Here is a 72,089-nt window from a genome sequence, read left to right as displayed (position 1 = left end):
GGTGGGGAGTCTTAGCAGGTCAAGGGTGACGGATGCTAAGCATGATGTACCAAGAGTTCAAGGTTGACGGATATTGGTTTGGACTTGGTTTGGGCAAAACCAAGACTGGATCGGTCAGAGACCGATCGAAGCGATCGATGCCTCGTGAGCTTCTTGATCGATGCGGGGACCGATCGTGAGCTTGATCGGTCCCCGGGACCGATCAGGATACGCACAGAGAGTTGGGCAACTCTCTGTGAGAGTATTCTGATCGGTCTGGGGACCGATCAGCATAGAGCCTGATCGGTCCCCACGACCGATCAGATCAGCCCCAGACCGATCAGGGTGATGCCTGATCGGTCTGGCCCTAGCCGTTGGCTCACAACGGCTAGTCTTCTGTCTTCTGTTCTTCGCAGGTGCAGTGCAGGTTATAAAAGGAGTTCAAGGGCTTCTACAGTGTCGCTTGCTTCTCTTCTTCTTCCTACTCCTGACTGTGCTCTTGAGCTTTGCTGAGCTCCGAAGCTTCGTGTGAGCTTCTTTGACTGAGTTGCTTGTTGGCATTCGTCCGTGAAGTTGGTGCTTCATCCGGGACTTCAGTCGACGAGAAGGCAAGCGAGTATTCGTACATTCATTGTGTATTTTGTTCTTGCTCTTCTTTGTATTTCCATATTGCTGTTGCAAGCTATTGTGGCGAGGTTTCTCCACCCACAAGGAGTATTTATTAGCCGGTTCTCCGGGGACTCATCCACGCACGGATTGATAGGGCTCGTCCACCTTACGGACATGCCGAGGAGTAGGAGTATCACCTTCGAACCTCGTTACATCCATCGACTTTGAGGTTTGTCTTTTTCCTTTTCGTTTCTACGGTTTCATTTCTGCTGCGCTAACCCTAATCGTAGGAAGAAACACGAAGATTTTGGGGCGGCTATTCACACCCCCCCCTCTCTAGCCGCGTCCATCGATCCTAACAAGTGGTATCAGAGCGAGGTCATTCTTCGTTGGATCAACACTCGGGGGAGCACGAGCTAGAGAATGGAGTTATTTGGAGAAGACGTCACGATTCCACCCTTCTACGATCGCGACGACTTCGCATTTTGGAAGGTAAGAATGAAGTACTTTCTTATGACTAACCTAGTTCATTGGAGTTGTGTGCAGGTAGGGTTTACTCATCCGGTGGATAAAGACGGAGAAACCCTAGAGAAGAAAAAGTGGACGAAGGAGCAAATCCACCAATCCACAATCAACGATGAGGTAACAAAAATTCTTGAATTTTCATTACCTAATGACATTTTGTATAAGGTAGGTGGATATAACAATGCCAAGGAGTTGTGGAACAACTTGGCCAAGCTCCATGAGGGAAGCTCCATTTCAAGTCATGAAGAGGAGTCAAGTGAGCCAAGTAGCTCACATCATGGAGGAGAGGAATTAGAAGTTGAGGGCTACTCAACATCTAAGGAAGAAGAGGAGGAGAGTTCTTCTTCAAGAATGGAGCAAGAGGAAGAAGCTTCTACCTCCGGAAGGGATGAAGAAGAAAGTCTTCATCCATCCTCAACCCTAGGTAACTCAAGCATTTCAATTTCAAATAAATTACACATAATGTGCTTTGAGTGTAGGGAGTATGGACATTACAAGAGTAAGTGTCCAAGGAGGATTAGGAAGACTCCACCGGCGCCAAAGGTCAAGGAAGCCGGAGTCCCAACATGCAAGGGCAAGGAGCACGTGGTGTGCTTCCAATGCAAGCGAAGGGGACACTATAGGAGTCAATGTCCGAGGGGGAGGCAACCTCACAAGGACAAGAGACCGAGCACGTCAATAGGGGGAGCGAAGGCAAACCCTAAGGTAACATTTAAGTCTCACTCTTGCAATAAGACACATGCTAGTAGTTTTGTTGCAATTGTTAATAATGATAAGCATGTTAACTTTAGGAACCAATATATGTGCTTAGGTGCTAAACATGTTAGCCTAGGTAAGGATAACTCTAGAAATGTCAACCCTAGGATTAACTCATCTAAGGTTAAGGGAAACCTAGATAGGAATCCCAAAACTACTAGACATATGCCTAGGAGTACCTCAAAGACAAATGACAAGTTAAAACTTGAGGCCTTAGAGAAAGAAAATCTAGTCTTGAGGTCAAGACTTGACTCTCTAGAAAAGACTCTTAAGGATTTGACTCTAGGGTCTAGGGGTCAAAAACTCAAGTCCAAGGACAAGAAAGGTTTGGGTCACAAACCTAAGTCCCAAGTAGTCAAGCCCAATTATCATAATGTTCCATTCGATTATGGAACAAAACCTAGGGCTAGGAAGAACAACACCAAGGTCACAAGGGGAGTCACCCCTAGAGTTGATCTTGATGAGTCCCAAATGACCAAGGCTTCAAAGCCTAGGAGGGTCATTAGGAGGGTTGCTAGGGAAGTCATCCCTAGTGAATATTTAGCGAACCCAATGAGCTCCAATAGGTATTGGGTTCCTAGGAGCGTGATTTCATCACGCTAGATGAGTTAGGGTGTGCCAACCTTACTTGAATAGGTAGTTAACCTAATCATGGCAAAATGTGGCACTTTAGGATTTTTCAAGGTATAATCAAGCCTTGAAAATGAAATTAAGAATTATTCCTAAGGTGATTAGAATGTGCCAATCAAATTTGAGGAGTTGTCTAGAGTCAATCTAATTGGCACATAGTGATCTAAAAATCTTTTGTATTTGATTTTAGGTCTATTACACTTAGGAATATAGAATTTATGGCAAAATGATCAAAATTATCAAAAATGACAACTAAGGCTAGAATTAGGTATTTTCTATACCTTTATATGCTATTTGCCATGTATTGTTTGTCATATGCCATGTCATGACATCATATTTAATTTATGATCATTTGAAATGTCATGATAATGCTTAGGTTATTTATATGTCATGCTTTATTTAAGTTTCATACTTTATGCCATGACATCATGACATTGGCACATGTTATTATGTATGATATCATTATATGCCATGTCATCATTTCTTGCATTTATAATCAATGAAATTGATTTAAGGTTAAAAACATAATTTGATATGGAGATCAAATTGATGTTTAGAAAATGCATGAGACCTTAGCCTAAGATAACCTAAACCCATATCTCACATCAAAATTGACTTGGATGTGTTTGATATACCTTAGATGTGTGTGAGATATTAGGATGATGAGTTAGGAACAAGGTGCATAGTTCTTGTACCTAGATGAGCCTAATTCAAAATTAGGGATCATAGGGAAAGCTTATGTACAAGTCATGTACATTTAGCCCAAAGATTGTGGTCCCAAATTAAATGGTTTAAAATCATTTCAAAATTGATTTGAAAAACCTTGATGAAGCTTTTCTAGTGATAGCATTCATCATTGAGCAAAGTGATACAAAGATGAGTTAACTTTGAGCTATTTCAAAGACTTTTGAACTTTGTATCAAGATTTGAAAATGGAACTTATTTTCATAGAAAACTATTTTTCCATGATAGTATATGTTATGAGGAGTGTATCCTCAAAATTTTACAATTTTTAGAATTTTCTGTGATTTTCTAGAGGTTTCTGAATTTCGGGAGAAGAAATCAGAAATCAGAAATCAGAGGTCGTGGACCGATCAGGAGGTTCCCTGATCGGTCCAGGTCTGTGTGGATCGGTCACTGCGTGCCAAATTGCTGAAATTCGACTGGTTGTCTGAAATTTCAGCTCGGGAGTTGGTATTTTGAAGGTTTGAAACTCTCCAAGACATTGTTGGTGCAATGGTCAAGGGGGAGTTGACCTTTAGGGGGAATTTTACCTATTAGTCAAGGGGAGTTGACTTTTATGGGGAGTTTTTACTCCTAAAGACTTGAGTGATATGAGATTATCACTAAGTTAATTGTTGGACCTTAGTATCAAGGGGGAAATTAAGAGTTTCAATGAAAGGTATGTGACTTTCATTAGAAAGAAACTCTTAACCTTGATTCACTCTTTTTGATGTGTGTCAAAAAGGGGGAGAGTAGAAAGGAGAATGGAGAATGTCTAGAGAATGTTCAGGGAAGAACATTGGAAAACCTAAGTTAGATTATCGGGTTAACCTAACTTGATTATGAGTTTTGTCAAACATCAAAAAGGGGGAGATTGTTGGTGCAACCTTAGGTCAAGGTTGACCTGGTTGACCAGACTCGAGTTGACTTGACTCGAGTTGTGTTTTGATGTTTGACGAGTTATGTTTGACAATGTTTGACGTGAACAGAAAAGTTGTATCTTGATGTTTTACAAGGATACAAACTTGGGAGATTGTGGTGCAACCCGTGGTCAAGGTTGACCTGGTTGACCCGAGGTGAGTTGACCTGACTCGGAAAAGTCCAAGCAGGGAGCTTGGCACGGGAAAAGTCAGCGGTGGAGCTTGGCATGGGAAAAGTCCAGCAGGGAGTTTGGCATGGTGAAAAGTCCAGCAGGGCTTGGCAGGGAAAAGTCAAGTATGGAGACTTGGCACGGAGAAATCAAGTATGGAAGCTTGGCATGGGAAGTCGGAGAGGGCTCGGTGGCTCGTTCTCGGGAGGTCGAGAGAGCTCGGGAGCTCGTTCTCTGGACCGGATGTGGAAAGTCTGGTGAGTGAAGCCAGGCGGTGGGAAAGTCCCTGTGAGTGAGGCGGTGGGAAAGTCTCGTGAGTGAAGCCAGGGCGGTGGGAAAGTCCGTGAGAGCGGTTGGAAAGTTAAGTGAGGCGGTTGGAAATCACGGTGAGTGAAGCGGTGAAAACCCTAGTGAGTGAAGCTAGGTGAAAGTCACGGTGAGTGAAGCCGGCAGGAAAATCCAGATGGATCAAGGGTGATCGGACATCGGTGTTGAGAAGGTCAAGTAGGTCAAGGGAGGATGCTTGACACGAAGAGAAAAGTCCAAGTGGGTCAAAGGTTGATCGGACACTTGATGGGGAGTCTTAGCAAGGGAGTGACCGGATGCTAAGCATGATGTACCAAGAGGTCAAGGTTGACGGATATTGGTTTGGACTTGGTTTGGGCAAAACCAAGACTGAATCGATGCAGACCCGATCGAAGCGATCGGTGCCTCAGAGCTTCATCGATCGGGACGATCGAAGCCTTGATCGGTCCCCGGGACCGATCAGATACGCCAGTTGGGCAACTCTCGGAGAGTATTCTGATCGGCGGGACCGATCAGCATAGAGCTGATCGGTCCCCACGATCGATCAGGACACCGATCGGGGTGATGTTCTGATCGGTCCAGCCCTAGCCGTTGGCTCACAACGGCTAGTCTTCTGTCTTCTGTTCTTCGCAGGTGCAGTGCAGGTTATAAAAGGAGTTCAAGGGCTTCTACAGTGGGGCTTCACTTCTTCTTCCTCCTCTGAACTGAGCTGCTGTTCTTCTGAAAGCTGTGCTCTTGAGCTTTGCTTGTTGGCATTCGTCCGTGAAGTTGGTGCTTCATCCGGGACTTCAGTCGACGAGAAGGCAAGCGAGTATTCGTACATTCATTGTGTATTTTGTTCTTGCTCTTCTTTGTATTTCCATATTGCTGTTGCAAGCTATTGTGGCGAGGTTTCTCCACCCACAAGGAGTATTTATTAGCCGGTTCTCCGGGGACTCATCCACCGACGGATTGATAGGGCTCGTCCACCTTACGGACACGCCGAGGAGTAGGAGTATCACCTCCGAACCTCGTTACATCCATCGACTTTGAGGTTTGTCTTTTTCCTTTTCGTTTCTACGGTTTCATTTCCGCTGCGCTAACCCTAATCGTAGGAAGAAACGCGAAGATTTTGGGGCCGCTATTCACACCCCCCCTCTCTAGCCGCGTCCATCGATCCTAACATTCTCCTCCTCCGCAGAACTCCGTCCTTCCCTCTCCCTCTCGCGAGTTCCCGTGCCCTAGCTCTCACACCGCCGACCTCCCTCCTTCCCGAGTCTCGCGTTTCCCCTCACCACACCGTCGCCTCTGTCCATAGCACGGGATCGTGCCGGCGTTGCTCATCCCGGCGTCGACCGAGCCTTCTTCCCTCTTTTCCTCGCGAGTTCCCACAACCACATCCTGCAATCTCTCCTCCTCACGCCAACACCAAAGACGTCGCTACGAGCCAACTTCCCTCTTTTCCTCGCAAGTTCAGTGGGGCAAGTTCGTTATACTTATTTTGTATGTGGATGATATATTGCTTGCGAGCAATAATAAGGATCTGTTGCTTCAAACTAAGTCATTTCTATCTCGTAATTTTGAAATGAAACATCTTAGTGAAGCATCCTTTATTGTTGGTTGCTACTCGGAAAACCTAATGGTTCCACTGTACAAAAATTTTGTACAAAGGTCTAAACCTTTTCCTAGCTACCATGTGTTCTTTTAAATTAAACTTGGATCGCCTGCGGAACTTAACACGTTTGATCCAAAATTTAATCTATTTATTCTTTTAGGTTTTGACTTGGATCTCCTGCGAAACTTAACACGTTCGATCCAAATCACCTAAGTTATTAATTCCATTAAATATTAATTTCCATAATTGGTTTCCAGTACTGACGTGGCGAGGCACATGACCTTCTTGGATATGGGAACAACCACCACCGACTAGACAAAACCTTTTAAGGAAAGCTACTATTTAATTTCCGAAAATAACTTTAGGTTAACCGAAAAGAATAATCAAATCACTAGGAAAAAAAAACAAAGAACACAACATCGAAAACAAATTCGAAATACTAGAATCGCATGCCTCTTGTATTTAGTATTATTTCCAAAAATAACTAGTATGATGCGGAAATGAAAAATACTAGTTATACCTTTTAGAAAGACCTCTTGATCTTCTACCGTATTCCTCTTCTAACCTCGGACGTTGTGTGGGCAACGATCTTCCGAGATGAGAACCCTCCAAAGCACCTTCTTCTCCTCCTTGCTAGGTTCGGCCAAATCAAAAGCTTCACCAAGGATGAAGAAAAAACACCAACCAAGCTCCAAGGGATGCAAGCTTTCTCTCATTCTTCTTCTTCTTCTCCAAGTAGTATCCGGCCACCACAAAGAGGAAGAGAGGGAGAGAGGATGGCCGGCCACAACACCAAGGAAAAAGAGGGAGAGAATAATAGAAGTTGTATCTCATGAAGGCACCCCAACCCCCTCTTTTATATTCCTTAGCTTTGGTAAATAAGGAAATTTAATTACAATAAAATTTCTTAAACTTTCCTTGACATGAATTAATTAAGAAAAATAAAACAAAATTTCCTAAATCATCATGTCATGGCCGGCCACATCAAACAAGAGCAAAAAAGATAATTTTTAATCAACAATTAAAAATTCCTTATTTGTCTTCGGAAATTTTAAAAAATAAAATTTTCCTTTAAAATCCCTTCATGGTTGATAAAAAGAAATTTCTATAATTTTAATTTTTCAACATGTAAATAATTTTCAAAGAGAAAATAAAATATCTTTCCTATCTACAAATAAGGAAAGAGATCTAATCTCTTTTCTTAATCTTTTGTAGAAGAGATATTTTAATTTTAATTCTCTCCAATAAATTATATCTTTCACATAAGAAAAAATTAAAATTAAAATTCTTTTAAATTAATGGGGGCCGGCCACCTAAGCTTGGGTTCAAGCTAGGGTCGGCCACCCATGAACCAAGGCTTGGCCGACCCAAGCTTGATCCACAAGCTAGCTTGGTCGGCCCCCTTATCATGGGTATGAAAGTGGGTATAGGTGGGTTTAGTACTCTATAAATAAGAGGCTATGATAGAGACCGAGAGGAGGAATTGGTTTTGGTCTCCCGATAAAATTAAGCATCCTGTGTTCGCCCCGAACACACAACTTAATTTTATCAATAATAATTCATTCCACTAGAAAACTATTATTGAACTACCGCACCAATCCCAAATTACATTTTTGGGCTCCTTCTTATTATGAGTGTGTTAGTCTCCCTGTGTTTAAGATGTCGAATGTCCACTAATTAAGTGAGTTACTGACAACTCATTTAATTAATATCTTAATCCAAGAATAGTACCACTCAACCTTATCGTCATGTCGGACTAAGTTCACCTGTAGGGTTTAACATGACAATCCTTATGAGCTCATCTTGAGGACATTATCAACCTAGATTACTAGGACACAGTTTTCTTCTATAATCAACAACACACACTATAAGTGATAACATTTCCCAACTTATCGGGCTTATTGATTTATCGAACTAAATCTCACCCATTGATAAATTAAAGAAATAAATATCAAATATATGTGCTTGTTATTATATTAGGATTAAGAGCACACACTTCCGTAATAACTGAGGTCTTTGTTCCTTTATAAATTCAGTATAAAAGAAACGACCTCGAATGGTCCTACTCAATACACTCTAAGTGTACTAGTGTAATTATATAGTTAAGATAAACTAATTCCTAATTTCACTACGACTTTCCAATGGTTTGTGTTAATACAGTCTGACCTGGCTGTTGTTTTGATGTTCACACTGATTTAAGTTTGTATCAGATATTAATTAGACTCAGACTGATTAATGATCAAGGTTGATCATGTGGAGAGGAAAGTCCAAGTACGGATACTTGGCACGCAAAGTCGGAGAGGGCTCGGTAGCTCGTTCTCCGGACTAGGTCAGAGAGGGCTCGGTAGCTCGTTCTCCGGACTAGGTCAGAGAGGGCTCTGTAGCTCGTTCTTTGGACCGGACGAAGTCGGAGAGGGCTCGGTAGCTCGTTCTCTGGACTAGGTCAGAGAGGGCTCGGTAGCTCGTTCTCTGGACCGGACGAAGTCGAAGAGGGCTCGGCAGCTCGTTCTCCGGACTAGTTCAGAGAGGGCTCAGTAGCTCGGTCTCTGGATCGGATGTGGAAGTCGGAGAGGGCTCGGTAGCTTGTTCTCCAGACTAGGTCAGAGAGGGCTTGGTAGCTCATTCTCTGGACCAGGAAGACGTTAGGGTTTAGGGCTGGGAAGCTCTAAAACTAACATAGAGACATTGGATCGGTCTGTTGACCGATCCAGTGATACTTTGGTTGTCTGGATCGGTCTGTCGACCGATCCAGTGATACATTAATTATCTGATCAGTCTCGTGACTGATCAGTAACCACACAGAAGCAATCTGTGGATTATCTGATCGGTCTCGTGACCGATCAGTAACCACACAGAAGCAATCTGTGGGTTATCTGATCGGTCTGGTGACCGATCAGTATGAAGCGATGGGATGCGATGGGATTCAGAGCGATAGGGGGGATCAGTCTGTGGACCGATCCACCCATAGGCTGATCTATCCACAGACCGATCAGCATCATCCCAGACCGATCAGGGTGTGTCCTGATCGGTCTGGAAGGCTATGGATCGGTCTGTTGATCGATCCACAACAATGTCATTTGTCTTCTGCTGTTTCTCTGTGATTTCTGATTCACCTGATCAAATCATCTACTGTGAGATTTTTGAGTTACAGGTTGCAGGTATCGTGCCAGTGCTTAATTTCAAATTAAGCTCCATCAGAAGAATAAGACGAAGTGCTCTTTCTGCTGTGTTTCGCTGCAAATGGTGCAATTGGAGCGTCAACGTTCACTGGCTGCGATCAGTTGGCAACAGCTTGACTCTTGCTTATTGGTTTGAGCTCAGAGACACCAGTGAAGACCATGGATGGTATTGGTGTGAGTTCAGAGAACCAGATGAGGAGGAAGAGTGATTGGTGATGCTTGAGTTGGTCGCAGTGAATCGATACAGGTGACAGTGATTCGGCTCTGGCTGAAGACAGTGAGAAAGCAGAATAAGAAGAAGGAAGAAGAGAGGGTTGGTAAGGTTTTTGAAAAACTCTCTGTCAATCAAGCAAGAGTGTTGTGCTGTTGAGCTCTTGGCTGAGGAATCCCTTCTGTCTTCGCGTTTTGCTTCGTGGCTGTAAGTTTATTTGTTCATTCCTTTAGCCACTGAACTCTGTAAGTCTTGTGCTTCATTTCAAATCTTTTCTGTGACTTTGTGGAGAGGTTACTCCACCGAGAAGGAGAAATACTTAGCCGAATTTTGTCCGGGGTGTGATCTACCGAAAGATCAAGGGATCGTCCACCTTACGGACACACCGAGGAGTAGGGGCAAGTTATCCCCGAACCACGTACATCGTTTTGTTAGTGGTGGGTTGTCTATTTTCTTTGCATCAGTTTCCTTTTGCTTATTTCCGCTGTGCTAACAAATCTTTGTGAGGAAATTGATTGAGTTTTAGAGGAGGCTATTCACACCCCCCCCTCTCTAGCCATCCGAAGGTCCTAACAAGTGGTATCAGAGCAAGGCGCTCTTCATCCGGATTAACACCCTAAAGAGCAAGAAGATGGCTATGAAGGAAGGTTTTAGCACCAATCGTCCACCCTACTTCGACGGAGCAGACTTCCAATATTGGAAGAGCAGTATGGAGTACTATCTCAAGACCGACATCTCCATGTGGTTCTCGGTCAAGGAAGGGTTCACACCTCCGAAGGACGAAGAAGGTAAGGAACTAGAATCGTCAAGGTGGTCCACCGAGCAAACTCGCAAAGGACAAGCCGATGCCAAGGCGGTGGTCACTCTACAATGTGGGATAGCCAAAGATCAACTTGTCAAGGTAGGTCCATTTGTGAGTGCAAAAGATTTGTGGAACAAGCTCATCGAGCTCCAAGAAGGAACCCGAGACTCTCGGATCGCCAAGAGAGACTTGTTCCTAAACCAACTACAAAATCTCACCATGAAGGAGAACGAAACGGTAAGTGAACTACACGGAAGGTTCAAAGAGATCATCAATGGTCTTCATTCCGTAGATGAACGCGTAGAGAATCGTGATCTTGTAAGGTACGCTCTCAAAGCCTTTCCGAGGAATGTCTTGTGGTCATCTATGGTAGATGCCTACAAGGTCTCCAAGGACCTTTCAATTGTTAAATTAGATGAATTTTTTTGTGAAATGGAACTTCATGAACTTGCTAACAAGGGTCAAAAAGAGAAAGGTATTGCCTTAGTTGCAGGAGAAAAGAGCAAGGATGGAAGAAGGAAGAAAGAAAAGAAGGAAGAAAGAAAAGAAGGAGAAAGAAATTTCTACATCCTCATCCTCCTCCGAGTCCGATGATGAAGGTGGATCATCATCAAGCGAGATGCCCAACTTCGTGAGAAGAATCATGAGAAGGAGCCAGAGATACAAAGGGAAAGGTAAGTCTATTGATCAAAATGTTGATAAGACTAATGTTACGTGTTATGAGTGTAGCAAGAAAGGACACTATCGGAGCAAGTGTCCAAAACTCAAGAAGAAGGAGGAAAGGGCCAAGAAGAAGAAAGCTCTAAAAGCTACTTGGGATGAATCCTCTTCAAGCTCATCGGAGGAAGAGAAGAAGGAGAAAAGCACTCGTCAGTTAGCACTCATGGCAAGGGAGGAATCGGATTCCGGAAGTGATACATCAGCCGTGGCTTCATCATCTTCGGATGATGAAGAGGTAACTTCTCCTCACTTAGAAAAATGCTATAAAACTATTGCACATTTATCTACTTTGCTTAAGAAATCAAAAACTGAAATTAAATCATTAAAAGATGAAGTAGAACAATTGAAGACCCTTAGGGAAGATGAGGTTGATGATCTACATCAAGAGCTTCTTGAGGATGAAAACAAAGCCTTAAAGAGTGAAGTTGAGAAACTCAAGAAAATGCTTGAGAAATTCTCAACTAGCTCTAAGACCTTAGATATGATTCTAAATGCCCAAAGGGCAGTCTACAACAAGGCTGGGTTAGGATATCAACCTAAGGAGTCTAGTTTCATTTCCCTAGTGTCTAGAACCCAATTTCATAGATCACATGCTTCTAGGGTTCATGAGACTAGAAAGGGTGTGACCAAGGCATGGGTTCCTAGGTCTTTCATTGTAGATGCATTAGGTCCCAAGATTTGGGTACCTAAAACATCTATCTTTCGTGTCTTGTAGACATTTGTCAAGGGGGAGCATCTATCAACTTGGTTTGTTGATAGTGGATGCTCCAAGCACATGACCGAGGACAAGTCACTCTTTACTACCCTTCAAAACAAAAATAGAGGTAGTGTGTCCTTTGGTAATAATGGTAGCCTTAAGGTGATAGGAGTTGGAGATATTCATATATCCGAATGTCTCCAAATCAAAAATGTCCTTCTAGTCAAGGGGATGACCTTTAATCTCATAAGTGTCAGCCAATTGTGTGATATGGGTTACACAATTGAGTTTCATTCAAGTCAATGTCTGGTCAAACACATTGACACACTTGACACGGTACTAGTAGGCACAAGGGTAGACAACATTTATAAAGTATCTTTTAAAAGTGCTACTAATGCCTCTGTTAAGTGTTTCATGTCAAAAGAAGAAGAATCATGGCTGTGGCATAGAAGGTTGGCCCACGTAAATATGAAGAATATTCGAAAGCTGGCCAACAAAGGATTAGTGCGAGACTTACCAAGCATCAAGTACCAAAAGACAACATTATGTGATGCATGTCAAAAGGGTAAGCAAACAAAAGCGTCTCATAAAGGTAAAAGCGCTGTAAGTACGTCTACTGCTTTAGATTTATTGCATATGAATTTGTTTGATTGCAGTAATGTTATTTCATTGAATGGAAGTAGATACTGCTTAATGATCATTGATGATTTTACTAGATATACATGGACTTTCTTTTTAAAAAATAAGGATCAAACCATAGATATTTTTGTTTTCTTTTGTAGAAGAACTGAAAATGAAAAATCAACAACAATTAAAACAATTAGAAGTGATCATGGTGAAGAATTTCAAAACCATAGATTTTTAGAGTTTTGTCAAGAAAAAGGATATATGCATGAGTTCTCTACTCCAAGGACCCCACAACAAAATGGGGTTGTGGAGAGAAAGAACCGAGTCTTGCAAGAGGCTGCACGAAGCATGCTCAATGAGTACTCACTACCGAGCTACTTATGGGATGAAGCTATAAATACCGCTTGCTATGTGCAAAACCGAGTCTTGATAGATAGGTTTTTAGGAAATACTCCCCATGAACTTTGGTTTGGGAGACCCCCTACAATTAAACATCTTAGGGTGTTTGGTTGTAAGGTGTTTATCTTGAACACCAAGGATCATCTTGGAAAGTTCACAGCTAAGGCTGATGAAGGGATACTGGTCGGGTACTCTCTCACCAGCAAAGCCTATCGAGTCTACAACAATAGGACTAAATTGATTGAAGAATCCTCGGATGTAGCATTTGAAGAAATTCCTAAATCAAATGATCAATCAAGGGATATAAGAGAAATTCAATTTGAACTTAGAAATCTAAGTTTAAATGATCAAAACATAGAAAGAGTCGAAATTGACTCCGATGATGATGAGCAAAGGCAAGAGAGGGCTCAGTCTGATCCTTTGACTGTTACTGAGCCCTTGCCTGTGTCTAGTGAGATCATTCATGAGGCACCGCCAACACCAAGGCACTCTAGGATAGCTTCTAGTCATCTCCAAGACCAGATTGTGGGAGACATTCAACAAGGGGTTAGGACTAGGTCATTCTTTAGAAATGAGTCTAATGAGGTTGCCTTGATCTCAGAAATCGAACCAAAATTAGTTGATGAGGCATTACACAATCCTGATTGGATCATAGATATGCAAGATGAGTTAGGTCAATTTGAAAGGAGCCAAGTGTGGGACTTAGTTCCTAGACCTAAGAAGACCACCATTATTGGAACCAAATGGGTCTTCAAAAATAAGTTAAACCAAAAGGGAGAAGTCGTAAGAAACAAGGCAAGACTTGTAGCCAAAGGCTATAGTCAAGTCGAAGGCCTCGATTATGATGAGACTTATGCTCCCGTGGATCGATTAGAGTCCATTCATTTAATGTTAGCTTTTGCTGCACATAGAGGCTTCAAGCTCTATCAAATGGACGTTAAATCGGCCTTCTTAAATGGTTTCATTAAAGAAGAGGTCTATGTTGAACAACCACCGGGGTTTGTGAATACCGAAGCTCCAAACCACGTGTACAAGCTCAAGAAAGCTCTTTATGGGCTTAAACAAGCACCTCGAGCTTGGTACGAAAGATTGTCAACTTACTTACTAGAAAAGGGTTTTGTAAGAGGTCAAATAGATCCAACACTATTTCTGCATAGAGATGGTGAAGACATATTTGTAGCCCAGGTGTATGTCGATGACATAATTTGTGGCTCAAATAACAAGAGCTATTTGAATGAATTTATCACTCACATAGAAAGTGAGTTTGAGATGAGTCCGGTGGGAGAATTGACATTCTTCCTTGGACTCGAAATCAAACAAACTCGAGATGGCATTTATGTTCATCAGACGAAGTACACTCAAGAGATGCTCAAGAAATTCAAAATGAGTGACTCTAAGGAAGTATCCACTCCAATGACGACGAACACTCGCATTGACAATGATGAGAATGGAAAACCAGTTGATCTAACGCAATATAGAAGCATGATCGGTAGTCTTCTATATCTCACAGCTAGTCGACCGGACATACTTTTTGCTGTGGGCATGTGCGCTAGATATCAAGTATGTGCCAAGGAATCTCATTTAATTGCAGTTAAGAGGATTCTGAGATATCTTAAAGGAACAATTAGTGTAGGTCTCTGGTACCCTCGTACTGAGTCTTTTGATTTGATAGGTTATACCGACTCTGATTATGCTGGGTGCAAATTGGATTGGAAAAGCACTAGTGGGGGTTGCCAATTTTTAGGTTCATCATTAGTTAGTTGGTCAAGTCGGAAGCAACATTGCGTTGCTCTTTCCACGACCGAGGCTGAATACATTGCCATGGGAGAGAGTGTATCACAATTGTTGTGGATGATCCACACTCTAGAAGATTATGGGCTTTCGTATAAGGGAGTACAAGTGTTGTGTGATAACATCAGCACAATAAACCTAACGAAAAATCCAGTCCATCATTCAAGGACCAAACATATTGAAGTGTGTCATCACTTCATTAGAGATCACGTAGCTAGGGGAGACATTGCACTCACATATGTTGAGTCCAAGTCAAACCTAGCCGATATTTTCACCAAACCTCTTCCGAAAAATGAATTTAGTCATTTGAGGAGAGAATTGGGAATGTGTTTGGCTCAATAGGCCATTAGGACCCCATTATGATCAATAAGGACAATTAAAACGATAAGAAAAAAAAGGGGAAATTAATTTGGGCAACTTGGGAACATCTCACACAAACTATAAGGTTAACAAATGATTTTTGTTTGCTAGAAATGGGGTGAGATGCTAGGGTCAGTCGAATTATTCAAAATGTATCATGCATCCCTTGAATAATTAGGTTGAAGAGACATAAATTGAGTATGGGGAAGACCATTACATAATTCATGTGTATTTGGTTCCTAGATCTTACTCATATATTCCAACCAAGGAAACTTGGTTGGGTTTTTACCTAGATTTTATCTAACCTTGGTTAATGAGTTGATTGATATTTTTGATCGATACCGTTCATGATTCTGATTGAAAATAAGACAAGCTATTGAAGTAATGATAGCAATTTGAATATATTTTGACAAATTTGAAACTATACATAACAAGGTCGAAAAATTTCAATTCTCAAGCCTTGAGTTGTCTGTTTTTGAAATATCTGAAACTCTCGGGCTATAAACAATCTCAGACCATAATCTTTAGGAAATAGTTATGCTTGTAGATTCTTCAGGGTCTAGGTACTGGATTTGGAAGTTTTACTGGAAAAACTTCTATCGAACACCTCTACGAATTTCAGTTACTGAAATTCCTGGAGAAACTTCAGTATCAGACACTGATCGATCTACAGACCGATCAGAAGGTTCCCTGATCGGTCCGGGGACCGATCAGGTCAGTCTGGTACGCAGAGAGGGCCACTGATCACCTTCTGATCGGTCTACAGACCGATCAGAATGTTCCCGGATCGGTCCAGGGACCGATCAGGAGGCTCCTGATATCTCCTGATCGGACAGCCGTCCGATCATTTCAACACCTAACACCCATCTCCCTTAAAACTTCCCGATCCTTTCTTTTCTCCTTTCACGTGGAACCCCTAGCCGACTCTTTTCTACACCTCCACTCTTCTCTTCTCTTTGCCCGCCAAAGCCCTAGTCAGAGCCCTAGCCAAAAGACACTTCAATGGCACCAAGGTAACTCCATACTTCCCTAGACCTACTCACCTTAGCATTTCGGTTTCATTTCTCACCATATCTGTGCTTTTTGTTTCGGGTGTTGGTGGCTCCGGTGCTCACTTACTTGCCCCATTGTATCACATTGTTAACCCTTAGGAAGAAACTAGTGGGTGAAGGAACCTCTAAGTCTAAGTCACCTGAGAAGTCGAAGTCTAAGGCTCCCTCCCGACCTCAATCATCTGTCTCCGGGAGATTTCCAAACCACCATTTTGAGGAAGCCTTTAAACAAAGAACTTTTAAATTACTCCCTTGTAGGTCTGTGGATCGTAAATTCATGGACGAATTTTGTCCAACTGTGTCAGAAATCATTGCCTACTACAAACTTGATTCACTTGTCTATTTAGAACGAGATATCAATTATAACTTAGTATCTGAGTTTTATAACAATCTTCATCAAACTAATGATGTAAGTTATAAAACAAAAGTTGCTAAGCAAACTCTTGATTTCAGTTTCTCTGCCTTCTTTGACTATCTAGGTTGCCGGAGGTGTTCCGGAAATATCTTTTCGATATATCCTGACTTACCAGACCCCTTACCTTCACCTTTTGATGTCACATCTGACTCTATTTATGAGTATTTCTTCAGACATCCTAGACCGGGTGGGCTAGATGAATTAGATGTTGATTTTCCTACTTTTGCAGCCTTGAGATTATCTGCCCAAGATTACATCCTCTTTAAGATTGTCACAAACTGCCTTCTGCCAATCACATCTAAACCCTTGTCTGAAATCCGACCATATCATTGCCTGATGCTTTATGGATTGCGTCGGCGTCTCGACTTTGACATCATGTCCAACATCTACTCTTCGATCATCTCCTATAGTGAGCCAAACAGCTTCACTGTTTATATGCCTTATGGGCATATCATTACAGATTGGCTCGAGACCCTTCAGATTGATGTCTCCAAGGGTAGAATAGTCAAGATGGTCAAGCAGGACTGCAGACTTGGGAAACGGGCATTTTCCAAGTCTGGCATCATAGGACAGAATGGGGACGTTCGGTGGAAGGATGGGAGAGCTCTAGGTGAGTCACCACGGGGACCTCCACGACAGGTTGCGGCTGCGCCTATTGCTGCTCCTCCTGCTGCTGCTGCTGACGATGGAGAGGCAGATCCTGATCTGCGCTGGCAGATCGCCGAACTGGAGAGTCGCATTGATCGGCACGATGAGCTGCTGGTTGCTAAGCTCCACGGGCTGCGCGTCCGGATTGACCAGCGCTACGATGATTTACGCAGTCAGCAGCTGGCGACACATCAGGCGATTATGGGATGGATGGCCAGATACCCACCTCCGCAGGATTTCCCGGGCTATCCATCCTCGAGCAGCGGCATGCCACCTCAGGGACCCACTCCTCCCGTTGATGATGCTGATGCCCCTCATGATGAGGAGGCTGATTGATAGACATTGTTCTATGATGTCATTTTGATTATCTATGTTTTGGATATTATTTGTTGGATACTTATGTCTGACCTGGATACTTGCTGATTTCATATATTTATGCTGTTCATTTTCTTATTTTCCTTTATATTTCACTTCCTATTGGCTATTAATTTGCTGTTCATATGCCATGTCTTGTATGTCTCTTATTTCTTTATTACTGTCTTATAATACACTTAGAGGGCATTCTAGGAGGATTGAGAAAAAGACAGTATGGGTTAAGGGGGAGTCCTTTAACGTTTTCTTACCAAATTCGCACCTTTTCGGTGTTTGACAAAGGGGGAGAAGATAACTAAGTTTAGAGATAAAGGAAAGTTTGGCTTTAGGGGGAGGATCTTGATTCCCCTATCCTTACATGGTGTTGTATCTGCTTTAGGGGGAGGATCTTGATTCCCCTAAAAATTAGAGAAATATGAACATTTCTGATCTAAACTTAAATCGTGTTGTCAAACAACAAAAAGAGGGAGATTGTTAATACAGTCTGACCTGGCTGTTGTTTTGATGTTGACACTGATTTAAGATTGTATCAGATATTAATTAGACTCAGACTGATTAATGATCAAGGTTGATCATGTGGAGAGGAAAGTCCAAGTACGGATACTTGGCACACAAAGTCGGAGAGGGCTCGTGGCTGCCTCCTGACTAGGTCGAGAGGGCTCGATGGCTCTCTCTAGACCGGACGAAGTCGGAGAGGGCTCTGTAGCCTGCTCTCCGGACTAGGTCGAGAGGGCTCTGTAGCTCGTTTCTCGGGACCGGACGAAGTCGGAGAGGGCTCGGTAGCTCGTTCCTCGACCAGGTCGAGAGGGCTCGGTAGCTCGTTCTCTAGACTGCACGAAGTCGGAGAGGGCTCGCACTGCCTCCTGACTAGGTCGAGAGGGCTCGATGGCTCGGTCTCGACCGGATGTGGAAGTCGGAGAGGGCTCGGTAGCTTGTTCTCCGGACTAGGTCGAGAGGGCTTGGTAGCTCGTTCTCGAGGCGTTAGGGTTTAGGGTGGGAAGCTCTAAAACAAACACAGAGACATTGGATCGATCCGTTGACCGATCCGATATCTTTTGTATCACTGTCCGTCGACCGATCCAGTGAAACATTAATTATCTGATCGGTCTCGTGACCAGAAACAATCAGTGGATTATCGATCGGTCTCGTGATCGATCAAGAACCACACAGAATCACTGGATCGGTTTGGTGACCGATCGGAAGCGGCGGGATGCGATGCGATTCGAGCGATTGGGGATCGGCGGACGATCCATTCATAGATCGGTCCACGCCGATCAAGCATCCCGCATCGATCGGTGTGTCCCGATCGGTCCGGGCTATGGATCGGTCGCTGACCGATCCACAACAATGTCGCTTGTCTTCTGCTGTTTCTCTGCGATTTCGATTCACCAAATCAAATCATCTGCTGTGAGATTTTTGAGTTACAGGTTGCAGGTATCGTGCCAGTGCTTAATTTCAAATTAAGCTCCATCAGAAGAATAAGACCAAGTGCTCTTTCTGCTGTGTTTCGCTGCAAATGGTGCAATTGGAGTGTCAACGTTCACTGGCTGCGATCAGTTGGCAACAGCTTGACTCTTGCTTATTGGTTCGAGCTCAGAGACACCAGTGAAGACCATGGATGGTATTGGTGTGAGTTCAGAGAACCAGATGAGGAGGAAGAGTGATTGGCGATGCCTGAGTTGGTCGCAGTGATTCGATACAGGTGACAGTGATTCAGCTCTGGCTGAAGACAGTGAGAAAGCAGAATAAGAAGAAGGAAGAAGAGAGGGTTGGTAAGGTTTTTGAAAAACTCTCTGTCGATCAACAAGAGTGTTGTGCTGTTGAGCTCTTGGCTGAGGAATCCCTTCTATCTTCGCGTTTGGCTTCGTGGCTGTAAGTTTATTTGTTCATTCCTTTAGCCACTGAACTCTGTAAGTCTTGTGCTTCATTTCAAATCTTTTCTGTGACTTTGTGGAGAGGTTACTCCACCGAGAAGGAGAAATACTTAGCCGGATTTTGTCCGGGGTGTGATCTACCGAAATATCAAGGGATCGCCCACCTTACGGACACGCCGAGGAGTAGGGGCAAGTTATCCCCGAACCTCGTACATCGTTTTGTTAGTGGTGGGTTGTCTATTTTCTTTGCATCAGTTTCTTTTTGCTTATTTCCGCTGTGCTAACAAATCTTTGTGAGGAAATTGATTGAGTTTTAGAGGAGGCTATTCACACCCCCCCCCTCTCTAGCCATCCGAAGGTCCTAACAGTTTGGTCCTTTCCATTTTGGTCGTGAGATACTGTTTATAATTTATAAGGTACTTATAACATCATCTTCTGTATGTGGCACCACATACTATGTTATCTACAATATAAATTAATTGAACAACTACAACTAAATGTAGACAATTTGACCAAATGTGATTCTTTATTCAAACTAAATGTTTACAAAAGCTTATGCTTTCAGTATACACTCTAACATGTTTTAGGCATACATATCTATCATGATCGTTCAAGAGACATTTTTAGACTTTCACAACAGACCTATATTGAAAAAGTGCTAATAAGGTATGATATACAGAACTATACACCTGGTGATACACCTATGTCAAGAGGTGACAAGTTCAGTTTGCAGTAGTGTCCACGACTTAAACTTAAAATAAAGGAGATGAAGCAATTCACATATGCGTCAGCAGTGGGAAGTCTCATGTATGCACAAGTTTGTACTCGACCAGATATAGCATTTATAGTGGGAATGTTAGGCAGGTATATTAGTTACCTAGGACCGTCACATTGGAAAGCGGTAAAGAGAGTGATGTGGTATTTGCAAAGAACTAAAAGACATATGCTCACGTATCGGAGATCAGATCACTTAGAGGTGATTGGATATTCAGACTCTGATTTTACTGGATGCTTGGATAGTAGGAGGTCCACTTCGGGATATATTTTCATGCATACTGGAGAGGCTATATCTTGGAAGAGCGTCAAGTAAACGCTAGTAGCCACTTCTACTATGGAGGCAAAGTTAGTAGCATGCTACGAAGCATCCAATCATGGGATTTAGCTGCGGAACTTCATCACAACATTACAAATTGTTGATGGTATTTACATGTCACTGAGGATCTACTGTGATAATAAAACTGTAAAACTTTATGCCAAGAACAATCGCAGTTCGTCGAAGTCTAAACACATCGACATCAAGTTTCTAGCGGTTAAAGAAAGAGTTCAGAGTTGTCAGATTATGGTAGAGCACATCAACACAGATTCTATGTTGGCCGATCTACTCACCAAAGGCTTGGTGCCTAAGGTGTTTCATACGCATGTTGTGAATATGGGAGTCCTTTTTATGGAAGAATAACTCATCTAGTGAGGGTTTGTATTTATTTTATTGCTCTATATTTGATAATAAAGACAAACATTTTGTTTTGATTATTGTACGTACTTAAAGTTCAAAACATTAATGGGAATTTATATGTTTGTTTGACACTCTACTGTGATATCATCGTTTACTATTGCTGTTTAGCATTTAGTATTTGTAAATATGATACAGATTTCTTTTAGAATCATAAAGTGGATCATGATTTGTTATTGCAGTTTAGCATAAAGTATTTTGCAAATATAATCTGACCTCTTTTGAGATCATCTTAGGACTAGTTGAAAATTGACATTTACTAATCACATTTCATGTAATTTTCACTCTGCACATCTACATCTTGATATTGTGATTACTGTTGGGACTTGTTACGATCATATACAGTAATTATGACATCTTTAGTCCTATACTAATGAAGTTAATGGACCAGATTGTTTGCAGGGATATCTTGTACTCGTAAAGTTTGATATCAACTAAAGTTTTACTTGTATTCCATATACAACTCACATATAGCCCAAATGAGATATTGTTAGATATAATTATCCCTATTAGCTGGAGTTATTTATAAGTTGCATATGTGAATACGATATGAACCCTTTAATGTGATCTAACTTATGCTTATTGGGTTCGGTTATTGGATGTAGACTATGTATGTGTAGAACCTTTAGTCCCACATCTATTATCATCTATATGCTAATAATAGATATTCAATATATATATGGATTTATAGTCCCACATCTATGATTATCTATGGGTTGATAATAGATGTGCACTATATAATGGGTTGGTCTCCAAAGGATTAGAGTATCTCCTTCTTCTTCTTTCATAGGATTATTGGATCGACACTGCATTCAGGTTCTTTGTAATTACATTATTTACTTTTTTATGTCTTATTCTCGATAAAACAAAGATCTATGCTCATATGTTTTTTATTTTTCTATTTGAACTTTTATTTTGATTGTCTAAAATTCATACGGCTTAGATTTTTACGAGAATTATCTTGATTTTTCAATTTGAATTTTTATTTTGATTGTCTAAAATTCATACGGCTTAGATTTTTACGAGAATTATCATGATCTGCTTACTGATATTTTCTTCCTTCTATATTTTTTTTATCATTCAACACCATCTTCTTCTGCTTATAATTTTCATAATCAACATCAAAAGCCACCTCTCTCTTTCCCGATTTTGGACATCATCGTCCATGAGAGCAACGCATTCGTAAGCCACCTTCTGCCATTCACAAGAATAGCGTGTACTGATATTGTCCACTTTAACGTTCCTTATATATTTGTAAGTGAGTAAAGGAAAAACAAAAATTCGAAGAAGATTAATCAAATTATTTTTAAAAAATAACAAACTAATTAGTTATTTTCTGTGAAATTCATTCGTGAAAAAAAAATTGTTTTCATTACAATACGTTACTTCAATCATGCATTCCTGATCGTTACGTTACTTTACGTTACGATATGATACGTTACTGCAATCCTGGTCGATATGTTGCCGCAATCCTGATCGATACGTTCACGTTTAGTTTCCTCTTATTCTGAATTGGTTCATGCCGATGGAGTTCAACTGGCAAACACCATCATTTATTCATTCCCGAGAACAAACAAGAAAACTGTGAACTTGAATCGGATTGAGTAGCTTCCACGAAAGCCATAATCCCAAAATATATTGAAAATTTAAAACAATTTCGTGTCAGGAAATTATACGTCTTTTGAGATTGCTTTATAAATATGATTCACTTTATGATATGAATATGATACAGATTTCTTTTGGAATCATAAAGTGAATCATGATGTGTTATTGCAGTTTAACATAAAGTATTTTGCAAATATGATCTGACATTTTTTGAGATCATTTTAGGACCAGTTGAAAATTGACATGTACTGATCACATTTTATGTAATTTTCACCCTGCACATCTACATCTTGATATTGTGATTATTATTGGGACTTGTTACGATCATATACAGTAGTTATGACATCTTTAGTCCTATACTAATGAAGTTAATGGACCAGATTGCTTGCAAGGATATCTTGTACTCATAAAATTTGATGTCAACTAAAGTTTTACTTATATTTCATATACAACTCACATATAGCCCAAATGAGATATTGTTAGATATAATTATCTCTATTAGGTGGGGTTATTTTTAAGTTGTATATGTGAATACGATCTGAACTCTTTAAAGTGATCTAACTTATGTTTATTGGGTTCGGTTATTGGATGTAGATCATGTATGTGTAGAATCTTTAGTCCCACATCTATTATCATCTATATGCTAATAATAGATGTTCAGTATATATGTGGATTTATAGTCCCACATCTATGGTTATCTATAGGTTGATAATAGATGTGCACTATATAATGGGTTGGTCTCCAAAGGATTAGGGTATCTCCTTCTTCTTCTTTCATAAGATTGTTGGATTGATACTGCATTCAGGTTCTTTGTAATTATATTATTTACTTTTTTATGTCTTATTCTCGATAAAACAAAGATCCATGCTCATATGTTTTTTATTTTTCTATTTGAATTTTTATTTTGATTGTCTAAAATTCATCCGGCTTAGATTTTTACGAGAATTATCTTGATTTTTCTATTTGAATTTTTATTTTGATTGTCTAAAATTCATATGGCTTAGATTTTTACGAGAATTATCATGACCTCCTTACTGATATTTTCTTCCTTCTATATTTTTTTTATCATTGCACCATCTTCTTCTGCTTATAATTTTCATAATCAACCTCAAAAGCCACCTCTCTCTTTCCCGATTTTGGACATCATCGTCCATGAGAGCAACGCATTCGTAAGCCACCTTCTACCATTCACAAGATTAGCGTGTACTGATATTGCCCACTTTAACGTTCCTTATATATTTGGAAGTGAGCAAAGGAAAAACAAAAATTCGAAGAAGATTAATCAAATTGTTTTAAAAAAATAACAAACTAATTAATTATTTTCTGTGAAATTCATTCGTGAAAAAAAATTGTTTACGTTACAATACAATATGTTACTGCAATCCTGCATTCATAATTGTTACGTTACGTTACGATACGTTACTGTAATCCTGATCAATACGTTTCCGCAATCCTGATCGATACGTTCACGTTTTGTTTCCTCTTATTCTGAATTGGTTCATGCCGATGGATTTCAACTGGCAAACACCATCATTTATTCATTCCTGAGAACAAACAAGCAAATTGTGAACTTGAATCGGATTGAGTAGCATCCACGAAAGCCATAATCCCAAAATATATTGAAATTTTAAAACAATTTCGTGTCAGAAAATTATACGTCGACAGCATTTACTGCTTTGATCATGTATTTAATCGCATCGATCCTCCTCCTCCTCTTTGCGCAATCGATGGCGTCGTCTTCTCTTTCCACAGGCAAGCAAGATTTCTCACTCCCTTGTAAAAACAATATCCGGCCAACTGGAAGAAGGTGACGCCTTTTTGTTTGGTTCCAGGCAGCGCAGGCGAGGGGGAGGCGGACCTGACGCCGCTGCAGAAGCACGTCGCCTTCTTCGACAGGAACAACGACGGCGTCATCTACCCGTCCGAGACCTACCAAGGTTCCATATCTCACTGTCTTTCTCTGTGCCTTTGTCGGTGGATTGATCGTAGCTGTCGGACGTGCAGGATTTCGGGCGATTGGATCCGGCGTGGCTTTGTCTGCTGCCAGCGCTGCTTTCATCCATGGCTTCCTCAGCGCCAAAACTTGCCCCCCTGTGAGTGGATCAAGTAGTTTTTTTTTTGTGTGTTTATCAAAGAAATTGTGGAAGGACTGATCATTTAAAATACTGGTTCCTTTCTAGTTGATCATCTTGATTATATTGAATGTTTGTTTAATGTAGGGTAAATCTCCGCTTCCTTCTTTGCCAATCTACGTGGAGAACATTCAGAGAGGCAAACATGGAAGTGACTCTGGGGTCTATGACACCGAGGGGAGGTACGTACCATTTACATTTTTCCTACTGAGAACTTGAACATGGATGGCTAAATCTTGTCCTAAATTTTATCTCCTTGCTGCTGAATCTTTCCTTTGCATTTTTGTTGGATTTGCATGGGTATTAAATTTAGGTTCGTGGTCTCCAAATTCGAAGAGATATTTAAGAAGCATGCCAAGACAAACCCTGAAGCAATATCATCAGAGGAGTTGAAGGAGATGCTCCAGGCGAACGGGGAGCCCAATGACAGCAAAGGGAGGTAGGTTTCAGCTTTAACGGAGTGGAACAAACTGAAGATTTTATCTGATAACTGAAAATTCATTCTCGTGTTGGGAATTTGTCTAGGTTGGCGAGCCAGACAGAATGGCAACTACTTTATAATAGGGGCAAAGATAAAGATGGATTCCTGCACAAGGATACCATACAAGCTATTTATGATGGAAGCCTCTTTTACCAGTGGGAGAAGGAGACGCAATCTTCAGTGAAGAAAGCATGATGGTCTGATAGCTCTGTAATCTGGATTTCATGGATTCTATAGTTTCATATGAATTTTAAAATAAATTATTGGATAATTATGTTTTAGAATGCTACTGGAATTCTGAATGCACAATCAAGTGTTGTATCCACTCGTTCATAGTGCAAAAGGGCTGCTATTGATGGACGCAAAATAGTAGTGAAACAGAAGGAATAAAATGTTTCTTGAACACGAATGTTTTGTTCTCAATCTACAAACAAAATCATATAATAATACATCACAGATGTATGTACATTTTTAACATCTCTGTGAAACTATATCTGTACAGTGTTTGATTCAGAAATACAAATTACAGTAGTGGTTTTTACTAGGAGCCGAGCCAATGGATCTGGTATTGAGTTCAACATCTCAACCATTGAGTATGTGATACTTGCAAAGGGGGCAGGTTGCATTTATCCGAAGCCATTTGACGATGCAAGAAGAGTGGAAATGATGATTGCAGAGAAGAGAAAGTAAAGAATTTCCATCTTCATAAGAAGTTAAGCAAATACAACAGCCCTAAGAAAATAGAGACAAAAGTAAGACGGCTTTGGATTCTTGCAATCATTAGTAAATGAAGAAACAGTTTCAGCTCAAGACTTTAATCTTCATAACTGAATGGTCTGCAATTAGTAAATGAACCTATCACACTGAATAATATAATATTTACAAAAACCAACTGGGTAAAAATGCAAAGACAGTTCAAATTACCTAAAGGAACTAGTCAGATACTATTCTATATGTATGCAAGAAAGTTAAAGTAGTTGTACTTTCGTGGATTCTAACTAAAAACTTAATGGATTCCAAAGTTTTAGATAGATACATGGCTTGGAATTAGAATTAATCTAATGATATGTACTAAATTACAAACTTTCAAATCTGAATATGGTAAAAAATAAATAAATTAAGAATCAGTCTCAAAGAAATTAACGTGAATAAGGAGGGCAAATGCCAAGATAGGTAAAACTTACTGCATCCTCCTTTGGAAGAACACGCTCATCAGAGGTAAATCCCCTGTGATTTAAATCTAGAACCATTAATCCTTCCTTTATTAACTTTTGTCCATCACGGTGAAACTCAGAATATCTGTATATGGAAAGCATACAGATGTCCGCATCGGTAGCACTTTCCTTTACACACAAAGTGAACATAGAGATAAGGATTAGCCAAACGCATGATAGACTAATGCTTAGCAGCCTAATCTTATATCAAGACAATCTAAATTCCTCACCTGACCAATATTTGTTTGAAGCCAAGAGTGGCCAGCTCCTTGGCAGCAACAAAGAGGGGGATCAAGCTTAATCCAAGCAAGTACAGACTCTCCAAGTCATTGCTCCTCTGTGGAATCTAAACAAAGCACAATGGTTAACCGGACAGATCACAACATTGTCCTGTTTCATTTTGAGAGTGTCCGATCAGAACCTACCTTTCTTGAAAATACTCCATCGAACTACTAAGTTCTAGTGGGATGTAAAGTGTGACAAAGCGTTGAAGGAATTAAAAGATTAATTGTCTACTTTACATGTACTTGCTAAACTAATAATGGGCGAGCCATTGTGGGTGTACTTGTTTGCCATTGAGAGTGTTGTCAGGTCTATGCTAGAATGACATGAGAGGAAGGAACAACGGTCTGTATATTTCTTAAGTCATTTATTAAAAGATCTTAAGTGCTGCTACACTTCTCTTGAGAAATTGGCATATGGGCGAGTCTTAGCCGCTCAGAGGTTATGTCCTTATTTTCTTTCGCATCCAATCATAGTATTAACCAATGACACCCTAGGTCAAGTGCTCATCAACCCGAAAGCTTCAGAAAGATTGATCAAGTGGATCCTAGAGGTTAGCGAATATGACATATAATACCAACCCCGAACAACCATCAAAACTCAGGCCTTAGCTAATTTTGTAACTAAGATACAAAGTCTAGAGTAGAAGAAACTTGAAAAATCTACGTGGATGGATCGTCTATTTAGCAAGGCAGTGAAGTCAAAATTCTTATGATATCACCCTGCAAAGACAGACTGTAGTTGTCCGTTCGGTTGGATTATTGAGCCACTAGTAACGAAGTAGAGTATGAAGTCTTGATAGTTGATCTGTAAGCTACGAAACATGTGGGATCTACCCGAGTCCTAATCTACTCTGATTCCCAGTTGGCGGCTCAATAGTTCTCAGACAACTTCAAAATCAACAGTGAATGACTAAAGTTGTATGCGGAGGCTTTTGAGAAATTGAAAGTCAGATTTCAAGAAGTGACCTTACAGAAAATCCCCTAAGTAGAAAATTAGGAGGGCGACGAGTTAGCCAAATTGTCTAGCTCCTTAATCCCTTAGACTCTAGACAAACCTATGGTGCAAACTTTGTTGATAGCTCATATTGAACGACAAGTTGAGCTAGAGTGACTGAAGAGCATCGTTAATTTCATTCTTCTGTCAAGGAATTTTATCCTCCGATCGGGAGCAAATGCATATGATCAAAAAAAGGGGCGGGCGGTTTACATTGGTTGGAGACCACTTGTAAGATAGCTTTCTCTCGTCTTTTGCTCAATGTATCGAGTTGGATGATGTGCAGTATATTTTATAAGAGGTTCATCAGGTCTCTTGTGGAAGCTACTCGGGTGGTTTGTCACTTGCTTGGAAGATTTTGGTAGATGGATATTTTTGGCTCACTCTACATGCCGATTTGACTCAACTAGTACTCATTTATTTATCGTGTCAAAAGCACCAGAACATACCGCACCACCCTATAGAATTGTTGAAGAACTCAATTATTTTATGTTCGTTCGACCAATAGGGGATGAATATTGTAGGACCCTTCCCAATGGCACTTGTCCAGAAAAGATTCCTCTTGTTGGTTGTTGGCTATTTTTCCAAGTGGGTAGAAGTTGAGACGCCGACAAAAATAATTGAGCAGATAGTTATCAAGTTCTTGTGACAGAACATAGTATGTCGGTTCAGAAATTCTTGTAAACTCATATCAGATAATGGAAGGCAGTTCTAGGATCAAAAAATCTGGAAGTAGTGCTCAAGTTATGTTATCTTGCAAGCTTTCACTTCTGTAACCTATCCTCAAAGTAACAGTCAAACCAAGGTCACCAACAGAAAAATCATCAGAGGACTCAAAACTAAGCTAGATCATGTTGGAAAAAGTTGGGAGGCAGAATTGGCCAGTGTGTTGTGGGCCTATTACACTACGCCTTGAGAAGTCATAGGGATAACTCCTTTTTAGCTTGTTTATGGTGGAGAAGCGATCATTCCAGTGGAAGTCAGTTTGGAGTCCGACCGAAGACAACTGTATGATCAAAACAACATCGATCGGCGCCTTATAAAGCTCAATCTGATAAATGAGACCAGAGATAAAGCTATCGTTTGGCTGGTGCCATATCATCAATAAGTGAAGTAAAATTATAATCGGAGGGGCATCTCAAAGTTCTATCAAGTAAGCAATCTAGTTTGGAAGTGAATCAAGCCGATCAGGAATGTCAGCAAGTTAGAACCGCGACGAGGCAGACCATACAAGGTGATGCAGACACTCGCCTCAGGGTCTTATTATCTTCAAGACACTAAAGGAAGAGACTTAGAGCGGTCGTAGAATGTAAACTACCTGCAACCTTATCAAGCCTAAGAATATGCTTGTAGTGTTCTTATATATCCTGTTGAATATTCACGCTTAATGAAAATGCAGACAAACTTAGCTCAGGATCCATGAATTCCAAACTCTCGAGCCTTAGTGTCTAGTTATAAGCGGGGTTCCCATTATCCTTTGACTAGCCATCAGGTTAGAGGTTCAATTCTAGACTCTTGAGTCTTAGCGCCAAGTTATAAGTGGGTTTCCCCGTGCCCTTCGACCGACCATCCAGTCGAAGGTTCAATTTCATAATCTCAAGCCTTAGCGCCGAGTTATAAACAGATTTTCCCATGCCCTTCGACCGACTATCTGGTCAGAGGTTCAATTCTAGACTCTTGAGTCTTAGCGCTGAATTATAATCAGATTTTTTTCGTACCCTTTGACCAATCATCAGGTTGAAGTTCAATTCAAGACTCTCAAGCCTTACCACTGAGTTATAAGGGGGTTTGTCCATACCCTTCGACCGGTCATCCGGTAAGAGGTTCAATTTCAGAATCTTAAGACTTAGTATAGGGTTATAAGTGGGCTTTCTGGTGTCATTCGACTGAGTCAGAGGTTCAATTACAAACTCTCGAGTCTTAGCGCCGAGTTATAAATGAGTTTCTCCATACCCTTCGACTGACCATCCGGTCAAAGGTTAATTCTAGACTCTCGAGTTTTAACGTCGAGTTATAAGTTGGTTTCTGTAAGTACCCGGGTTAGTTTTGATATGGCCAATCGGGTTAAGTTAGGCTCTACGATTTTGATGCCTTGTGTCTGAGTGTGCAGAGACTTAGGAATACAAGGAGTCAAACAAAAGATGCAACTAGTGAGAATGATGACACAGAAAGCTAGTTGACAGCCTTAATGCATCTGAGAAACAAGGTGCAATAGAAGAGTACAATAGCAGATGAAAAGGAAGTGGGCAGTGCATCCGAGGGACGAGAAGCCATGGAGGAAGCCTGCTCGAGAAGAAGATCGTAGTTGGGTTCTGATGAGTTTAATTCCGAATGACCGGAGCATCACCCAAAGAAGAGCGAGGAAGAATTAACTGATTAGAGGTTAATTAGATGTCATAAAGAAGCTTGGAGGCGACCTCATGCTTTTGAAAGAGGCACCCTCATGCCTTGATGGATGCACCCTAAGCCCTCCCTTGGAGGCACCCTCATAGGAGCTTGGAGGCACGCTCATGCTTTAGATAGAGGCACCCTCATGCTCTGACGGAGGCACCCTCATGCCTTGATGGAGGCGCCCTAAAGCCTCCCTTGGAGGCACCCTGATAGGATCTTGGAGGTGCCTCTAATGAACAATTATAATTATGCTACCGTTGAGAAGAAGATAAACTTATATCCTATTAGAGGCACCCTAGATCCTCTTAAAGGTGCCTCCAACCAATGGTAATTTTTTTCAAGAGGCTATAAAAATCCCCTAAAGCCAGGAAATCATTAACAATCATTATATTCACTTTCCAAGCTTTTTTTGAGCATTCAAAATCTGTAAGAGTTCGCTACTCTACCTATGCAAAGGAGATTTTTCTTAGTAGAGCTTTCAATTATTTTGGTTAACAACCATCTAGGTTGTAACCAAGTAAATTTTTTTATCCTCTTACTTTATTTCTGTTATTTCTTTTAATGTTAATTATTGGACTTAATTAATGTGACTATCCTTGCTAAGCAAAAGTAAGAGATTTAGTTAATTTATTTTTAGTATTATTCACCCCCTATGGTCGGTCTCACCAGGACCTATAGTTTCCCCGTACCCTTCGACTGACCTTCCCATAAAAGGTTTAATTCCAAACTCTTGAACCTTAGCGTCGAGTTATAAGTGGGTTTCCCCGTGCCCTTGAATCGACCATCTGATCGGAGGTTCAATTCTAGACTCTCAAGCCTGAGCACTGAGTTATAAGAAGGTTTTCCCGTGCCTTTCGATCAGACGACTGATCGAAAGTTCAATTCCAGGCTCTCATCCCTCCACGTTGAGTCATTAGCGAGTTATCTCAGCCCTTCTACTATTCGATCAGGTGTTCAAAACTTTCCAAATGGTCAAAATGATACTTATGCAAATCGACATCTATTTAAACACTACTCGCACAAATTCAAGCAAATAAATTGACACCACGCCAAGAAAAAAATGCATGACACAACGCTAAAGAAAAAATTCAAAGGCAAAAAAGCAGTGGAAGAATATATTGGAGCAATCTGAGTACTCTAGGTTTTGATATTTAGGTAAAGGTTTAAATTAGGTTTATTGTTGTATTTGATATGCATTGTGAGTTTGCAGGATACAAGTACAACAAGAAGAATCCAAGTGTGATCTTGGCAAAGGAGGAAAGTCCAAGGGTGAGTCTTGGCGGTGTAATTTCAAGCATGTAGTCTTGACAACGTAAGTCCAAGTGTGACTCGGCAATGTATGAAGTCCCAGAGGCTTGGCCTCTTGGCAAAGGAAGACCTGACAATAATGACAAGGCCGATGGAAGCTTCATAAGGCAAGGCATGAAGGATGGGGAGTGATAACTAGTATTTTTTTGTATTGATTTGGCTCTTATACTTTGCATTTTCTACCTTCTCGCATACTTAATATTGTGTTTATATCATGATTTGTGAATAGAGATTTATTTTGGACTTAATTATAAATTTCCTACAAATTATGGAATTTAATTTCATATTTTTAAGTGGTTTTGTAGGAAATTCAAAGAGTCATGGATTAGGGTCGAGTCAGATCAAATTTGACTTGATTTGGAGGTAAAATGGAGGAGATCAAGCTGAATCAGTGTGAACCGTTGATCCAGATCAGTGAAATCTTATTCCTTCAGGGAGGCATCCGATGGACGCAAGGCTGATAGAGGAGGCTAGAAGAGTATGTCTAGGTTTTGTGGGTAAGGACGAGTGCATTAGAGATTGTACTTTGGGTAAAGTTTTAGGTTTAGGATTTTACAATAGCAGTATTGTACAAATTACTGTAGTAGTGTTGTAGCTTTCGACTGGTGTTTTCATTAGTCAACTGGTAGCAAACAGAATATCTCTGTTCGTTCAACCCATGTAGAGCAGTCGATTGATACTTTCATCAGTCGACTAGTATCGAGTTGTAGGCCTGTAATGGTCGAATTACATTTAGGACCAATCGACTGATGTTTTTACTAGTTGACTGGTGGTGGGAAAAATAATAGATGTTTTGCTCCCAAGCTCTATTTAATAGAACTCGGAGTGCTTGAGCAAGGTTGATGAAATAGGGGTGGTTAACTCTTATTAGTAGTCTTTCTAGCTCTTGTGTGTGATCCGTGTGTACGTGATCAAGGTTGTGGAGAGGTTTATGTATCGAGTTGTGTTTTGATGTTTGACGAGTTATGTTTGACAATGTTTGACGTGAACAGAAAAGTTGTATCTTGATGTTTTACAAGGATACAAGCTTGGGAGATTGTGGGTGCAACCCGTGGTCAAGGTTGACCTGGTTGACCCGAGGTGAGTTGACCTGACTCAGAAAAGTCCAAGCAGGGAGCTTGGCACGGGAAAAGTCCAAGCAGGGAGCTTGGCATTGGAAAAGTCCAAGCAGGGAGTTTGGCATGGTGAAAAGTCCAAGCAGGGAGCTTGGCACGGGAAAAGTCCAAGTATGGAGACTTGGCACGGAGAAGTCCAAGTATGGAAGCTTGGCACATGGGAAGTCGGAGAGGGCTCGGTAGCTCGTTCTCCGGACTGTGGTCAGAGAGGGCTCGGGAGCTCGTTCTCTGGACCGGATGTGGAAAGTCCTGGTGAGTGAAGCCAGGCAGTGGGAAAGTCCTGGTGAGTGAAGCCAGGCAGAAGGAAAGTCCTGGTGAGTGAAGTCAGGCAGTGGGAAAGTCCTGGTGAGTGAAGTTAGGTGAAAGTCCTGGTGAGTGAAGTTAGGTGAAAGTCCTGGTGAGTGAAGCCAGGCAGTGGGAAAGTCCTGGTGAGTGAAGCCAGGCAGTTGGAAAGTCCTGGTGAGTGAAGCCGAGCAGATTGGAAATCCTGGTGAGTGAAGCCAGGTGAAAACCCTAGTGAGTAAAGCTAGGTGAAAGTCCTGGTGAGTGAAGCCGGGCAAGGGAAAATCCAGATGGATCAAGGGTGATCGGACATCTGGTGTTGAGATGGTCAAGTAGGTCAAGGGAGTGACCGGATACTTGACACGAAGAGAAAAGTCCAAGTGGGTCAAAGGGATTGACCGGACACTTGGTGGGGAATCTTAGCAGGTCAAGGGAGTGACCGGATGCTAAGCATGATGTACCAAGAGGTCAAGGTTGACCGGATATTGGTTTGGACTTGGTTTGGGCAAAACCAAGACTCGGTCGCGGAGACCGATCAGGGAGCTTCCTGATCGGTCCCTGGACGACCGATCGAAGCTTGATCGGTCCCCGGACCGATCAGATACGCCAGAGAGTTGGGCAACTCTCCTGATCTGATCGGTCCGGGACCGATCAGCAGAGCCCGATCGGTCCCCACGACCGATCAGATGCACCGATCGTGGTGATGCCCGATCGGCCTCAGCCGCTGGCTCACAACGCCAGTCTTCGCCTTCTCTTCGCAGTGCGGTGTTATAAAAGGAGTTCAAGGGCTTCTACAGTGTCGCTTGCTTCTCTTCTTCTTCCTACTCCTGATTGTGCTCTTGAGCTTTGCTGAGCTCCGAAGCTTCGTGTGAGCTTCTTTGACTGAGTTGCTTGTTGGCATTCGTCCGTGAAGTTGGTGCTTCATCCGGGACTTCAGTCGACGAGAAGGCAAGCGAGTATTCGTACATTTATTGTGTATTTTGTTCTTGCTCTTCTTTGTATTTTCATATTGCTGTTGCAAGCTATTGTGGCGAGGTTTCTCCACCCACGAGTATTTATTAGCCGGTTCTCCGGGGACTCATCCACCGACGGATTGATAGGGCTCGTCCACCTTACGGACACGCCGAGGAGTAGGAGTATCACCTCCGAACCTCGTTACATCCATCGACTTTGAGGTTTGTCTTTTTCCTTTTCGTTTCTACGGTTTCATTTCCGCTGCGCTAACCCTAATCGTAGGAAGAAACGCGAAGATTTTGGGGCGGCTATTCACACCCCCCCCTCTCTAGCCGCGTCCATCGATCCTAACATTCTCCTCCTCCGCCGAACTCCTTCCTTCCCTCTCCCTCTTGCGAGTTCCCGTGCCCTAGCTCTCACACCGCCGACCTCCCTCCTTCCCGAGTCTCGTGTTTCCCCTCACCACACCGTCGCCTCTGTCCATAGCACGGGATCGTGCCGGCGTTGCTCATCCCGGCGTCGACCGAGCCTTCTTCCCTCTTTTCCTAGCGAGTTCCCACAACCACATCCTGCAATCTCTCCTCCTCACGCCAACACCAAAGACGTCGCTACGAGCCAACTTCCCTCTTTTCCTCGCAAGTTCAGTGGGGCAAGTTCGTTATACTTATTTTGTATGTGGATGATATATTGCTTGCGAGCAATAATAAGGATCTGTTGCTTCAAACTAAGTCATTTCTATCTCGTAATTTTGAAATGAAACATCTTAGTGAAGCATCCTTTATTGTTGGTTGCTACTCGGAAAACCTAATGGTTCCACTGTACAAAAATTTTGTACAAAGGTCTGAACCTTTTCCTAGCTACCATGTGTTCTTTTAAATTAAACTTGGATCGCCTGCGGAACTTAACACGTTTGATCCAAAATTTAATCTATTTATTCTTTTAGGTTTTGACTTGGATCTCCTGCGAAACTTAACACGTTCGATCCAAATCACCTAAGTTATTAATTCCATTAAATATTAATTTCCATAATTGGTTTCCAGTACTGACGTGGCGAGGCACATGGCCTTCTTGGATATGGGAACAACCACCACCGACTAGACAAAACCTTTTAAGGAAAGCTACTATTTAATTTCCGAAAATAACTTTAGGTTAACCGAAAAGAATAATCAAATCACAAGGAAAAAAAACAAAGAACACAACATCGAAAACAAATTCGAAATACTAGAATCGCATGCCTCTTGTATTTAGTATTATTTCCAAAAATAACTAGTATGATGCGGAAAGGAAAAATACTAGTTATACCTTTTAGAAAGACCTCTTGATCTTCTACCGTATTCCTCTTCTAACCTCGGATGTTGTGTGGGCAACGATCTTCCGAGATGAGAACCCACCAAAGCACCTTCTTCTCCTCCTTGCTAGGTTCGGCCAAATCAAAAGCTTCACCAAGGATGAAGAAAAAACACCAACCAAGCTCCAAGGGATGCAAGCTTTCTCTCCTTCTTCTTCTTCTTCTCCAAGTAGTATCCGGCCACCACAAAGAGGAAGAGAGGGAGAGAGGATGGCCAGCCACAACACCAAGGAAAAAGAGGGAGAGAATAATAGAAGTTGTATCTCATGAAGGCACCCCAACCCCCTCTTTTATATTCCTTAGCTTTGGTAAATAAGAAAATTTAATTACAATAAAATTTCCTTAACTTTCCTTGACATGAATTAATTAAGAAAAATAAAACAAAATTTCCTAAATCATCATGTCATGGCCGGCCACATCAAACAAGAGCAAACAAGACAATTTTTAATCAACAATTAAAAATTCCTTATTTGTCTTCGGAAATTTTAAAAAATAAAATTTTCCTTTAAAATCCCTTCATGGTTGATAAAAAGAAATTTCTATAATTTTAATTTTTCAACATGTGAATAATTTTCAAAGAGAAAATAAAATATCTTTCCTATCTACAAATAAGGAAAGAGATCTAATCTCTTTTCTTAATCTTTTGTAGAAGAGATATTTTAATTTTAATTCTCTCCAATAAATTATATCTTTCACATAAGAAAAAATTAAAATTAAAATTCTTTTAAATTAATGGGGGCCGGCCACCTAAGCTTGGGTTCAAGCTAGGGTCGGCCACCCATGAACCAAGGCTTGGCCGGCCCAAGCTTGATCCACAAGCTAGCTTGGCCGGCCCCCTTATCATGGGTATGAAGGTGGGTATAGGTGGGTTTAGTACTCTATAAATAAGAGGCTATGATAGAGACCGAGAGGAGGAATTGGTTTTGGTCTCCCGATAAAATTAAGCATCCCGTGTTCGCCCCGAACACACAACTTAATTTTATCAATAATAATTCATTCCACTAGAAAACTATTATTGAACTACCGCACCAATCCCAAATTACATTTTTGGGTTCCTTCTTATTATGAGTGTGTTAGTCTCCCTGTGTTTAAGATGTCGAATGTCCACTAATTAAGTGAGTTACTGACAACTCATTTAATTAATATCTTAATCCAAGAATAGTATCACTCAACCTTATCGTCATGTCGGACTAAGTTCACCTGTAGGGTTTAACATGACAATCCTTATGAGCTCATCTTGAGGACATTATCAACCTAGATTACTAGGACACAGTTTCCTTCTATAATCAACAACACACACTATAAGTGATAACATTTCCCAACTTATCGGGCTTATTGATTTATCGAACTAAATCTCACCCATTGATAAATTAAAGAAATAAATATCAAATATATGTGCTTGTTATTATATTAGGATTAAGAGCACACACTTCCATAATAACTGAGGTCTTTGTTCTTTTATAAAGTCAGTATAAAAGAAACGACCTCGAATGGTCCTACTCAATACACTCTAAGTGTACTAGTGTAATTATATAGTTAAGATAAACTAATTCCTAATTACACTACGACTTTCCAATGGTTTGTGTTAATACAGTCTGACCTGGCTGTTGTTTTGATGTTCACACTGATTTAAGTTTGTATCAGATATTAATTAGACTCAGACTGATTAATGATCAAGGTTGATCATGTGGAGAGGAAAGTCCAAGTACGGATACTTGGCACGCAAAGTCGGAGAGGGCTCGGTAGCTCGTTCTCCGGACTAGGTCAGAGAGGGCTCGGTAGCTCGTTCTCCGGACTAGGTCAGAGAGGGCTCTATAGTTCGTTCTTTGGACCGGACGAAGTCGGAGAGGGCTCGGTAGCTCGTTCTCTGGACTAGGTCAGAGAGGGCTCGGTAGCTCGTTCTCTGGACCGGACGAAGTCGGAGAGGGCTCGGCAGCTCGTTCTCCGGACTAGTTCAGAGAGGGCTCAGTAGCTCGATCTCTGGACCGGATGTGGAAGTCGGAGAGGGCTCGGTAGCTTGTTCTCCAGACTAGGTCAGAGAGGGCTTGGTAGCTCATTCTCTGGACCAGGAAGACGTTAGGGTTTAGGGTTGGGAAGCTCTAAAACTAACATAGAGACATTGGATCGGTCTGTTGACCGATCCAGTGATACTTTGGTTGTCTGGATCGGTCTGTCGACCGATCCAGTGATACATTAATTATCTGATCGGTCTCGTGACCGATCAGTAACCACACAGAAGCAATCTGTGGATTATCTGATCGGTCTCGTGACCGATCAGTAACCACACAGAAGCAATCTGTGGGTTATCTAATCGGTCTGGTGACCGATCAGTATGAAGCGATGGGATGCGATGGGATTCAGAGCGATAGGGGGGATCAGTCTGTGGACCGATCCACCCATAGGCTGATCTATCCACAGACCGATCAACATCATCCCAGACCAATCAGGGTGTGTCCTGATCGGTCCGGAAGGCTATGGATCGGTCTGTTGACCGATCCACAACAATGTCGTTTGTCTTCTGCTGTTTCTCTGTGATTTCTGATTCACCTGATCAAATCATCTGCTGTGAGATTTTTGAGTTACAGGTTGCAGGTTGTTGGAGTGTATACTGGAAGACTAAGCTTTATAAACATTCATTATGAATAAAGAATCACATTTGGTCAAATTGTCTACATTTGTTTGTAGTTGTTCATTTAATTTATATTGTAGATAACATAGTATATGGTGTCACATACAGAAGATGATGTTATCAGTACCTTATAAATTATAAATAATAGCTCACGACTAAAATGGAAAGGAACAAACCATTAGAAGGTCGTAGTGTAATTAGGTATTAGTTTATCTTGACTATATAATTACACTAGTACACTCAGAGTGTATTGAGTAGGACCATTAGAGGTTGTTTCTTTTATACTGACTTTATAAAGGAACAAAGACCTCAGTTATTATGGAAGTGTGTGCTCTTAATCCTAATATAATAACAAGCACATATATTTGATATTTATTTCTTTAATTTATCAATGGGTGAGATTTAGTTCGATGAATCAATAAACTCGATAAGTTGGGAAATGGTATCACTTATAGTGTGTGTTGTTGATTATAGAAGGAAACTGTGTCCTAGAGATACTAGGTTGATAATGTCCTCAAGAGGAGCTCATAAAGATTGTCATGTTAAACCCTGCAGGTGGACTTAGTCCGACATGATAATAAGGTTGAGTGGTACTACTCTTGGACTTAGATATTAATTAAATGAGTTGTCAGTAACTCACTTAATTAGTGGACATTCGACATCTTAAACACAGGGAGACTAACACACTCATAATAAGAAGGAACCCAAAAATGTAATTTGGGATTGGTGCGGTAGTTCAATGATAGTTCTCTAGTGAAATGAATTATCATTGATAAAATTAAGTTGTGTGTTCGGGGCGAACACGGGATGCTTAATTTTATCGGGAGACCAAAACCAATTCCTCCTCTCGGTCCCTATCATAGCCTCTTATTTATAGAGTTCTATACCCACCTATACCCACCTTCTATACCCACCCAATAGGGGCCGGCCAAGCAAGCTTGGGAACAAGCTAGGGCCGGCCTAGGTATAAGATTGGGTGGTCGGCCCTAGCTTAAACCCAAGCTAGTAGGGCCGGCCAAAATAAATTTAAAAGAATTTTAATTTTTATTTTTATTATGTGGAAGAAATAATTTATTAAAGATAATTTGAATTAAATTATCTCTCCTGTAAAATTTACAAAAGATTAAAGAAAGAGATTAGATCTCTTTCCTTATTTGTAGATTGGTGAGATATTTTATTTTCTCTTTAAAATTATTCACATGTTGTAAAATTAAAATTATGGAAATTTCTTTTTATTAACCATGAAGAGATTTTGAAGAAAAATTTTATTTTTAAAATTTCTGGAAACAAATAAGGAAAGTTTTAATTGTTGATTGAAACTTGTCCAATTTGCTTCCCATTGATGTGGCCGGCCATTAGAGATTAATTGGGGAAATATTATTTTATTTTTCTCAATTAAATCATGTCAAGGGAATTAAGGAAATTTTATTGTAATTAAATTTCCTAATTTGCCTAGGCCAAGGAATATAAAAGAAGGGGTGAGGGTGCCTTCACAAGACACAACCTCTATTGTTTTCTCTCCCTCTTTTGTTCCTTGGTGTGGCCGGCCATCCTCTCTTTCTCTTCCTCTTGTGGTGGCCAAATCTCCTTCTTCCATTGGAGCTCTTGTGGTGGCCGGATACTACTCGGAGAAGAAGAAGAAGAAGGAGAGAAAGCTAGCATCTCTTGGAGCTTGGTAGTATTTTGGTTTTTCTCCTTGGTGAAGTTTTCCTTTGTGGCTGAACCTTGCTTGGAGGAGAAGAAGGTGGTTGGTGGTTTCTCATCTCGGAAGATCGTTGCCCACACAACGTCCGAGGTTAGAAGAGGAATACGGTAGAAGATCAAGAGGTTTTTCTACAAGGTATAACTAGTAATTTTTCTTTCCGCATCATGCTAGTTATTTATGGAAATAATATCAAATACAAGAGATTTACGTTCTAGAATTTCAAATATGTTTTTCGAAGTTGTGTTCTTTTGTTTTTTCTTTTCCTTGTGATTTGATTGTTCTCTTTGGTTAACCTAAAGTTATTTTAGGAAATTAAATATTATCTTTCTATAAAAGGTTTTGTCTAGTCGGTGGTGGTTGCTCCCATATCCAAGAAGGCCATGTGCCTCGCCACGTCAGTACTGGGAACCAATTATGGAAATTAATATTTAATGGAATTAATAACTTAAGGAGACTTGGGTCGAACATGTTAAGTTCCGCAGGAGATCCAAGTCAAAACCTAAAAGAACAAATAGATTAAGTTTTGGATCAAACGTGTTAAGTTCCGCAGGCGATCCAAAATTTAATTTAAAAGAACACATGGTAGCTAGGAAAAGGTTCAGACCTTTGTACAAAATTTTTGTACAGTGGAACCTCTAGGTTTTCCGAGTAGCAACCAACAATTGGTATCAGAGCTAGGGTTTTGCCTCTGTGTATTTGGTATTTAGTTTAATTATGCACATGTCATACATAATTTAGGCAGGTTAATAGTAGGATGTGCTAACTTTGTGGATGCAGGATCCAACTATTATGGCTTTTAGTTATTATGTGTGTGATTGGACCCTTGGACATGTCAAGGGCATTTATATGTGTGTGCATGATTGTATTAAAATACAGCAGGAGCTGTATTTAGTTTTATTAGGATTTTATTTTTGATCTAGATACATGTACATTCCTTTTATGGAATATAGGATCAAAATGTAAAATTCTATTTATGTCGCGGATCGAATCTTGCAAAGCGTGGAACCTTCTAAGGACCAGAGGCGCAGCGGAACTAGGAGCAAGATGGATGCGACAGCGAGACCCGGTGGCGGTGGCCAAATATGGCAGCAGCTTGGGATGACAACACACGGAGGACAACTAGAGATAAAAGCCATAATAGTTGAAAATTAGTTTCTCTATTTATTGCTTTTATATTGTGTTGTGTGTGCATGTTAGTTTACAAGTAAAGTAGGCTAGCATAGTTAAAATTCCTCATTTATAAATAACTAAGTGGGAGAGGGATTTTTAAATAAATCTCATGGTCTCCATTACTGGTTTGTAAGTGATGCAAACAAGCTTGCGCGTTGGCTCTGAGTGCCTTCCTCCATAACGGATGAGCTTGTTTGCGGATCACTAGAACAGACTTCCATTTTTGGATGACTATAGGAAGTTAATTAAGAGCGTGTGATCTTCCCCAACGGAAGGGGCATAATCTTATTAATAGACTTAGTGTCAAGTAATGGTATACACTTAGACACATCTAATAGTATCCTCCCCAACGGAGTCACTGCTATTATTTGTGTGACCAAATAATACCAACTATTAATTTTATTTGTCAAAAAGTTAGGTTGACAAGATAATAAAATTAATGGGTTAAAACCCTCCTTTACAAATGTTGATTTTGTATACGTCCACACTAACGTGGCATACAAAATTCACGGTGTTATGAGGTGTTGGTTAATTTAAAATAGTATTGTTTGAGGAATCACTATTATTCTAAATTTAGAGTTCTGACCAAAAGTTATTTGTGATTCTTAGGATGACTTTCAACCCACTATCCATCATACTTCAACAGAATAGACTTACTGGACCTAATTACATAGATTGGAAAAGAAACCTGGACATTGTTCTTACTGCTGAAAGCTATAAATTTGTACTGACTGAAATGTCCTCAAGCACCCATCGGTGAATCTACCCAAGAGGAGATTGAATTTCATAGGAAATGGGTAAAAGCAGATGAGATGGCGCGGTGTTACATTTTGGCTTCAATGTCAAATGTATTGCAACATCAGCATCAAGATTTACCAACAGCCTATGATATTATGAACAATCTCAAGGAACTCTTTGGTCATCAGGATAGGGCTTCTAGGCAAGAAGCTATGAGAAAGATAATGACAGCCACCATGCAAGAGGGTACTCCTGTAAGGGATCATATCCTAAAGATGATGGCTTATCTAAACGAGATACAAATCCTTGGAGGAGAAATTGATGGGGAAACCCAGATCGATATGATCCTCCAAACGCTACCTAGAAGTTTTGAGCAGTTCCACCTGAACTATAATATGAATAAAAGGATTTATTCATTAAGGGAACTACTGACAGAACTTCAAGCAGCAGAAGGATTATTTCGTCATAATTCTCAAATTCACTTTGCTGAAAATGGTTCTACTTCTAAACCGAAAGGAAAGAAGAAGAAGAAACAAGCTGGCTCAGCAAAGAAAGTGAATAAATCTCAGAGTACAGGATTTAAAGCTGGAGTGAAAAAGCCGAAGGGCAAGTGCTTCATCTGCAAGCAGGCAGGACATTGGAAGGCGGACTGTCCTCGTAGGAACCAAAACAAAGGTATATCTCATGCTCTAGTTGTTGAAACATGTTTAGCGGTGTTATCTACCAGCACCTGGTGTGTAGATACGGGAGCCACTGATCATGTCTGCAATTCTTTCCAGGAAACCCGATGACTATCTGAAGGGGAGATTACCGTCTACATGGGCAATGCTACTAAGGTGGCAGCTGTTGCAGTGGGAGACGTCTACTTATCTTTTAGTAGAAATAAAAATTTGGTTTTAAGAAATTATCTTTATGTACTCAGTTTTAGAAAGAATTTAATTTCAGTTTCTAAACTGTTTTTAGATGGATATTCAGTTTCTTTCAGTAACGATGTAGTTATTAAAAGAAATAAAGTGATTATCTGTTCTGGTGCATTAGTTGGCAATTTGTATACTTTAAATCCAATTTCTTCCACAAAGCAAAACATGGAAATTTATAACTCATCTTCTAATTCTAATAAGAGAAAAGAACCTTCGCAAATGAACCAAGCATATCTTTGGCATCTAAGGCTTGGTCATATTAACTTAAGTAAGATTTTAAATTTTAAGAAAACTTTCCTTTTTAACCATGTTCATGATTTAAAAGAGAGTTTAAAAATTAAATATTCTCTTTTATAAGTTTCTACAAGAGATTAAGAAAAGATTTGATATCTTTCCTTATTTGTAGATCAAAAGAGATTTTAATTTTTAGAGATAACTTTCTTTTTATCCACATGTTTAAAAGAAAGATTTTAATTTATAAAATTTCTTTTTTATTAACCAATCATGAAGGGATGAAAATTATTGAGAAATTTTTTATAAATTTCTAGAGACAAATTAGGAAGTTTTAATTAATTAAAACTCTCCTTGTTTTTAGCTTTAATATGGCCGACCATATGAATTGATGAGAAGAAAATTATTTTTAATTAAATAAATTTTCTTTTTCAATGGCAAAAGAATTAAGGAAATTTTTATTAAATTTTCCTTATTTGCCAAGACCAAGGATTATAAAAGAGGGGGTAGAGGAGGCTTCATAGAGAACGACTCTATTCTATTTTTCCTCTCTTTTCTCCTTGGGTGTGGCCGGCCCTTTCTTTCCTCTCCTCTCCTTTGTGTGGCCGAAACCTTCTCATGGTGGAGATAGCTTTGGTGGCCGGATCTAAGAAGGAGAAGAAGGAGAGAAAAGAAGCCTCTTTTCTAGCATCCCTTGGAGCATGGTGGTGGTGGCCGAACCTCTTCATCCTAGGAAAAGTTTTGATGGCCGAAACTTGTAAGGAAGAAGAAGGTGCTTGGTGGTTCTCATCTCGGAAGATCGTTGCCCACACAACGTCCGAGGTTAGAAGAGGAATACGGTAGAAGATCAAGAGGACTTTCTAAAAGGTATAACTAGTAATTTTTGTTTCCGCATCATACTAGTTATTTTTGGAAATAATACTAAATACAAGAGGCATACGATTCTAGAGTTTCGAATTTGTTTTCGATATAGTGTTCTTTTGTTTTTCTTTCCCTTGTGATTTGATTGTTCTTTTCGGTTAACCTAAAGTTATTTTAGGAAATTAAATATTAGCTTTCCATAAAAGGTTTTGTCTAGTCGGTGGTGGTTGCTCCCATATCCAAGAAGGTCATGTGCCTCGCCACGTCAGTACTGGGAACCAATTATGGAAATTAATATTTAATGGAATTAATAACTTAAGGTGATTTGGGTCGAACGTGTTAAGTTTCGCAGGAGACCCAAGTCAAAACCTAAAAGAACGAATAGATTAAGTTTTGGATCAAACGTGTTAAGTTCCGCAGGCGATCCAAAATTTAATTTAAAAGAACACATGGTAGCTAGGAAAAGGTTCAAACCTTTGTACGAAATTTTTGTACAGTGGAACCTCTAGGTTTTCCGAGTAGCAACCAACAATAATTTTCCGAGTAAACACATAGTGGAACCTCTCGTGACCGATCAGTAACCACACAGAAGCAATCTGTGGATTATCTGATCGGTCTCGTGACCGATCAGTAACCACATAGAAGCAATCTGTGGGTTATCTGATCGGTCTGGTGACCGATCAGTATGAAGCGATGGGATGCGATGGGATTCAGAGCGATAGGGGGGATCAGTCTGTGGACCGATCCACCCATAGGCTGATCTATCCACAGACCGATCAACATCATCCCAGACCAATCAGGGTGTGTCCTGATCGGTCCGGAAGGCTATGGATCGGTCTGTTGACCGATCCACAACAATGTCGTTTGTCTTCTGCTGTTTCTATGTGATTTCTGATTCACCTGATTAAATCATCTGCTGTGAGATTTTTGAGTTACAGGTTGTAGGTATCGTGCCAGTGCTTAATTTCAAATTAAGCTCCATCAGAAGAATAAGACCAAGTGCTCTTTCTGCTGTGTTTCACTGCAAATGGTGCAATTGGAGCGTCAACGTTCACTGGCTGCGATCAGTTGGCAACAGCTTGACTCTTGCTTATTGGTTCGAGCTCAGAGACACCAGTGAAGACCATGGATGGTATTGGTGTGAGTTCAGAGAACCAGATGAGGAGGAAGAGTGATTGGTGATGCTTGAGTTGGTCGCAGTGATTCGATACAGGTGACAGTGATTCGGCTCTGGCTGAAGACAGTGAGAAAGCAGAATAAGAAGAAGGAAGAAGAGAGGGTTGGTAAGGTTTTTGAAAAACTCTCTGTCAATCAAGCAAGAGTGTTGTGCTGTTGAGCTCTTGGCTGAGGAATCCCTTCTGTCTTCGCGTTTTGCTTCGTGGCTGTAAGTTTATTTGTTCATTCCTTTAGCCACTGAACTTTGTAAGTCTTGTGCTTCATTTCAAATCTTTTTTGTGACTTTGTGGAGAGGTTACTCCACCGAGAAGGAGAAATACTTAGCCAGATTTTGTCCGGGGTGTGATCTACCGAAAGATCAAGGGATCATCCACCTTACCACTACAAGAAATTTTAGATTTAACCACACCTAATAGACAACAGTTTTTCGAGAAACTGTTGTCTTTTTTCCATTTAACAACGGTTTTATTGAAAACCGTTGTTGTTCACCATAATTTTTTTTAAATGACAACAGTTTTTAAAAAACTGTTATCTAATGTATGTCAAAGACAACAATTTTTAAAAAATTATTGTCTAATGTATGTCAAAGACAACGGTTTTTAAAAACTGTTGTCTTTTAGTGTTGCTTATGTGATAATATACAACAGTTTTATTAAACTGTTGTATATTGAATGTTGTTGAATCATAAAAACACTAACAGTTTTTTTAACTTCGTTAAAAAAACCTAAAACCCACTCCGACTCCTCCTTCGCGACTCCTCCGTGAATTTTTAAAACCAAGGTTTCTTATTTTTCCCTTACTTTCCCTTCTCCACCGAATTCCTTAATCCCGAGCCCTCACTCCCGCGACACCGTCGAACCCCTTTCTTCATCGCCGACTTCTTCCCCTAAGCCTCACCTCGCGACGCCGCCCTCTCCATCCTCCCTTCCCTCTCGCGAGTTCCTGGGCGTTGCCAGCCTCTCCTCACGCCAACATCAGAGATGAGCCCCAGCCGCCGGTCTCCTCTCTTCCTTGTGTGCGAGCAGGCGATCTTCTTCTTTCCCTCACGCGGACAACACAGCAGCGATCCTTCTCCCTCGCTCAAGCACTGCGGACCACAACCGTCGATCCTCTTCTCTCCGAGCCGTGCCTTAACTGGTCAGGCAAGTATACTTCCATGTGATGGTATGAGATCTGTGAGGTGATGATTAGGTTGTTAGGAGGAGTCTAATTTCTTGTTGGTGATGCCCAATTTGTGGATTGAGTCGTGATTGGATCTTCTGCCGTGATGCTCTAGCCTTCCTATGCGATGTTCTGGTTTTTTTTTATCGGATTTGGGGGCTTTAGGGTATTGGTGGAGAATGCTTTTTTTCTTTTCCTTCTTGCTTTCGAATCTGTGGAAGTAGATCGTTGGATTTTGATTTGGTGAGTTGATGACTGGGCTTTTGTCAAGATGGAAAACCCATAAAGATTAGGTTTGATCTAAGCAACAATGATTCCTCTTCGATACTTTGACTTTTCATTTATTCCCTTTGTATTGATCTTGAATACATGCACTCGAGCATTGACACTCTAAATGGATGCTTGATATCCTTTGATCGTGAGTAAAAATTTTTTAGAAGTAGCCATGACAGGAACTTGGATCCACACTCGTGTCAGATAATCACACCCGGTCCGAATATCATTTCCTTCCTTAATAAATTCTGATTATACCACAAATTCCTTCAAAGGGGTTTCACGATGTTGTGGTGATTATTGTTATCTTTCATCATGTGCAAATTCCATGACATAGGTGCAACATATGAAGACTAATGATGCTTGGTGTAGCATGGAATGATAATTGCAATTGTACAGTTTTGTGCACTACATTGTCTGATGTTACAAGGCTGCAGCTAGATATTGTTCATGCTATGGCTAGGTAAACCCCTTTCAGTTGGCTATGTTATAGTTTGCTGTGAGTCTGTACCCATGATTACAGTTTGTTGCACACTGGATCGCTGAACAATCTACTGTTGTTGAACCTTGTATTCGATGATAGATTTCAACATGCAAGACTCACCTCACTATGGCTAAACTAGGCTTGAATTCTCATCAACGGCACATGAGAATCACATGTATATGGAATATGGATTGTGCACAAATATGGACCATAAGACTCCACGTTCTTTTTAGTATAACATTGCTTTTCCTATCAGCCATAATGCTATCTTTGTGTGATGGCTAACAAAACAAATTGCAATCTCACACCATGGTATTAAAAAGCTCATGCTTGGGCAACGTTGAGCCGCCTAGATGGTTTTTGAAGAGAACTAAATACTGACATATGAGATATGTGATCTGTATGTGCAGTTAAAACCTTATTCAGTTCATCTAAACTAAATACTTGTTTTTTTGTTTGTCGATTTGTCAAAGTTGGTATGGTGTAGTCAATATTAACTTGAGCGTGGCATGGATTTCAACAAGCCTAGGATTTTTTTAGTGTGTATGATCCTTATGTGGCCATAAGGTTTATGCAGTTGCATAAGCAGCTTAGGCAATGGCTTTCTAAATCTGTGGTTACCTGTTAACTTATATTAATTGGATTGAATATTAGTTTAGAAAATGAAAGAACCTTGTTTGAAGTTCTGGCGATTCATTTTTTAAATTCTAATTTTTTTATACTAATATCTTAGCATGTCATATGTCAGATTGGATGGTTATGCAGATAATTGGCATCCTATGGTATATTGTTGGAAAGCTGAAGCTAAAGCAAATTTTTCAGCCTCCCATTATTGCCTCAGTGAGTATTTGATTTGAAAATTGTCTTTTTGAAGTTCTAATTTCCAATTCCTTGTCCTTGTCACTTGTTATTAAATACTTTATACTTAAAACACTCTCTGGGGCTTCTTGTCTCATGGACATTGGGATCTTAATTTATTTATGCTTTTAGAGTGAAGAGCAATGATGTTGGCATGCCTAGTATAATGAACATTTTTTGTGTTGAGATAAAAATGTGAACTTCATATTTGTTTGATTTTCTATAATGAATGTATTAGTTTAACCGGTCAAGATCAAGTATCATCTCATTGACTCTTCCTAATTTCCTTTCTCTGTTTTTTTTATGAATTCTTTGATTATGAAGAAATACAAACTTGCCCATTTCTCATATTGAAATTTTAATTTTTTCCAGATTTTACTCTCTTGTGAAATGAATCAGAGTTTCATTTTGTCAATACCGGATGACTACTTTTTCATTGGCAACATCCATCTAAACCAAAATTTTAGTTTAGCAAAGCAAACTCCCAACCTTTACAAACTCTAATAAGTTAAAACCCCTACCTTCACTAGAGTTTTATAATGAAACTTTGAGTACATTTGGCAAAAGGGCAAACTTTTGGGGGGTAACATGAAATTCTCTGAATTTTTTGTGGTGGTTATTTGAATTATTGTATTGTTACCTTCTGTTAATGATTGTCTTTAACATGTTATGCAGAAGCAATATTTTGCATGATTACTTTAATGATGTTTTATATGGGATTAGGTATTACTAATGTTTTATATGGAATTAGGCTTTGGCTATCATCATTGGCGCTATACCATTTTTGAAGAACTTCATCTTGACTGATGATGCCCCGCTATTCTTCTTCACTGACAGCTGCCTTATTCTTGGGTATTGATCTGTTTCCTTCTTTGTCTTTGCCAATTTTCTCATGCTACTGAAATTTAGAACCTTTTCATTTAGTAACACGCAAATAGAGTCTTAAAATAGGAAATAGTTACCTTGTTAAGGTTGAAAAAGTATGAAGATTTCTATGAATGATGCTAAGTATGAACTGTTTAAGAAATGTCAAGTTGCAATCACATTCTTCTATGGTAAATTTAGATTAGAGAATTAAGATAACTTATTGGCCATCCATTTCTGTAACTATTCTAATTGCATTATAGTGAGCTAATAAGATGAGCCTGATATCTGATGTTTGGTTAGTGGTTAATGACAGTTATTGCATAATTTTTTTGACATTTAAGGACCTCTGTTGTAAAATACCGGAAAAAAATGACGATTATTAATAAGGGAATTTTCCAGAATTTTTGGACATTTTTCGGGAATTTTTCGGAGCTCGTACGGACGAGTTGACGGGAATAATAACGGGGTCCGGAAAAGCCTGTTTAGGCTATCCAGTTTTAATAAGGAAAAGTTTTATTTTTTCTTTTCCTTTTTCCTTTTTCTTTTTCTTTTTAATTTCTTTAAAACCTTCGTTTCTTTCCCCTCCTCACACCCGAGCCCGACGCCGTCTCCCTTCTTCCTCCTTGCCCTAACCGCCGGCGGCGATTACTTCTCCCGAGCCTCTTCTCTTCTTCTCCGGCCCTGCCCAAGCGCCGGCGAGCGCAAGCCATTGCCGGCGATCCATCCTTTGCCCTAGACTCACTCCGCACCGCCGCCGAACCATCTCCGGCCTGTGCCCTAGCCACCCGACGTCGACCACAGAAGCCGACGCCGACGCCGACCCCAATCGCCGGTGCCCTAGCCTCTGCCCCGACTCCAGTGACGCTGATTCTTCTCTCCTCTGTCCAGCCGAAGCCTTGTCTGCCGTAGCCCTTGCTGTGGAGTTTCCAGCGCCGCCGCTGCAACTCAGAGCCGATTATTCTTCTGTGCTCAGCCGCGACACTCATCTCACGGCGCCACCTCTTCTCTACCTTAGCCTTGTGCCCTAGACCTATTCACAGCCGATTCCTTTTCTTCGCCACCAGAAGCCGGCAGAGAGGAAGAAGTGTATCAAGTTGGTAAGGCATCATGTTTCATTTGATGATTAGATATTATGTGATCAATTCATATTTTTCTCTTGCTCACCAGAGACATTTGGTGGTTGAAGTAATTCGGTTGTGGAGTCTAGTCTTCTTCCGGCATCAACCATCTGTGGTTGAGAATCAAACAGAAGGTGAGGTACTGTTTTGTGAAGTTGGAATCATCAATAGAGTTAACAAGAACGGTTAATTTGGGTACATATATTGAATTATGTGTGAATTAGGGTTCTTGTTAGATAAGTAGTTGATTTAGCTGTTTGATACAAGTTGAATAGCTAAATTATATGTGTTGAATTATGTGGGTTTGAGGATTTGATTTAGTTAATTAATTTATATGTAATTAACTAAATCTGTATATTATGTGATACAGGACTTTGATTCGAGACGGTGTCTCGACGGGTATATCGATTAGCGTATTGGACCATTTCGATTGGAGGCGGGTACTTTGACTTATGTCTTTTGATATGCATAATAAAGTGTTTAACATATAGCAAGAATTGTGTTTCCATTTTATTCGGTTGGTCACTACATGATCTGTTACATGTTGTTTGTTTATTATGCACTGCATGTTATTATTTATCTGACCATACATGTTTTCGGTAGTGACCCAACCATATGATACATCATGTTCTGGACCTAGGGTTTTATATGATACCCTATCTGTTTGTGTACCTTCCATTTGATATATTGACTTGTGGTACACCTTGTATTTATGTATGGATCTTGCTATGCTATTCATGAGATTGCCATGCTTAGTGTCATGCATCATGTTTGCATGCTGTGCGATTGTCGACTCCACTATGGTTGAGCCCATCGCCAGTTACATGTACTGCACACACCACCACCACCCATGGGTTAGTGGTATATCGACATGTGTGTGGCGGTTCTATTGTTTGGCTCCGTTGGTCTGACGACTCAGCGTGGTAGCCGGCACCGCTCTATTTGGCCCGCTGGCATTTAGTGTAGCAGTGGTAGCCGGCAGATGGTGGACTCTGTTTGGCTTGGTCGAGACTCAGCTGGTAGCCGAAGATTTTCCTCCCGTCATTGTGTCTGGAGATGAGAGCATTGAGCTCCCATTTATGATTTGGGGCCGAGGACAGAGTACTCGAAGCATTCCGTCCACTCATCCATCGGGAGCGTGATGTCCGAGTGCACTCACCATATGCATTTATTGCATTTTTATTGTTGTGATTGCTGCACTTATTGCATTTGTATGGATGCATTTGATTGACATGCATACAGGATTATGATTTCTGACGACCTGCTACCTTTGTACCTTGATTCCGGTTAGTACAGTTATCTCGATTTCATTTCAGTGGCATTTATTCCTTCTCGTATTCAGGAGACTGTACTGATTAGTGTTGTCTATTATTTGTTTTATTATGCATATCAGTTGTACTCTGAGTGTTGGACTCACCCCCCCATTGTTGATATTTCAGGTTGAGGTCGTTGGGAGATATCCATATGCACGTAGAGCTAGTTCTCTACTAGTTCGTTATTGGTTTTATTTTGGCCTTTTTCTATATCAGACGTTGTTTTAGTATTGTCTTTGGATTTTTATTATGGATATTGTATGGAGTGATACCTTTTGATGGATTTTTGATAGGATATTGGATTTCATTCTACTACGTGCTTGCCTGGACGGCAGAAGAGGTGAGTTCGTTGGATTTGAGCTTTACGAGTGTAGTGGAGTAGGGTGGATTTCGAGTCAGAGTCCTATTGTTGTTGTTTACTATTATTAACTGCGTGGTTGTGACAGCCAGTGGCTGAATATCTTTATAAACTGTGTGGTGTTTGTTTTTTTTTTTTTTTATTTTATTTTTTGTTATCATTCCAGCCGCTTGTGGCTGATGTATTTGTGATATGTAGAAAGTTTCATATTGTCCGCCGTACAGGGGAGATGCTGCCGAAATTTCTCCGGGCGTGACAATTTAGTGGTATCAGAGCGAGGTTACGATACTTGCTGTGTGTTCTGGATTTATACGATCTTTGTTTTCGTATTATGGATACTTTGAATAATCTGATATCAGTTTATTGGGTATCAGCGCGCCAAAGTTTGGCGATATTTATTTGATTTCCGTGTGTTGGATTTTCGTCTGATACCAATTCATTGGTATCAGAGCAGGGTGTGATACCTGCGTTTGGTATTTTGGACATTTTTATACTAGCACTAGTTGCGAGACAGATTAGTCTGGGCAGTTATTTTCGGTTGCACGGATTTGTCCGTTTCGATTATGTTATGGACTTCCGTTTTGGATTTATATGGATTTCCGGTGTTTGTTTTTCTGCATTGAATTCCAAGGATACGTAAATGGAATAAAGAACATCTCAGACAGCAATTAGGTATGATGTCATTTTGGTAATTGTTTATACCGGTAGTATATCTGTAATATAATTTAACAGATATGAGGCGATCTACGCGTATTGCTGCGAGACGCGTGGTGCTGGACGAGCACGTCGAGGATCGCGGGATCTCTGGATATACCAGAGATGCCTACCGAGGCTGAGCCTGTCGGTCAGGGACAGACTCGGCATACTGCGGGTGCGTGACCCCGATGGCTCCCTTAGAGGTGCCTACCTCACCTGCACCGACAGTATCCACTTCTCGTATTTCCGGTACCACCAGGATACCATTAGCATATCCGACACCTCGGCTATCACAGTACTCTAGCACCACCGCCACAGGCTCCCGGCATGGCGCTGTGCCCCAAGTACTCTATCGTACCCAGCTCCGCATTAGGGATACCGGGTTGCTTCACATCGGTACCTGCCCTCAGATTCCACCGGCCACCTATGTTCACCCTACAGTGCCACCGACGGCTATTTACCCAGCAGCACCGGGAGTACCTCCTCCGGTTTATGCACCAGTACCACCTGTAGCACCAGCTCCAGTGTTTCCGCCATCCCGACAGTCGTTCCGACACACCTCACTGATTCCAGTGTTGGCGTAATCGATGAAGAGTCGATTCACACTTTTCCGAGGAGACTGAGATCCGAGTGTGGCCTTGTCTTGGATTGAGACTATGGAGCGGACTTTCTTTTATATTGCTTGCTCCGAGTGGGAGAAAGCAGAGCTGGCTGCTTTTCACTTACGGGACGCGGCCGATACTTGGTGGCTTACCCAGTTCTATCATCGGTGAGCGAACATCACTTGGGCCAGATTGAGAGGCTTTTGAGAGCCGTTTCTTTCCACGAGCTTATCGGATGGCTCCGCATTTCTGAGTTTGCGGCAGAATAATCGGACGAGTATAATGCCGAGTTTGTGATTGGCGATTTTGTCCGAGCTAGTTCGAGGGCTCACGTATCGGTTTGTTCGTGGATGGGCATCGCAACTAAGACTTGTCGGTCTTGGTATCACATCTTATGCGGAGATGTTGGACAGAGCCCTCATTATTGAGTCAGAGAGTTTTTCGGATAGGAAAAAGCGGCCGTCGGACATCCGGGCGAGCCACCTCGAGACTACACCACAGAGCGGGCGTGGTCGATCAGATCGAGTACATCCGGGTATCTCGTAAACCTCGATTTCCGGTCTTCTCAGCAGAACCGGAAATAACCCGCCAGCGACATTCGCTGTTTTAGATGTGGATCCAGAGATCATGCCACTTCAGCCTATTCTCTGGGACAGTCAGTTTGCTTTCATTGCAAACTGTCTGGGCACCAGAGCCGAGATTGTCCGCAGAGGACTCAACATATGACTTCTGGAGGGTCTGATCATGGAGGACAGCCCGGTCAGTCCGGAACTTATCGAGGAGGGCGACGAGCCCAACCTTTACATGGTCAGCAGCAGAGTGCTTCACCTGCAGCAGCGGCATTTGGACAGGAGTATTCCAGTGCTTCCATAGCACCTCGAGTTCTGTTCGGGACTTTATTATCCGACGCAGGGGCAGTATCGATGCAGCCTCAGCCTATAGGTCAGTACCAGCACAGCCTCAGCTGCACAGCAGGCTTCTGCCCAGCCGCAGCAGCCGCTGGCAGCGTTACCTCCTCCTCCTCCGCCAGAGACTGGGCGTGTTCATGCGATGACCAGAGAGGATGCGCAGCGAGCCGACGGATCCGTTTTCCGCGGTATGATTTCTATTTATGCCTTATCTGCAGATATACTGATAGATACTGGTAGCTCGCATTCATTTATATCTCGCACTTTTATGCGGGAGGTTGGTAGATTACCCACTTTCAGACCACAACGATTGACCGTCTCCCTACCGTCCGGTGATTCATTGGACGTCACCCAGGAGGTCAGAGGTTGCCCGTTAGATTTTGGCAACCTAATACTTACAGTGGATCTTTTAGTATTAGAAATGGTCGATTTTGATATTATTCTTGGCATGGACTGTTTGTCAGCATATCATGCCACAGTTGATTGCCAGACGAGGGTGGTCACATTTCGGCCTCCGAACCAACCCTCGTGGGATTTCACTGGCATCAGAGACGACGGCTTATCGATCATTTCGGCGATACAGGCTCAGAGGTTGCTGTCACATGGCTGTCAGGGTTTTCTGTTATCTTTGATCAGTACTGAGGACAGTAGTAGTTCGCAGCTCTCTGAGGAGGATGTATTTCGGAGAGCCGGTTTGCCTCCGAGGCCAGTGGAGTTCGCTATTGAGTTGATTCCGGGAACCGCACCGACATCGAAAGCTCCTTATCGTATGGCACCAAAGGAGTTGAACGAGCTGAAGGTTCAACTCCAGGAGCTTTTGGATAGGGGATTCATTCGCCCTAGTGTTTCTCCATGGGGTTCTCCTGTGTTATTTATTAAGAAAAAAGACGGCACCATGAGGTTATGTATTGACTACAGAATGCAGTGACTGTTAGAAATAAATATCCCTTACCACGGATCGAGGATTTGTTTGATCAGCTCAGAGGTACATCGGTGTATTCTAAGATTGATCTGCGATCCGGATATCATCGCCGAGAGTCGAGACTCGGATATTCGAAGACGACTTTCCGTACTCGATATGGTCATTATGAGTTTTGGTAATGTCATTTGGGCTTACCAATAGCGGTGTTTATGGACTTGATGAACCGCATATTTCTAGAGTATTTGGATCAGTTTGTTATCGTTTTCATTGATGACATATTGGTCTACTCGCATTCGAGGAGGAGCATGCACGATCTTTGCAGCTGAGATTCTTAGACGACATCACCAGACGAAGTTGACAAGTGTGCATCTGGTTATCCTCGATCGGTTTTCGGGACACGTGGTTTCTAGTAGAGGTATTTTAGTGGATCCTCGAAGATCGAGGTCACCGATTGGGAGCGGTACCAAGTCGATTCGAGATCCGCAGCTCGATTGGCGGATATTACCGCTTTGTCGAGGGTTTCGCGTATTGCTATGCCGACACGCCTTACCGGGAAAGGCGTGAAGTTTACGTGGACCGAGGGTTGCGAGACCAGCTTTCAGGAGCTTAAGCGGAGACTAGTGTCGGCTCCAGTTTTGGTTTTACCTTCCGGAGAGGATGGGTTTGTACTTTACAGGGTTTGGGTGATGTTCTGATGCAGCACGGCAGAGTAGTCTCTTATGCTTCTCGTCGGTTGAAGGAGCATGAGAAGAACTACCAGTTCATGACTTGGAGTTAGCCATCATTTTTGCTCGAAGCTATGGCGACATCATTTATACAGTATTACATTTGAGATTCTTCGATCATAAGAGTCTCAAATATATTTTCACTCGGAAGGAGCTTAATCTCCGACGGAGGAGATGGATGGAGTTCTGAAGGACTACGATTGTACCATTAGCTACCACCGGAAAGCTAATGTGGTTGCCGATGCACTCGGCAGGAAGTCCAGAGGACTTTGGCTTGCCACCGGACACAGACTTGATTCGAGTTTTTCCGAGTTAGACCTTGAGGCGAGGATCTGAGCAGGTATTCGTTACCATGGTTGCTCACCGTCGATCGGACGAAGATCCGAGAGGCTCAGTGGTGATCGGCATTGTCGGTTCATTGGCGATCGGATAACCAGGCGTGACCAGTTTACACGAGACGAGGAGGGTGTTATATACTTCCGAGGCAGATTATGCGTACCTCAGTCTCATCCGGTCTTACAGGAGCTACTTCAGGAGGCACACCGCTCTCGATTTGCGATCCATCCAGGCGGGACCCGTATGTATCGAGACTTGAGGCGTTCCTACTGGTGGAACGGTATGAAGAAAGACATCGCGGATTTCGTAGCTAGATGTCTTGTCTGTCAGCAGGTGAAGGCTGAGCATCAGAGACCTGCAGGATTACTTCAGCGGATTCCTATTCCTGAGTGGAAGTGGGATCACATTACCATGGACTTTGTGGTAGGATTGCCGAGGACACGACGAGGCCATGACGCGATTTGGGTAATCGTTGATCGATTAACCAAATCCGCGCATTTCTTAGCGATCCGGAGGACTGATCCCCTGGATCGATTGGCAGATCTGTATTGTCGGGAGATCATCAGACTACATGGTGTTCCGTTGAGTATCATTTCGGATAGAGATCCACGGTTTACGTCTCGTTTCTGGCAGAGTCTGCAGCAGGCCTTGGGCACACAGCTCCGACTTAGTACAGCTTTCCATCCACAGACAGATGGACAGTCAGAGCGGACTATTCAGACTCTTGAGGACTTGCTGAGGTCATGTGTTATGGATTTCGGAGGCAGTTGGGAGGACCATCTGCCATTGGTAGAGTTTGCTTACAACAACAGCTTTCATTCGGCTATCCAGATGGCACCGTTTGAGGCGTTGTATGGTAGACCTTGTCGGACACCTGTCCTCTGGGATGAGGTTGGAGAGGCTCAGTTATTAGGACCTCAGAGAGTTCAGCGGGATGCAGAGTTGGTCCGTACTATCAGACGGAGGATGTCAGAGGCGCAGGATCGCCAGAAGAGTTACGCTGATCGGAGACGCAGACCACTAGAGTTTTCTGTTGGTGACCATGTATTTCTGCGAGTTTCACCCACGAAAGGGGTGAAGAGATTTGGTATCAGAGGTAAGCTAGCTCCGCGGTATGTTGGCCCTTTCGAGATCTTGGAGAGGATCGGAGCAGTAGCTTACCGACTGGCACTACCACCGTCCCTGGCAGGCGTCCATGATGTATTCCACGTATCTATGCTGCGGAGATACGTGCCCAACCCGACGCATGTGCTGACAGATATTCCAGTTCCAGTTCAGCCTGATATTACATATGAGGAGATTCCGGTACGGATTCTGGACCGGAAAGAGCGTCAGTTGCGGAACAAGACTATCCGGCTGGTTAAAGTCGGATGGCAGCATCATTCGGACGAGGAGGCTACTTGGGAGCTCGAGGATACTATCCGAGCTCGATATCCCCATCTTTTCACTTGAGGTATGTGAGTTTATTTACCGCTCGGATTTATTATTATTATCCGTTATTAGTACTTGCGATGGTAGAATCAAATTTGGGACCAAATTTTATTAGTGGGGAGAATGTAAATACCGAAAAAATGACGATTATTAATAAGGAATTTTCCGGAATTTTGGACATTTTTCGAATTTTTGAGCTCGTGCAGACGAGTTGGCAGAATAAGAACGGTCCTAAAAGCTGTTTAGGCTATCCAGTTTAATAAGGAAAAGTTTTATTTTTCTTTTCCTTTTCCTTTTCTTTTCTTTTAATTTCTTTAAACTTCCGCCTCACATAATTCAGCATTCCTCCTTCCCCTAACCGCCGGCGGCGATTACTTCTCCCGAGCCTCTTCTCTTCTTCTCGCCACCTTGGCGTGCGCAAGCCATTCACGGCGATCCATCCTCGCCCTAGACTCACTCCAGAACCATCTCCTGTGCCCTAGCCACCCGCTCTCGACAGCTTCTCTCCTCTGTCCAGCCGAAGGCTTGTCTGCCGTAGCCCTTGCTGTGGAGTTTCCAGCGCCGCCGCTGCAACTCAGAGCCGATTATTCTTCTGTGCTCAGCCGCGACACTCATCTCACGGCGCCACCTCTTCTCTACCTTAGCCTTGTGCCCTAGACCTATTCACAGCCGATTCCTTTTCTTCGCCACCAGAAGCCGGCAGAGAGGAAGAAGTGTATCAAGTTGGTAAGGCATCATGTTTCATTTGATGATTAGATATTATGTGATCAATTCATATTTTTCTCTTGCTCACCAGAGACATTTGGTGGTTGAAGTAATTCGGTTGTGGAGTCTAGTCTTCTTCCGGCATCAACCATCTGTGGTTGAGAATCAAACAGAAGGTGAGGTACTGTTTTGTGAAGTTGGAATCATCAATAGAGTTAACAAGAACGGTTAATTTGGGTACATATATTGAATTATGTGTGAATTAGGGTTCTTGTTAGATAAGTAGTTGATTTAGCTGTTTGATACAAGTTGAATAGCTAAATTATATGTGTTGAATTATGTGGGTTTGAGGATTTGATTTAGTTAATTAATTTATATGTAATTAACTAAATCTGTATATTATGTGATACAGGACTTTGATTCGAGACGGTGTCTCGACGGGTATATCGATTAGCGTATTGGACCATTTCGATTGGAGGCGGGTACTTTGACTTATGTCTTTTGATATGCATAATAAAGTGTTTAACATATAGCAAGAATTGTGTTTTCCATTTTATTCGGTTGGTCACTACATGATCTGTTACATGTTGTTTGTTTATTTATTATGCACTGCATGTTATTATTTATCTGACCATACATGCTTTCGGTAGTGACCCAACCATATGATACATCATGTACTGGACCTAGGGTTTTATATGATACCCTATCTGTTTGTGTACCTTCCATTTGATACATTGACTTGTGGTACACCTTGTATTTATGTATGGATCTTGCTATGCTATTCATGAGATTGCCATGCTTAGTGTCATGCATCATGTTTGCATGCTGTGCGATTGTCGACTCCACTATGGTTGAGCCCATCGCCAGTTACATGTACTGCACACACCACCACCACCCATGGGTTAGTGGTATATCAGACAGGTGTGTGGCGGTTCTGCTGTTTGGCTCCGTTGGTCTGAGGACTCAGCGTGGTAGCCGGCAGTCAGTTCCGCTCTGTTTGGCTCCGTTGGCATTTAGTGTAGCAGCGTGGTAGCCGGCAGATGGTGGACTCTGTTTGGCTCCGTTGGTCAGGAGACTCAGCGTGGTAGCCGGCAGAGATATCCTCCCCGTCATTGTGTACCGGGAGATGAGAGCATTGAGCTCCCCCATTTATGATTTGGGGCCAGAGGACAGGAGTACTCCGACAGCATTCCGTCCACTCAGTCACTGTCAGGAGCAGTGATGTCCGAGTGCACGGTCACCATATGCATTTATTGCATTTTATTATTTGTGATTGCTTATATGCTGCATTTGTATGGATGCATTTGATTGACATGCATACAGATTATGATTTTTTCGATCTGACGACTGCTACCTTTGTACCTTGATTACGGTTAGTACAGTTATCTCCCTATTTCATTTGCATTTATTCCTTCTCGTATTCGGGAGACTGTATGATTAGTGTTGTCTGTTATTTGTTTTATTATGCATATCGGTTGTACTGAGTGTTGGACTCACCTCGCCTCCATTGTTGATATTTTCAAGTTGAGGCTGTCCAGTCGCTGGCCCCCCCCCCATATGCACGTAGAGCTAGTTCTCTACTAGTTTGTTATTGGTTTTATTTTGGCCTTTTTCTATATCAGACGTTGTTTTAGTATTGTCTTTGGATTTTTATTTTGGATATTGTATGGAGTGATACCTTTTGATGGATTTTTGATATGATATTGGATTTCATTCTACTACGTGCCTGCCTGGACGGCAGAAGAGGTGAGTTCGTTGGATTTGAGCTTTACGAGTGTAGTGGAGTAGGGTGGATTTCGAGTCAGAGTCCTATTGTTGTTGTTTACTATTATTAACTGCGTGGTTGTGACAGCCAGTGGCTGAATATCTTTATAAACTGCGTGGTGTTTGTTTTTTTTTTTTATTTATTTTATTTTTTGTTATCATTCCAGCCGCTTGTGGCTGATGTATTTGTGATATGTAGAAAGTTTCATATTGTCCGCCGTACAGGGGAGATGCTGCTGAAATTTCTCCGGACAGAGACTCCTCTGGGGCGTGACATCTGCTTTGGAGTTTTGTCTGGTTAATGACTTGGTTATTTGCATAACCTTTTAACACTCAAGGACCTCTATTTTTTGTATTTACATTCAAAGCAAAAAATATTTTAAGACCTGAAGGATTGTCTATATTTTGATTTCTAGGGAAGCGATGATCCCATGTATTTTGCTTGCTCTGGGTGGAAATCTTGTTGATGGTATGCAATCTTCCATTTCTTATGTAACATTTCTTCAAACACATATTGATATCCTATGTCTGACAGCCTAAAGTTCTTTTGCTGGTAGAAGTTGAACAAGTACATTTAGTGATGTTTGATGAAATAGTTGGCATAAAAACTATCCATTGGGTTTCCATCTTGAATCTAGAATATCCAGAATGTTACATGCTATATGGCACTTTGTTGTGTTCCAGGCTCTGGCCCAGGCAGCAAAAGACTTGGTTTACGAACAACTGCTGCTATCATATTTGGAAGATTGGTTTTGGTTCCTCCTACAGGACTTGGAATAATCACCATTGCTGACAAGCTTGGACTTTTTCCCAAGGGCGACAAAATGTTCAAATTTGTCCTGCTGCTGTAGCACACTATGCCAGAAAGATATGTACAACATCTTTGTCATCATCATCTTTATGCCATTTATTCTGGGGAAATGACTTAACTTGCAATCATATGCTATTTACCTCAGGGAAAAGATAATGACCATACCCAGAAAGGAGAAGAAAAGAGAAGCTAGGAGGGAGGAGAAAGCACAGGGTGTTTAGAAAGCATATAAACTCATATGATTTTTATTTTCATATGAAGTAAAAGGGTATTTAGAAGATGCACAGGTAGAGAAGATTTGATCCAACAAAACAAGATATTTTGGACTTCATATATATGTGTGATATATTGTTATGGGTACTATTTAGTTTTGTAAACTTTTGTGATGTTTAGATGTTGATGTTTGGTACTTTAATGATGTTTGGATGATGATGTTTGGTACTTTAATGAAATTTGCACTCGATGATGATATTTTGTAGATATATTATTTAAATAAAATAATGGTTATTAAATGATGGAAAAAATTCAATTTTTTATTTATTGTCAAAATATTGTATATTGTACCCAAAGACATCAGTTTAAATATGTGAAACTGTTGGCAATGGCATTAAAAGACAACAGTAAAAAATCATTGTCAAACTGATGTTAAATAACATTGTTGGCTAAAAAGACAACGGTTTTTAACCGTTGTCAAACCGTTGTCATTGGCTAAAAAGACAACGGTTTTTAGTCGTTGTCGTAGGCAGTTCAAAACTATTGTTGAAGAGCCTATTATTAAAAGCATACGTTCAAAGACAACGGTGAACAACTGTTGTCAATGAGAAGACAACGGGTTTTTACCGTTGTAAAACTGTTGTCTGTTTTCAAAGACAACGGTTAAAAACTGTTGTATTTGTCTTCAAAGACAACGGATAAAAACTGTTGTCTTTGAGCACCCCCTTTAACAACACAGCCTTTAACAACAGTCCGAAAGGGGCTATGACAACGGTGAAAAACCGTTGTTGTAAGTCTTTTTTCTTGTAGTGTACGGACACGCCGAGGAGTAGGGGCAAGTTATCCCCGAACCTCGTACATCGTTTTGTTAGTGGTGGGTTGTCTATTTTCTTTGCATCAGTTTCCTTTTGCTTATTTCCGCTGTGCTAACAAATCTTTGTGAGGAAATTGATTGAGTTTTAGAGGAGGCTATTCACACCCCCCTCTCTAGCCATCCGAAGGTCCTAACAAGTGGTATCAGAGCAAGGCGCTCTTCATCCGGATTAACACCCTAAAGAGCAAGAAGATGGCTATGAAGGAAGGTTTTAGCACCAATCGTCCACCCTACTTCGACGGAGCGGACTTCCAATATTGGAAGAGCCGTATGGAGTACTATCTCAAGACCGACATCTCCATGTGGTTCTCGGTCAAGGAAGGGTTCACACCTCCGAAGGACGAAGAAGGTAAGGAACTAGAATCGTCAAGGTGGTCCGCCAAGCAAACTCGCAAAGGACAAGCCGATGCCAAGGCGGTGGTCACTCTACAATATGGGATAGCCAAAGATCAACTTGTCAAGGTAGGTCCATTTGTGAGTGCAAAGAATTTGTGGAACAAGCTCATCGAGCTCCAAGAAGGAACCCGAGACTCTCGGATCGCCAAGAGAGACTTGTTCCTAAACCAACTACAAAATCTCACCATGAAGGAGAACGAAACGGTAAGTGAACTACACGGAAGGTTCAAAGAGATCATCAATGGTCTTCATTCCGTAGATGAACGCGTAGAGAATCGTGATCTTGTAAGGTACGCTCTCAAAGCCTTTCCGAGGAATGTCTTTTGGTCATCTATGGTAGATGCCTACAAGGTCTCCAAGGACCTTTCAATTGTTAAATTAGATGAATTTTTTTGTGAAATGGAACTTCATGAACTTGCTAACAAGGGTCAAAAAGAGAAAGATATTGCCTTAGTTGCAGGAGAAAAGAGCAAGGATGGAAGAAGGAAGAAAGAAAAGAAGGAAGAAAGAAAAGAAGGAAGAAAGAAAAGAAGGAGAAAGAAATTTCTACATCCTCATCCTCCTCCGAGTCCGATGATGAAGGTGGATCATCATCAAGCGAGATGGCCAACTTCGTGAGAAGAATCATGAGAAGGAGCCGGATATACAAAGGGAAAGGTAAGTCTATTGATCAAAATGTTGATAAGACTAATGTTACGTGTTATGAGTGTAGCAAGAAAGGACACTATCGGAGCGAGTGTCCAAAACTCAAGAAGAAGGAGGAAAGGGCCAAGAAGAAGAAAGCTCTAAAAGCTACTTGGGATGAATCCTCTTCAAGCTCATCGGAGGAAGAGAAGAAGGAGAAAAGCACTCGTCAGTTAGCACTCATGGCAAGGGAGGAATCGGATTCCGGAAGTGATACATCAGCCGTGGCTTCATCATCTTCGGATGATGAAGAGGTAACTTCTCCTCACTTAGAAAAATGCTATAAAACTATTGCACATTTATCTACTTTGCTTAAGAAATCAAAAACTGAAATTAAATCATTAAAAGATGAAGTAGAACAATTGAAGACCCTTAGGGAAGATGAGGTTGATGATCTACATCAAGAGCTTCTTGAGGATGAAAACAAAGCCTTAAAGAGTGAAGTTGAGAAACTCAAGAAAATGCTTGAGAAATTCTCAACTAGCTCTAAAACCTTAGATATGATTCTAAATGCCCAAAGGGCGGTCTACAACAAGGCTGGGTTAGGATATCAACCTAAGGAGTCTAGTTTCATTTCCCTAGTGTCTAGAACCCAATTTCATAGATCACATGCTTCTAGGGTTCATGAGACTAGAAAGGGTGTGACCAAGGCATGGGTTCCTAGGTCTTTCATTGTAGATGCATTAGGTCCCAAGATTTGGGTACCTAAAATATCTATCTTTCGTGTCTTGTAGGCATTTGTCAAGGGGGAGCATCTATCAACTTGGTTTGTTGATAGTGGATGCTCCAAGCACATGACCGAGGACAAGTCACTCTTTACTACCCTTCAAAATAAAAATAGAGGTAATGTGTCCTTTGGTAATAATGGTAGCCTTAAGGTGATAAGAGTTGGAGATATTCATATATCCGAATGTCTCCAAATCAAAAATGTCCTTCTAGTCAAGGGGATGACCTTTAATCTCCTAAGTGTCAGCCAATTGTGTGATATGGGTTACACAATTGAGTTTCATTCAAGTCAATGTCTGGTCAAACATATTGACACACTTGACATGGTACTAGTAGGCACAAGGGTAGACAACATTTATAAAGTATCTTTTAAAAGTGCTACTAATGCCTCTGCTAAGTGTTTCATGCCAAAAGAAGAAGAATCATGGCTGTGGCATAGAAGGTTAGCCCACGTAAATATGAAGAATATTCGAAAGCTGGCCAACAAAGGATTAGTGCGAGACTTACCAAGCATCAAGTACCAAAAGACAAAATTATGTGATGCATGTCAAAAGGGTAAGCAAACAAAAGCGTCTCATAAAGGTAAAAGCGCTGTAAGTACATCTACTGCTTTAGATTTATTGCATATGAATTTGTTTGATTGCAGTAATGTTATTTCATTGAATGGAAGTAGATATTGCTTAATGATCATTGATGATTTTACTAGATATACATGGACTTTCTTTTTAAAAAATAAGGATCAAACCATAGATATTTTTGTTTCCTTTTGTAGAAGAACTGAAAATAAAAAATCAACAACAATTAAAACAATTAGAAGTGATCATGGTGGAGAATTTCAAAACCATAGATTTTTAGAGTTTTGTCAAGAAAAAGGATATAGGCATGAGTTCTCTACTCCAAGGACCCCACAACAAAATGGGGTTGTGGAGAGAAAGAACCGAGTCTTGCAAGAGGCTGCACGAAGCATGCTCAATGAGTACTCACTACCGAGCTACTTATGGGCTGAAGCTATAAATACCGCTTGCTATGTGCAAAACCGAGTCTTGATAGATAGGTTTTTAGGAAATACTCCCCATGAACTTTGGTTTGGGAGACCCCCTACAATTAAACATCTTAGGGTGTTTGGTTGTAAGGTGTTTATCTTGAACACCAAGGATCATCTTGGAAAGTTCACAGCTAAGGCTGATGAAGGGATACTGGTCGGGTACTCTCTCACCAGCAAAACCTATCGAGTCTACAACAATAGGACTAAATTGATTGAAGAATCCTCGGATGTAGCATTTGAAGAAATTCCTAAATCAAATGATCAATCAAGGGATATAAGAGAAATTCAATTTGAACTTAGAAATCTAAGTTTAAATGATCAAAACATAGAAAGAGTCGAAATTGACTCCGATGATGATGAGCAAAGGCAAGAGAGGGCTCAGTCTGATCCTTTGACTGTTACTGAGCCCTTGCCTGTGTCTAGTGAGATCATTCATGAGGCACCGCCAACACCAAGGCACTCTAGGATAGCTTCTAGTCATCCCCAAGACCAGATTGTGGGAGACATTCAACAAGGGGTTAGGACTAGGTCATTCTTTAGAAATGAGTCTAATGAGGTTGCCTTGATCTCAGAAATCGAACCAAAATTAGTTGATGAGGCATTGCACAATCCTGATTGGATCATAGCTATGCAAGATGAGTTAGGTCAATTTGAAAGGAGCCAAGTGTGGGACTTAGTTCCTAGACCTAAGAAGACCACCATTATTGGAACCAAATGGGTCTTCAAAAATAAGTTAAACCAAAAGGGAGAAGTCGTAAGAAACAAGGCAAGACTTGTAGCCAAAGGCTATAGTCAAGTCGAAGGCCTCGATTATGATGAGACTTATGCTCCCGTGGATCGATTAGAGTCCATTCATTTAATGTTAGCTTTTGCTGCACATAGAGGCTTCAAGCTCTATCAAATGGACGTTAAATCGGCCTTCTTAAATGGTTTCATTAAAGAAGAGGTCTATGTTGAACAACCACCGGGGTTTGTGAATACCGAAGCTCCAAACCACGTGTACAAGCTCAAGAAAGCTCTTTATGGGCTTAAACAAGCACCTCGAGCTTGGTACGAAAGGTTGTCAACTTACTTACTAGAAAAGGGTTTTGTAAGAGGTCAAATAGATCCAACACTATTTCTGCATAGAGATGGTGAAGACATATTTGTAGCCCAGGTGTATGTCGATGACATAATTTGTGGCTCAAATAACAAGGGCTATTTGAATGAATTTATCACTCACATAGAAAGTGAGTTTGAGATGAGTCTGGTGGGAGAATTGACATTCTTCCTTGGACTCGAAATCAAACAAACTCGAGATGGCATTTATGTTCATCAGACGAAGTACACTCAAGAGATGCTTAAGAAATTCAAAATGAGTGACTCTAAGGAAGTATCCACTCCAATGGCGACGAACACTCGCCTTGACAATGATGAGAATGGAAAACCAGTTGATCTAACGCAATATAGAAGCATGATCGGTAGTCTTCTATATCTCACAGCTAGTCGACCGGACATACTTTTTGCTGTGGGCATGTGCGCTAGATATCAAGTATGTGCCAAGGAATCTCATTTAATTGCAGTTAAGAGGATTCTGAGATATCTTAAAGGCACAATTAGTGTAGGTCTCTGGTACCCTCGTACTGAGTCTTTTGATTTGATAGGTTATACCGACTCCGATTATGCTGGGTGCAAATTGGATCGGAAAAGCACTAGTGGGGGTTGCCAATTTTTAGGTTCATCATTAGTTAGTTGGTCAAGTCGGGAGCAACATTGCGTTGCTCTTTCCACGACCGAGGCTGAATACATTGCCATGGGAGAGAGTGTATCACAATTGTTGTGGATGATCCACACTCTAGAAGATTATGGGCTTTCGTATAAGGGAGTACAAGTGTTGTGTGATAACATCAGCACAATAAACCTAACGAAAAATCCAGTCCATCATTCAAGGACCAAACATATTGAAGTGTGTCATCACTTCATTAGAGATCACATAGCTAGGGGAGACATTGCACTCACATATGTTGAGTCCAAGTCAAACCTAGCCGATATTTTCACCAAACCTCTTCCGAAAAATGAATTTAGTCATTTGAGGAGAGAATTGGGAATGTGTTTGGCTCAATAGGCCATTAGGACCCCATTATGATCAATAAGGACAATTAAAACGATAAGAAAAAAAGGGGAAATTAATTTGGGCAACTTGGGAACATCTCACACAAACTATAAGGTTAACAAATGATTTTTGTTTGCTAGAAATGGGGTGAGATGCTAGGGTCAGTCGAATTATTCAAAATGTATCATGCATCCCTTGAATAATTAGGTTGAAGAGACATAAATTGAGTATGGGGAAGACCATTACATAATTCATGTGTATTTGGTTCCTAGATCTTACTCATATATTCCAACCAAGGAAACTTGGTTGGGTTTTTACCTAGATTTTATCTAACCTTGGTTAATGAGTTGATTGATATTTTTGATCGATACCGTTCATGATTCTGATTGAAAATAAGACAAGCTATTGAAGTAATGATAGCAATTTGAATATATTTTGACAAATTTGAAACTATACATAACAAGGTCGAAAAATTTCAATTCTCAAGCCTTGAGTTGTCTGTTTTTGAAATATCTGAAACTCTCGGGCTATAAACAATCTCAGACCATAATCTTTAGGAAATAGTTATGCTTGTAGATTCTTCAGGGTCTAGGTACTAGATTTGGAAGTTTTACTGGAAAAACTTCTATCGAACACCTCTACGAATTTCAGTTACTGAAATTCCTGGAGAAACTTCAGTATCAGACACTGATCGATCTACAGACTGATCAGAAGGTTCCCTGATCGGTCCGGGGACCGATCAGGTCAGTCTGGTACGCAGAGAGGGCCACTGATCACCTTCTGATCGGTCTACAGACCGATCAGAATGTTCCCGGATCGGTCCAGGGACCGATCAGGAGGCTCCTGATATCTCCTGATTGGACAGTCGTCCGATCATTTCAACACCTAACACCCATCTCCCTTAAAACTTCCCGATCCTTTCTTTTCTCCTTTCACGCGGAACCCCTAGCCGACTCTTTTCTACACCTCCACTCTTCTCTTCTCTTTGCCCGCCAAAGCCCTAGTCAGAGCCCTAGCCAAAAGACACTTCAATGGCACCAAGGTAACTCCATACTTCCCTAGACCTACTCACCTTAGCATTTCGGTTTCATTTCTCACCATATCTGTGCTTTTTGTTTCGGGTGTTGGTGGCTCCGGTGCTCACTTACTTGCCCCATTGTATCACATTGTTAACCCTTAGGAAGAAACTAGTGGGTGAAGGAACCTCTAAGTCTAAGTCACCTGAGAAGTCGAAGTCTAAGGCTCCCTCCCGACCTCAATCATCTGTCTCCGGGAGATTTCCAAACCACCATTTTGAGGAAGCCTTTAAACAAAGAACTTTTAAATTACTCCCTTGTAGGTCTGTGGATCGTAAATTCATGGACGAATTTTGTCCAACTGTGTCAGAAATCATTGCCTACTACAAACTTGATTCACTTGTCTATTTAGAACGAGATATCAATTATAACTTAGTATCTGAGTTTTATAACAATCTTCATCAAACTAATGATGTAAGTTATAAAACAAAAGTTGCTAAGCAAACTCTTGATTTCAGTTTCTCTGCCTTCTTTGACTATCTAGGTTGCCGGAAGTGTTTCGGAAATATCTTTTCGATATATCCTGACTTACCAGACCCCTTACCTTCACCTTTTGATGTCACATCTGACTCTATTTATGAGTATTTCTTCAGACATCCTAGACCGGGTGGGCTAGATGAATTAGATGTTGATTTTCCTACTTTTGCAGCCTTGAGATTATCTGCCCAAGATTACATCCTCTTTAAGATTGTCACAAACTGCCTTCTGTCAATCACATCTAAACCCTTGTCTGAAATCTGACCATATCATTGCCTGATGCTTTATGGATTGCGTCGGCATCTCGACTTTGACATCATGTCCAACATCTACTCTTCGATCATCTCCTATAGTGAGCCAAACAGCTTCACTGTTTATATGCCTTATGGGCATATCATTACAGATTGGCTCGAGACCCTTCAGATTGATGTCTCCAAGGGTAGAATAGTCAAGATGGTCAAGCAGGACTGCAGACTTGGGAAACGGGCATTTTCCAAGTCTGGCATCATAGGACAGAATGGGGACGTTCGGTGGAAGGATGGGAGAGCTCTAGGTGAGTCACCACGGGGACCTCCACGACAGGTTGCTGCTGCTCCTCCTGCTGCTGCTGCTGACGATGGAGAGGCAGATCCTGATCTGCGCTGGCAGATCGCCGAACTGGAGAGTCGCATTGATCGGCACGATGAGCTGCTGGTTGCTAAGCTCCACGGGCTGCGCGTCCGGATTGACCAGCGCTACGATGATTTACGCAGTCAGCAGCTGGCGACACATCAGGCGATTATGGGATGGATGGCCAGATACCCACCTCCGCAGGATTTCCCGGGCTATCCATCCTCGAGCAGCGGCATGCCACCTCAGGGACCCACTCCTCCCGTTGATGATGCTGATGCTCCTCATTATGAGGAGGCTGATTGATAGACATTGTTCTATGATGTCATTTTGATTATCTATGTTTTGGATATTGTTTGTTGGATACTTATGTCTGACCTGGATACTTGCTGATTTCATATATTTATGCTGCTCATTTTCTTATTTTCCTTTATATTTCACTTCCTATTGACTATTAATTTGATGTTCATATGCCATGTCTTGTATGTCTCTTATTTCTTTATTACTGTCTTATAATACACTTAGAGGGCATTCTAGGAGGATTGAGAAAAAAACAGTATGGGTTAAGGGGGAGTCCTTTAACGTTTTCTTACCTAATTCGCACCTTTTCGGTGTTTGACAAAGGGGGAGAAGATAACTAAGTTTAGAGATAAAGGAAAGTTTGGCTTTAGGGGGAGGATCTTGATTCCCCTATCCTTACATGATGTTGTATCTGCTTTAGGGGGAGGATCTTGATTCCCCTAAAAATTAGAGAAATATGAATATTTCTGATCTAAACTTAAATCGTGTTGTCAAACAACAAAAAGGGGGAGATTGTTAATACAGTCTGACCTGGCTGTTGTTTTGATGTTGACACTGATTTAAGATTGTATCAGATATTAATTAGACTCAGACTGATTAATGATCAAGGTTTATCATGTGGAGAGGAAAGTCCAAGTACGGATACTTGGCACACAAAGTCGGAGAGGGCTCGGTAGCTCTCGGACTAGGTCGGAGAGGCCATGGCTGCGTTCTCTAGGACCGACGAGAGGGCTCGGTGCCTCGTTCTCGGACTAGGTCGAGAGGGCTCTGTAGCTCTCTGGACCGGATGAAGTCGGAGAGGGCTCGGTGGCTCGTTCTCCAAGGTCCGAGAGGGCTCGGTAGCTCGTTCTGCGGACTAGGTCGAGAGGGCTCGTTCTCCGGACTAGGTCAGAGAGGGCTCAGTAGCTCGGTCTCTGGACCGGACGTGGAAGTCGGAGAGGGCACGGTAGCTTGCTCTCCAGACTAGGTCAGAGAGGGCTTGGTAGCTCGTTCTCTGGACCAGGAAGACGTTGTTGGAGTGTATACTGAAAGCCTAAGCTTTGTAAACATTCATTATGAATAAAGAATCACATTTGGTCTAATTATCTACATTTATTTGTAGTTGTTCATTTAATTTATATTGTAGATAACATAGTATGTGGTGTCACATACAGAAGATGATGTTATCAGTACCTTATAAATTATAAACAGTAGCTCACGACCAGAATGGAAAGGAACAAACCATTAGAAGGTCGTAGTGTAATTAGGTATTAGTTTATCTTGACTATATAATTACACTATATAATTAGGTACTCAATACAAACCAGAGTGTATTGAGTAGGATCATTTGAGGTCGTTTCTTTTATACTGACTTTATAAAGGAACAAAGACCTCGGTTATTATGGAAGTGTGAGCTCTTAATCCTAATATAATAACAAGCACATATATTTGATATTTATTTCTTTAATTTATCAATGGGTGAGATTTAGTTCGATGAATCAATAAGCCCGATAAATTGGGAAATGATATCACTTATAGTGTGTGTTGTTGATTATAGAAGGAAACTGTGTCCTAGAGATACTAGGTTGATAATGTCCCCAAGAGGAGCTCATAAGGATTGTCATGTTAAACCCTGCAGGTGGACTTAGTCCGACATGACGATAAGGTTGAGTGGTACTACTCTTGGACTTAGACATTAATTAAATGAGTTGTCAGTAACTCACTTAATTAGTGGACATTCGATATCTTAAACACAGGGAGACTAACACACTCATAATAAGAAGGAGCCCAAAAATGTAATTTGGGATTGGTGCGGTAGTTCAATGATAGTTCTCTAGTAGAATGAATTATCATTGATAAAATTAAGTTGTGTGTTCGGGGTGAACACGGGATGCTTAATTTTATTGGGAGACCAAAACCAATTCCTCCTCTCGGTCCCTATCGTAGCCTCTTATTTATAGAGTTCTATACCCACCTATACCCACCTTCTATACCCACCCAATGGGGGCCGGCCAAGCTAGCTTGGGACGACCTAGGTATAAAATTGGGTGGCCGGCCCTAGCTTGAACCCAAGCTAGTAGGGCCGGCCAAATAAAATTAAAAAGAATTTTAATTTTAATTTTTATTATTATGTGGAAGATATATTTTAAAGAGAATTAAAATTAAAATATCTTTCTTGTAAAAGATCTACAAAAGATTAAAGAAAGAGATTAGATCTCTTTCCTTATTTGTAGATTGGAGAGATATTTTATTTTTTCTTTAAAAATTATTCACATGTTGATAAAATTAAAATTATAGAAATTTCCTTTTATCAACCATGAAGAGATTTTAAAGAGAAATTTTATTTTTTAAAATTAGGAAGTTTTAATTGTTGATTAAAACTTGTCCTCTTTTGTTTTCCAATGATGTGGCCGGCCATCTCAAGTTAATTGGGAAATTTTGTTTTATTTTTCTCAATTAATTCATGTCAAGGAAAATTAAGGAAATTTTATTGTAATTAAATTTCCTAATTTGCCTAGGCCAAGGAATATAAAAGAAGGGGTGAGGGTGCCTTCAAGAGACAAAACATCTATTATTCCTCTCCCTCTCTTGTTCCTTGGTGTGGCCGGCCATCCTCTCCCTCTCTTCCTCTTGTGGTGGCCGAACCTCTCTCCCTTCCTTGGAGCTCTTGTGGTGGCCGGATACTACTTGGAGAAGAAGAAGAAGAAGGAGAGAAAGCTAGTATCTCTTGGAGCTTGGTTAGTATTTTGGTTTTTCTCCTTGGTGAAGCTTTTCTTTTGTGGCCGAACCTTGCTTGGAGGAGAAGAAGGTGGTTGGTGGTTTCTCATCTCGGTTGATCGTTGCCCACACAACGTCCGAGGTTAGAAGAGGAATACGGTAGAAGATCAAGAGGTTTTTCTACAAGGTATAACTAGTAATTTCTATTTCCGCATCATGCTAGTTATTTATGGAAATAATACCAAATACAAGAGGCTTACGTTCTAGAATTTCGAATATGTTTTTTCGAAGTTGTGTTCTTTTGTTTTTTTTATTTTCCTTGTGATTTGATTGTTCTCTTTGGTTAACCTAAAGTTATTTTAGGAAATTAAATATTAGCTTTCTATTAAAGGTTTTGTCTAGTCGGTGGTGGTTGCTCCCATATCCAAGAAGGTCATGTGCCTCGCCACGTCGATCTGGAACCTTTATGGAAATTAATATTTAATGGAATTAATAACTTAAGGAGACTTGGGTCGAACGTGTTAAGTTCCGCAGAGATCCAAGTCAAAACCTAAAGAACAAATAGATTAAGTTTTGGATCAAGCGTGTTAAGTTTGAGCGATCCAAAATTTAATTTAAAAGAACACATGGTAGCTAGGAAAGGTTCGGACCTTTGTACAAAATTTTGTGGAACCTATAGGTTTTCCGAGTAGCAACCAACAATTGGTATCAGAGCTAGGGTTTTGCCTCTGTGTATTTGGTATTTAGTTTAATTATGCACATGTCATACATAATTTAGGCAGGTTAATAGTAGGATGTGCTAACTTTGTGGATGCAGGATCCAACTATTATGGCTTTTAGTTATTATGTGTGTGATTGGACCCTTGGACATGTCAAGGGCATTTATATGTGTGTGCATGATTGTATTAAAATATAGCAGGAGTTGTATTTAGTTTTATTAGGATTTTATTTTTGATCTAGATACATGTACATTCCTTTTATGGAATATAGGATCAAAAATGTAAAATTCTATTTATGTCGCGGATCGAATCTTGCAAAGCGTGGAACCTTCTAAGGACCAGAGGCGCAGCGAAACTAGGAGCAAGATGGATGCGACAGTTAGACCGGTGGCCAAATATGGCAGCAGCTTCGGATGACAACACACGGAAGACAATTAAAGAT

General features: G+C 41.1%; 1 protein-coding gene and 1 long non-coding RNA gene across 2 annotated transcripts; both read left to right on the top strand.

Annotated features, from left to right (window-relative positions):
- Positions 1–24,165: 24,165 nt before the first annotated feature.
- LOC122036966 (probable peroxygenase 4) lies at positions 24,166–25,404 on the top strand. Its single transcript, XM_042596393.1, has 6 exons — positions 24,166–24,226; positions 24,307–24,411; positions 24,479–24,567; positions 24,694–24,788; positions 24,920–25,045; positions 25,132–25,404. Exons 1-6 carry the CDS (start codon positions 24,202–24,204, stop codon positions 25,280–25,282), a joined length of 591 nt encoding a protein of 196 aa, XP_042452327.1. The 5' UTR covers positions 24,166–24,201; the 3' UTR covers positions 25,283–25,404.
- Positions 25,405–46,261: 20,857 nt separating this feature from the next.
- Positions 46,262–59,398, top strand: LOC122036967. Its single transcript, XR_006127480.1, has 4 exons — positions 46,262–46,304; positions 47,091–47,165; positions 47,935–48,035; positions 59,345–59,398. It is a non-coding gene; the product is annotated as an uncharacterized LOC122036967 (long non-coding RNA).
- The last annotated feature ends 12,691 nt before the right edge of the window (positions 59,399–72,089 follow it).

The sequence above is a fragment of the Zingiber officinale genome, unplaced genomic scaffold (genome assembly GCF_018446385.1).
Source record: "Zingiber officinale cultivar Zhangliang unplaced genomic scaffold, Zo_v1.1 ctg228, whole genome shotgun sequence".
NCBI lineage: Eukaryota > Viridiplantae > Streptophyta > Magnoliopsida > Zingiberales > Zingiberaceae > Zingiber > Zingiber officinale.
The sequence above is the reverse complement of the archived record's forward strand: the minus strand, read 5'-3'. Positions and strand labels throughout refer to the sequence as shown.

Coding starts and splice junctions, on each gene's coding strand:
- LOC122036966 (XM_042596393.1), top strand. CDS start 24,202: ATGGCGTCGTCTTCTCTTTCCACAG. Junction 24,568..24,693: donor GCGCCAAAACTTGCCCCCCT/GTGAGTGGATCA, acceptor TGTTTAATGTAG/GGTAAATCTCCGCTTCCTTC. Junction 25,046..25,131: donor CCCAATGACAGCAAAGGGAG/GTAGGTTTCAGC, acceptor GAATTTGTCTAG/GTTGGCGAGCCAGACAGAAT.